Source organism: Limanda limanda, chromosome 9 (assembly GCF_963576545.1).
Source record: "Limanda limanda chromosome 9, fLimLim1.1, whole genome shotgun sequence".
Lineage (NCBI taxonomy): Eukaryota > Metazoa > Chordata > Actinopteri > Pleuronectiformes > Pleuronectidae > Limanda > Limanda limanda.
The window spans coordinates 16,738,399-16,791,819 of NC_083644.1; the positions used below are offsets into that span (position 1 = coordinate 16,738,399).

Below are 53,421 nucleotides of genomic sequence, written 5' to 3' on the forward strand. Positions count from 1 at the left end.
ATTTTTTTTGCCCACCGTTGTTGATTGAGCTCGCAGCTTGAATCGAGCTGTTTTCCCATTCACGCTTTTTTTTTTACCTTTTAAAACCTGTCAGCCACCAAGTGTGATTAGAGCTTAAATTGATGGTATTGATTTTAATAAAGTGTCTTATTTTTCTTCTGGGTTGGCAGAAATATTGGCCAAAGACAGATGAAGGAACCGGTGCAGAATCCTCTCAGCTCAGAGGCTCGACTAGGCTACATCCAAACCACTACAGCGATCTTTGGCGATCTCAGTTTTAATCCCTGTCCACACAAATATGCTTGAAAAGTTAACATATCAAGTGACCCCTCACGTGCATGCACATGCTGGTGTAAACAGGAAGGTAAACAGGCCCCGCTGGAAACAGCAAGAATTGGCTGCAGAGTTGCTGCAGATATAGTTTGATAAGAAGCTCTGGACACTCTTTTTTAGCTCTATCTTGGTCCCAGCCCGTTCACAGGCTTATCTTAAACGGAGTATGAATCACATTTGGTGCTGGATAGACAATGTAAAGTAAGTGAAAGAACTTTTGAGCTCAAAACTGGTTCCTGTACCAAAACATTGGTTGCTGGCCAGAAAATTGCACCAAAAAAAGGTGGTTTGTCACTATGAGCAACTCAATTGTCTCATGATGTAATCCATTCTTTAAAAAAGTAACAGGCAATCCAAATTAAAAAAAATTTAAAATTCAACTCAACATCATGGTGTTTTTTTTTGGACCCTTTCCCTCTGTTACCATTTAAATAACTGCAGACTGCAGCTCAGTGTCACCAGAGCAGGTGTGAGCCATGAACAAGTGGATCTCTTAACCACCAAAGCTATAGGTTATGCATACAACCAATATTCCCTGAGGGAGGGAAACAAGGTAACACATCAGCATGTGGAGCTGCAGCTAGTTAGCAAGCTTAACAGGGTAGGAGCTAGCATCGTAGCGACGCCCTGAAGGCAAACAGGGAAGGGAACATCATTTCTGCCTTCTGTACCAGTGATGATCTGCTTCACAGTCCATTTTAACATTGGCTGAGATAAGCTCATTCATTAGTTCAAAGATGACGTTAATTTGAAAGGAAAACCCTTATACGTAAAACTTTAAAAAAGCAATTAAGTATATATTTCCTGGAGGATTTATTATACATCACACCTATTGTGATTCTGTACGGTCTGTGGAACCATTTACAGGTGCAATACATATCCATCCACTTTAGAGCACACAGCCTGCAGTTTGCCCACATGTAACACAGGACTTAATGTAGTAACAAAGAAAGAATGTGTGAACTTTTACAGTCACACAAAGACTAAAAAAGACTGGAGGGGAATAAAAGGAGACAGGCAGTGGACTCGATTTAACTATAATCAATGGGGATTTGGACAATCAACTCTGGTGGCATTAATCACAGACACAGTTCAGGATCCCAGATAGTATCCGAATGTGGATCAGGCAATGACCTCTGGCCTTCTTGTGGCCTGAACAAAATGGATGTGAGCCTAAATTTCCCCAAAAATATCCCAAAACAGATTTTTGGCAAACATGCAATGCTCTCGGAAAGGTGTAATCTGGATGTGAGCCTACAGGGGTCCATGTGGTAAATGGTGAATAGGACCCTAATAGCACAAAACTGATTTTAGCACCTTTGGTTGAAACACAGTAATGCTAACCCAAGTGCCATTATCCCATGCGGTACATGCGCCTGATGACTGTGTACAGTGTGGGCCAACTCCAGGCCTAAACAATTGAATTATGTGGGGATAAACAGCGGAGTAGTTTGGACCTTATGTATTGCCGTACACAGGACATGATGGAAGCATTTGTGTTTTTGCCGTATGTGTTGGAGTGTGTGCAAGCATGCGCTACCCTTGATGGTAATAAAGCATTTAAAATGTGTGTGACATTGGTGTTGTGCCCACACGCGGCCCCATCTTCTCTTGTACAACTTATGTCTCTGTTAATGGCAGCACAGCACTTCATAGCATTTCTGCTCCATCTTCAATTGTGGATTCGTTCAGTCACTGCATGACCCAAACTCTAAACTCTGAAGAAAAACAAGAACCAAAACAAACAAACAATAGAACGTCAAAATCAAAATGGGCAGAAAAGCTGCTGGCTGAGAGAAAGGACTGGATCCTCTCTCCCTGATGAAAAGTCCCCCGGTCTTGTTGCATCTCCCTGCCGAGTCCTCCCAAAACGCTCTCATGATTTTTACTTGAGAGGAAGAGGAGAGAGTGTGGCAGCGATGAGTACAATCTCTTCCCTTTCTGCACCTGCTTCTTCATCGAGGTGTGATGAGGGAGAAGAGGAGGAGGAGATATGATTGTCCGGACTTTGGAAAGAATCGTTGGTGTCCATCAGAGCCTCCACTCATACAAGCCAACGATTTTTAACGAAGTAAAAGTTCACATGATTCCATATTCCTCCAGAGATTTGAGCAGCACCGTGTCCTTGACATCGTTGAAGACCCTGCGGATGTTGTTGGTGTCGGTGGCGCAGGTGAAGTGTGGGTAAAGAGTCTTCCACTCCACCGTCTGGTCACGTTTCCTCGCCTGCTGCTCGTACATCTTACGGATGAACTTCTTTGCTTCCTCCGGGTCTTGCCTCTTACCTGTTTCCAGGGTGAGAAGGAGATTAGCAATGGAAGTGGATAACAAAAAAGGCAAAGTATGAATTCAGGTCAGTTACTATTGTTTGAGATGATCCCTTGTTACTCGACAAATAGCTTTAAAAGGCCCAATTTGTTTTGCTCAGACCAAATCAATAAAATGAGACAATAATCAACAGTTCGATTTATTGTGAAAATAGTTGTAAGTGCAGCCAAAACTCAGCCTGAATTAATTTGTAGCAACAGATGAAGAGAAAGAGGAGGTCATTAGAAATTGTATGTAAGCATTTAGATTAGATTAAGGCTTCATCAATACTACTACATTTTTATTTGAAAACGCATCCTCTCTGTTATCGATAAGCTTTGCGTCATGCTAAAACCGCTAAAACAGAGAGGTTTAGAAAAGCTGCTGGTTTTATGCGTTTTCAGGCATGTTGGTGTGGACAGGGATGAAAAGTGATGCCGAGTGAACAGGCTCATGTGAACAGAGATCATTTTAGTTTGAAAATGCTGTTTTTCAACTTAAATGTAGTAATAAGGATGTAGCCTAAATTAAACTTTCTGTAGACGCAGAGGCATCATTTTTGTGCATCTCCTACTACAAATAATGTCACATGAAACAAACATCCTGGACAAACAGTCTTATCAAATCACAAGAGAGGCAACTCCCTCTGTGATGATCTCAGGGAGTTGTGATGATGTTAAAGCTGCAAAGCACTAAAATAACAGTCCACTTGATTTGGATTATAAAAACAGCCTCATGCAAAGGAGACTGGAGTGACTTACTTAGTGAGTTATTCATATTCGTTAGGGTGTCATTCTTTCAATAAATTAATTAATATATCTGATGCCACATCACATAAAGGTTAGTTCAACCAACAGTCCAAAACCCAAAGTGAAAAATTTAACTAGAATGAGAAAAAAGGTAACTATCTAATTAGTCATATTTTTTTGCGTCAAATATGATTATAAACAGAATGTTTTTAGGTATTGGACTGGTAGTCAAATAAAAGAAACTATCTAAATAGATCATATGGGCCAAGGGGAGTTTTAACGACAATATAATCTGCCGGTTTAGCTATTAAAAAATGATTGTCCAAATCTCCACATATTGTCAATGCTTACTGACAATATTATTGTCTCACAGTTCATTTTTTTCTTCACATTTCTCACTAATTAACATCAGGAGCATTTAAGTGAAGCTACAGCAGCAGTGAGAGGGGCCACACTGTCTCCACACAGGAACATGGCAACATTAGCGACAAATAACAGCCAGTGGTTGGAGCCGCTCAGAGCTGGTGTTAAGGTTAAATTGACATCTAGGAGCTTGACCCTGTATGAGTCATTATTTTACGCTACACACACACACACACACACACACACACACACACACACACACACACACACACACACACACACACACACACACACACACACACTTATATACACTTGCAGTCCCTCCTTGCACACACGTATTCACACATGTGCACCTGGGGGTTTGGGGGGTGGGGGGGGGGTGGGGGGGGGGCTGCAGGGATTGCAGGAAGCACAGTATCTGTCTGTAGTTGCCATGGGTAACAGAAGGAGAGAGGACGGAGGTGGAGGGTCTGGTGGTGGGGACTGTCAGGGTGCCGCTGAACAGCCTTTCACACCACGGAGGTTACAGGCTGCAGCCGCATCATTAAGCACACTGAGTACCTGGAAGTGACTCATTTGTGTGTGTGTGTGTGTGTACATTTGTGCATTCATGTACTGTAAGTGTGTAGACTCACAAGAAAGAGGGAGGAAAGAAGAAAGAAAAAAGACAAACAATGATTGCTAAATTTCGCTTTGCAAATAAACTTTTTTTAAATGATACAGTATTTTGCATCGGATGCAGTAGGATGTTTGGAGATAGCTGCATGCTCAAAGCAACCTGGCCGGAGAAAAGATCCTCACAACCCTTGTTTTGTCAGACAACCACAGTAGCTGCAGTTGTACTTGTTGATGGTGGTGAAATCTGCTGCTGACTTGTCTCTGCACCCGGGCTTTACGGTAAAATTATAGACTGTATATAAAAATGGACGATGCAGCTCCACTTCGTCCCTTTGTACAAAGATGAATTATATTTCGAGTCTGCACAGTAGTGATCGAGATGTGAAGCTGTGGTATCAAGGGCCTGTCCAAGCACAGGCTCGACCAATCAGGAGTCAGCATCAGGTGTCAATCATGATGTTTCACCTCAAAAACCAAACTTGCCCGAAGACGAACAATTGAACAAACACCAGCACGATAACAACTAATGAATTAGACATCATTAAGAACATTTTACTCTGAAATGTAGTTTGATTTTTATAGTTTGGTCATGTTTCATAATCTAAAAAAGGGAAGAGGTGGTATTTATGAACTATACTGCAGCCAACCACAAGGGGTTGATCAAGAGGCTTTACCTTCATGTCATTGATCTTTATATACAGTCAATGGTGTAAATCCCCTTGTCAGTGTTCAGACCTGTATTTAAGCCAAAATTCAAAGCAACTCAGTTCTTGGAACCCGAACTTAAGTAAAGTGCTGGTAGAAAAGCTAACGGACCACAAAAGATACTGGAATTCATCCTGTGAAGGTCATGAACGTGTAGCAGATTTCCACCAATGAGCTGTTTTGAATGGTTTGTTCAGTCTGAAATCAAAAATCCAAACACTTGTCGGACTTCTGAGCCATCAACCAATTCCTTCACCACTAAACTAGTTTATCCAACAAGTCCTAATACTGAACCTCACTGTGTAGGAAACAAGCTTACCTGTGAAGCTGGGGAAGTATTTCTGCAGATCGGAGGTCTGGATTTTGTCAGCCAGGATGTCAGTCTTGTTGAGGAAGAGGATAATGGAGGTTTTGAGGAACCAGGGGGAATGGATGGTGGTGTAGAAAAGAGCCAGACTCTCTTCCATTCGGTTCTGAGGCACAGAGAGGGAGTTAATTCAACGTGTCATTAAACTTTGACATTGTGCTCATTGTTGGGGGCGATTTTATTGTATTTTAAGTGTTCGAGACTTTGACATGGAGTTCAACTTGTTCTCTGTGATGCCTGGGTGGATTCAGATGACTGAGGTTGACGCACAGAGAGGAAGCGGTCCTTTCAAAGAAAAGGGGGGGGGGGGGGGGGGGTATATAGCGTGCAGGCCACATTGGAGGTTAATGAATGTGTTGGCAGACTGAAAAGTGTCTGGGAGGGATAAAAGGCTTAGTGACAGGATGGGAGGGAGGAAGTGGACAGAAGGCGACAGGGAGGAGAGAGAGGGGGGGGGGGGGGCAGGAGAGAGGTTTTCTTGTACAAGGGTGAGACCTGCTGGTGGAAAGATGAAATGACTGCAGTTGGATGGACAGATGGATGGATGGATGGACAACACTGCACCAAGTACATTTTGAATGGAGGACTTTTTGTTAATTGAGTGACAGAGGTACACAGACAAACCCCCCCCCACACACACACACACACACACACACACAAACAGGATCTTACTATGTCGTCTCGCTCCTCGAGGACCTGGTCGTACTCGCTGAGGGAGGCCAGGAAGATGAGGGAGATGACATTTTCAAAGCAGTGTATCCACTTCCGACGCTCTGACTTCTGACCGCCCACGTCCACAATCCTGTCAGGGACCACAGCAGAGGAATAAATAGGTGTCAGAGCATGCAGCAGCTTGTAAAGACTTTACGAGCTTTCATATTTACACTGATACTGTTTGAATTAATGCACAGCGCTGCTTTACGGAGCAGTAACTACGTATTTAAGGACACATATTTGCTATTGGTTTAGATTAGAAAAGAAACTATTACACTAAGATCATCACACATTTTGTATGGATACAAAAACATTCAAATTCAAAGTAAATGTCAGACCTTTTAAACTTTAGTTCCTGTTTGATGTCTCAGCAAAACCTTGAAATATTCTGATGTAAGGAGACAAAACTTTGCAATGGTGGTCCTTCTTTAAATTTGAGTGAAAGCAAAGGAAAATACTTGTGAAACCAGAAATGTATTTTAAATTGAAACTAAACTTGAGATTTCCTTTTTCAAGGGGAAATATCATGTACAGGAAGAGGTATGCTGGGCCAATAAATCCTTGTTCAGCATTTTTTTTTGTGATTTAAAAAACAAAATAAACAATATTTATATATATTTATATAGATGGACGACATGAGGGCTCCCCAAAAAGTAAAGTCAAACTTTCTCAATAGCCACCTAGTGGCTGGCTGTGGTATAGGTCATAAACCCTGCCTCCTCCAGTTATTTTTGATGGTATAAAAATGGTATGAAAATGTAATGGCAGAGATTGGCAGAGCAAGTGTATCTACGGGACTTTGGTCCATTGCTCCATCCCCTCAGCGCCTCTGCGGGATACTTCATTTCTGTATAGTGGGAGGATGTGAATCGTCTGTCATTATTTACATCCTTTGTTAAGAGATCAAGCAAAATGCCTTCACCAGTTTATCTTGTTTTATTCTGAGCTCCATCTCATGATTAAAGAAAAGTTGTGATTTCCTTCGGGAACAGTTTCCCTTGTTGAACTTTGATCTTCTTAGCTGTCAAAGATCCTGCTAGTCTCCGAGAGAAACAACACCAATACAAGGTCAAAGCAAAAAATGCAGAGCGCCTCCTCACTTCCCGGCAGGAGCTCTGTACAGAGGTGATGAGTAATGTGATCCTACAAAGAGGCGCAAGCAGACAAGGCCTCTGTCAGAGTCAATAGTGTGGTATTTTCCCAGAGCAATGAATAGATTTGTCCCTGTGAGAGACTGGAGATCTGAGGATTGGCCACCTTAGCGTGACGGGCTTGATGGTGAAGGAATAGTCGTGGATGCCTGTGGTGGGGAATCGAACCCGCAGCACGTCCTGTTCTGTGGGGATGTAGTCTTGGACGGCGATGCGATCCAGGTTACTCATGTAGCTGAAAGAGAGGGAGGTGGGAAAGAAAAAAATGATTTACAACAGTAAATGAAAAAGTGTTACTGACACTAGATGAGTAAAACAAACTGTCTGTGATTATGTCACATCCAGCCTGGCCCATGTGAAACAAACTGAAGTGAGATGAAGAATGATGATGATAGAAGTAAATCAGTGATGTGGAGGTGGCTCAGTGAGCTCTCCAGGTGAACCAGGGAGAGGGGACTGGCAGACCTGAGACTAGTTGGCCAATCAACTCTCCCTGGAATCAGAAGGTAGCAGCTGAGCTGCCAGAGAGAGAGAGAGACACACACACGCAGAGGAACACGGACACACATGTTGGGAGACACTGAGGGACAGAGCTGTGAATCCAAGGCACGCGCAGAAAGTGTAGAGATTCATGTTTGGTCTGGACTTTATGTTTCCTCAGTGCTTTTCAGCATTTATTTCTTCCTGAACACACGTGATGAAACATAAAGACCAAACCAGACAGAAATCTAGCAACTGGAGGTGCTCACTGAGCCATCTCCACAAATGATTAAAAATACAAGGAGGGAGTGGGGTGAGTCCATATCAGCCTGTGTACAGATGACAGCTTTATGGCTCGTGTTGATACAAGCTGTCATTAGTTCATGTTGACTGGACGTCTCTTATCACGCTCACACCACAATGATGGAGCTGCTGGGTAAACACCGAGCAGCAGTGGAAAAGAGAGAACACAGAAGAGGAAGGCTGAGCCCAGGCTTTGTTCTCTGATACCTCCACTCGCACCTATTCTGTGTTTTTATCTTTTCATGCCGATTCAAAAGATGTGGTGCTTACTGACAATATTATTGTCGCACAGTTCATTTTTTTCTATTTCCCTTAAAAAGACTCTTATACGTCAACTGCAGGTTTCAACACGGCAGAGAGATGAATAAGTGCTGTGACGTCTGTGAAGAGTTTAGCCCCCTCTTGTGGTCTGAGTACAGAATAATAAGTGCTAAAGACAACACAAATGCACTAAGTATGTGTATCCAAAAATATTTAAACAGATAAAAAAGAAAATAATAAACAAAATATATTTTGAATATTTTCATTGAAACCATATTGCATTCTGTAAATATACATTGTTTATATTCTTTATATTTTTTGTTCTTTATATTTTGTACAGTTTTGTTGTATTTTATATCGTTTATGTTGCTGCTACAACACTTTATGTCTTGCTGTTAACTACCTATTGTTTGGTCAGTAAAATGCCTGAAAACATTTTCTTTCTCAGAGCCTTTGTTTTATCTCATCAAGAATCCAAACATGTTCATAATTTTCTTGTGATCATTTGATTTAAAAAAACTTGTTGACCGATGGTTTTTCCCTCAATCGCTTGATTGATTAATCAATCTCGTAACTGATTTATCACTAAATTAGTTCGTTTTCAAACACTTGAAACAGGATGCTGGATGAGACGCAGTGAGACGAGCACAAGCTTAAAACAACTCACGAGTCCTTTTGTTGTGCTTCCACTTGTGAGTTATGGTGCAAAGGTCACATGTGGTAACGATGCAGCAATATGTCGCTACATGTTCTCTTAGGATTCAATAGCAGGCAAAATTATGTTATTAATACATGTGTATAGTTTTTATGAAATGGGAAGGTTTTTTTCCAAGGTTGCTTTCTTTCTTCACCATGGCTATTTAACTGCTGAGTCGTTTTTACTTTACTTTATACCAGTTTTCTATCCCAGAAGATTGACACATGTTGTTATGCCTTGTGCTATTTAGCCATATGTTAATTATGCATGTTAATTAGATCTGCACTAAAATGTGATGGCCTCTTCTCTGACCTGTACAACATCCTTCTGTCATGTATCATGGTAAAGGCACCAGTTGTTTTAGATCCAACTAAGAAAATACAGTATGTATACCATATTCTCCTTGCACAACTATTTGTCTCTAAAGTAAGAAGTAAATAAATACAAAGTATGATTTGTGTTTTTTGATACAGTATATAAAGTCATTTACAGGTGTGTTTTCTTCTATTTTCACAGGCATTGTGCTGTGACGTCTAGCGGATATTGTCTCCTGACCGTCATAGATTCCTGTATAGTGATACAATCTTTTGCAACTTGCTCTGACAATGCTTTACCATGTGACACTCTCAAATTCCCAGCCCTGACTCAGGGTGTGGTGCAGTGTCGACAGCAGCTGTACTCACTACTCTGTGGAGTCCAGGAGCTGGTACTCGCAGCGGCGTCTGTAACAGACACGGATGCCCGGGTCGGCCCAGAGGCGGCGGATCGCCTCCACGTAGCCCCGCTCCAGCTGGGTGATATGCATTGTGTTTACGTCCTGCAGCCACTTGGCGACCATCTGAAAGACAGCGAGAAAAGACGTCAGCACATACTGATGTGTGTGTCACGTTTAACACAACTCTCAACTCTCTGAACTTATGAGTGCATCCTGTTACGTTTCGATGGTGGCCCTGAGGAGATCACCACAGTAATAAATGCAAAAACACAATAATAAAACACAACACAAAATACAATGGCAAATAAGAAAACCAATAACATAACAAATTAAGGTTCCTGCTGCCTGTTGACAAGAATCATCACTAATTCGACGAACGCACTCTCCGTCTTTTTAACATGAAGGAAATACGCCGTACAAGGAAAACAAAGGAATGTGAAAGCAATATGTCCTTCCTGTTTAAAAGACGGAGAGTGCGTTCATCCAATCAGCGGCGATCCATCTCGACAGCCATTTTCCGGTGGAAGTTAATCCCGTTGATTTGTCTGTGCTTTGTGATATGCTGTGTGTTGGGTTTTCCCATTCGTCGTTGTGATTTGCACCTCAGGGCCACAGATATTTTGCGTGTAATTAGTCCCTCTTTATTTGCCCTGCTCACCGGTTCATTTTATGTGTTGATGGTTATGCTTCTATTTATAAACTACAACATGCTGAGTGTGAAAAGAGATGTGTGCGAGTAAGTGAGTGTTACTGTGTTTGGTGTCTCTTGTTTAATGCGGGCACTAAAAAAATGATGTCTGCTTTTTTGAAACCCGGTGATGGCGGTAACGCTGGCGGTTTGTGCAAGTTTACCTCGTTCTCGGGGTTCGAGTAGGGGATTCTGAGCGTGGTCATGGCGCCGGTCATGGCCTTGATGGCCAAGAAGATGTTCTGGAAGATTAATTTAGCAAAGGTTTTCCTCTCCTCTTCTGAGAAGCCTCGCCCGTGGATGATCCTCATTTGTCGGATGAAGGTGGTCTTTCCACTCTCGCCAGTTCCTGCAACAACAAAAGATGAAATTACCAAAAACATAAATTAGTGTTACGATTCTACAGATGTTAGCAGCACAGCTAACCCGGTTTGGGTCCACATTGATTTGGGCCATTGTAGTATTCATGTTCTCCATGTGTCTGTAAGTTTACAGGTTCTACAGCTTCTTCCCTCGATCTGAGGCCATGGAGAATAGGTGAACTGAAAACTGGACATGCATGTGTTTGTGTCTAGCTGCCTTGGACCCTGTCTGAATAGGTGATTTACTGATAGTGACACTGAAACTCAGTGTAAGTTTTTCCATAGAGAAAGCTCCAGGCTATCTGGTAGTAGACTGAAAGAGCGCTTGACAGTTCGCAGCACTTAAGATTCAACATTTTATGTGTATAAGTAATATAATATTCTAGCTTTAACTTTCTTCTAAAAATGTATCTGAAATATCCTTCACTAATGGAAACATCTCCTCTAACGCCCAACAGTCAAATTAATTCAATCGAGCTTCACCGAACTTCACAAGCTCACAGACAGCAGTCCCCTCGACATGCCTGGTTATTGCACATTGTTTGAGAAAGTCAAAAAAATCCCTGGGTGAGCAGATGAAAATTTAACCTCCTTGTAATTAACTTGAAATCTGCTTTAAACAATATTGCTCTGCCAACAATGGATCAAAAATGGTGTAGCTAAGAGTGACTAGTACAGATAATTACCAACTCTTACTCAACTCTCTACAAACAATTTTAGCATCTTTCAGCTCACTTATTTGGTTTTATGTTCTGCAACATTAACATTTTGCCCCCACACTCTCATCAACCCTGTTTTCAGCATGAAAGCTCTGGTGAACAGTTTGAAACTGTCCAGGACTAAACAGCAGACAAACAAAGTAAGTGATACCCCGTGATCACAGCAAAGCATTTAACAGACAAGTAGCCAGAAAATACATAAAACAGAGCTAAAAGAAGAGTGAAAATTGGACTCAAAGGAATAGTTCACCCAGAAATGAAAATTCACTAATTTCTGGGTGAACTATCCCTTTAAGTCTGGTGGCCAGAGACATTTCTCCAAATCAGTTGTTAACATGCTCACAATTAGTGATAATATGTTCAATCTTCAGTGTGTAGGATTTAGTTGCATATTGTAACTAACAAAATACTCCTTGCCTGACCCTCCCCTTCTAAGTGTGTATGAGAATTTATATTTAAAATGTGATAGGCTCTCTCTAGAGCCAGAGTTTGGTTTGTCCTTTCCGGGCTACCGTAGAACATGGTGGTGCTACATGGCAGAAGGAAGGAGCTGCTCCTGATGCGAATATAAAAGTCTCATTCTAAGGTAACAAAACATGACTGTTAGTTTAAGGTTACTGAAAATATGATTTTAAATATTATAATTGAACCCACTGGACCTTTAGTGTTTACAGCACGTCTTGCTGCCCCTGTGAGCAACAACTCAACAGTGCTGCTTTTCAGTAGCAACAAAGAATTTCTGATTTTAAGGTAATGAAGAGAGCCCGCTTTGTGATGTCATAGCATTAAAACACAATGATAGTTGATAAGACTAATGAGTCACCACCATTGGTATTAGTCCTGCCTGTAAAAGTCATACAAACAGCAGACTGTGAAAAAGTTGAAATGGATGAATATGCTGTGAGAACGTATTGCACCTCGTCTATAGGGTTAGATGTAACTGATTTCTTTTTTTTTGCAGTGGTGAATCTCTATTCAACAAAAAAAGATAAGTGGTTATTAAAATTAAGTCACCAAAAGTTGAATTTCAACACGGCAATCTTTCTATTTATGCAATGAAGTGGTGCTGAACTCTAAAAGATCAAAACTGGAAATGAAACCCAGCAAACAACATAAGAGGAACAAGGTGACTGACAAACACTGTTGAACCAGATGTTTAACTAATTAGAGCCCGACCAATAAGGACCAATATGGACCAATAAGGATAAATAAATGTTGTTTTCAAACCCTTATGACAAAGAAATATTAATTGAGGCTTAATATTTAACAGTTTAATTAGAAACCTTATTATAAATAACCATTAAAAAAAAGAAGAAAGTAAGTACACTTTTTAATGTAAAATGTAAACGTAAATTCACATCTTCACATCTTTGTTTATTCTTAGCACATATCGGTAAATATAAACCCTTATACTGATTACAGACGACACATAGAAACGTCAGAATGCAGAACATATGACCTCCTGTGATTGGTTGTTGTGATGTGTGAATGTGAATCATTCCTCCATTTATTCATTCATTCTGTAGAAGAAATCTGCCAAAGTTTTCAGTAACTTCTTAACACTGCTTTTAATCCTTGCACAAAACTGGATCAAACAAGTGTTTTCAGTAGTTCTATGCAATAGGAAATAATATATATAAACCAATAAGAAATAGCAGCAAATCTTTGCGACTGAGATGCTGGACTTTGCTTAAGATCTGCTGTTATTATGCAAAATGCCTAAAAACAATCAATCTGTAAACTAGTTTGATAAACAAGTGGCAAAAATGCTTTCTTACTTCAACTTATAATCTGCTATAATAACCTGCAATTATTATCCTGACCTCATTAAAGCCTCAAAGCAAAACTACACAGCTGCTGCCTGTCAGGTGTGAAGTCAATAAAGGTTCAGTGTGTAGAATCCAGTGGTGAAGTTGCATCTTGCAGCTGGTAACCTGTCACCTCAGCCGCACATTCCAAACATGCAAGAGAACCTGTGGCAGCCGTGAGTTGTCATAAAAACTCAAAAGGTGTTTAGTTTGTCCAGTCTGGGAAACTGTAAAAAACATGGTGGCGCCCATAGAAAGGACCCGCTCCTGATTTGTAAATATAATGTATTTAAATATAAAGGGCCAATGTAAAGTAAAGAAAACCACAATTATAACAATTGAGAGGAAACAGAGAAGTGAAAACGTCACTAGGATCATTTTATTTCCAGTTTCTGCCATTAGATCCCTTTCACCTAAACCTGACACACTGGACCTTTCAAGCGGCTGTAAACTCGGCCCTCAGGATCCTGGGCGGTGCATCTCCACAGTCCCTGTGGTTTTTCAGGTATAACCAATCTCAGTCTGGACCATTCTTTAAATACTCAGATGGTGACACATGCTTTACATTGTTTTCTCACTCAGCTGCAGGCCATCAAACAGGCCGAGCAGTTTTTATTTGCATGCAGGGTGTTCCTCACTGTGACATGCAGGGTCAATTATATTTCTTTCATTTGTTCAATTAGTGCCGTTTGTGTTGTCGAGCCTTTTCCAGCATAAACGCTGACTTTGTCAGGACCAGTATACCCAATGGGAACCAAAGCCTGGTTCTTATGAGGCTAAACTTCCTTTCTGATTGTTAAGGTTAGAGGTTAAATGTGAATTTTGGTTGGGTTAGGATTCGGCTTTGGCATGAATGAATTGGTTATGGCTGTCCACAATGAAAAGAAGCCAATAAGGAGGATAAAGAGGATAGCTGCATACCAGTGTGTGTGTGTGTCTGTGTGTGTGTGTCTGCGTGTGCAGTCACTGACCCAGCAGGAGGACTTTAACTTCCTTCTTCTCTTTCTTCTTCTGCTGCTTGAGGATCCTCTGGATCTCTTTGTGCACAGCCATGGTCTTCTTCTCCTCCTCGCTCATGAGGCACACACAGGTGCGCTGGCACCACTGCCAGCAGGCCATGGCCACAGCCACCGACACCAAACTGTTAATGAATACTCAGCTGTAATGAGCCGATAAGGACTGACAATAAAATCAAGCTGCCGTGTAGCATCCAGTCATCAGACATTGGTTTTTATTCTAGCAGAGTTTCACTGAAGCTGTGACCACAATCACTGCCTATGTCAACAGGTCAGAGATGAACTTTGGTAACTTTACAATATTCACTTGGAAACCTGAAAGCTGAGTCGGTGTGAACGTGTTGGAGTTACAGACAGAAATCCTCCAGCTTCTTACCTCCTGTCAGTCCGTCACTCTCCCCGATTACGCGCAGCTCCGCGCTCCATATCTCCCCGCGGTCCCCGTCCACACGCACCGTGGCTGAAACAACTTCCCAGCTTCCAGCTGACACGACACCAGCCGCGGCGGCAGTCTGCTGCTCGGCTGCTCGGGAAACTCCGCCGCGCCTTCAGAGGAATGCGCAGCCTCGGTGGCGCGCGGCAGACCCACCGAACCTGGAATGCGCTCAGGGCACCGGAGCGGCAGCAGGAGCGGCAAGTTACCGCAGCAGCGCCGGAAGGGAAGCGTCGTGCGTGTGAAATAAGAGCATGTTGCTTTACACCATTCTTGGACAATTACTCATACATTTAACATTTTGCCAAAGAAGTGAGGTAAATCAATGGATTGTAGGTTTAAAACATGTTTAGATATGTTGTATAAAACACGTGGCATTGTATACAATATTTTATTTCCACATGGGTGACCACTAACAACATTTAAGTGCAATATTTTTTATTACAATGTGCAATATTTAAAAATATTTAGCAATAGTTAAAAATCATGGGCAATATTTTAATATCATGTCAAATCACATATTACTCACTCCTTTTTTCATTACTACTTACTGCCACTTTTGTTTAGTTTCAGTTTCACTGTTTCATGTTACTTGTTTATTTTATTCTTATTTCTATTCTTATCTCCTTAAATCACTAGTAAACATATATATTATTTCATTTACAACACACTATTATATTATTATTATTATTATTTTTAAGACTTTATATTATTTTGTTTTATTATTTTACTTTATAGATAGATAGATAGATCGATAGATATAGATATTCATTTATTTTGTTTATTTATTTATATATTTACATGTATACGTTTATATTACTTCTACGATACTTGTCACCGACTTTACCTAATTATGATGGTGTTTTTTTTTTATTCATGCTATTTTATACTTTTACTACTTATCTAACAAATACCGTGTGTTCAAAATGTACATATAATTTTTAATATTTTTGATGAATTTATCTACCTTTTCATAGATGACTTTCAGATTGTGCTATTTTTTACTATCTTTCTCAATTTAGACATGTACATGACATATACATGCTATTTACTACACAACTATTATCATGTCGTCTTTATCAACAAATGGCATCCTCATATCAACACAATCAATCAATCAATAAATCTAATTCGTATAGGCCATATTCACAAATCACAACTTGTCTCATGGGGGTTAATGCAGTGTGACATCATCTGCCCTTAACCCTCAACAATTGTGAGGAAAAACAACAAAAATATATAAACAGGGGGTAAAAAACGATCAGCAGCCACCAGGATCAGGATCCACCACCATGTATTTCAGATACTCGTGCATCTTTTGCAAACATGTTTTAGTCTTTTGGATCAAACCGAGAAAAAGTCCATCTTTTCAAAACCTGTTGTTATTGTGACATAATCATCTTTTGATCAAAGATGCAACATGCTTTACGAGATGATTCCAAACCGTTTAGTGCTGCACTTTTCTTCTGAACCATATGATTCATTGTTGATACTGACCACTCCTCAGGTGCATTGTTCCAAAGTAAATAAGTGGTTCATGAGTCATGATGAGAATCCACAGAGCTGCAAGTGCACCACAGGCTAATCCATATGACAGCAAATAATATACAAGCTTGTGTTTGGGTGTTGTGCAGGATGTGGCTTCGTCTGAGTCCTGCTTGATGTTACAGTCTGTCAATTTGGAGAATACAAATTGTGGGGTTTTATTGTGGAAAACAGTCTCGTCGTGGAAGTGTAATAGCGGAAGCTGACTTTCTCTAACTGCGTGCGATTTGCGTGTGGTGAATCAGTGCGCTGCTCTGCGGATAAAGTTTCGGCCGCAGCGGAAGCTCCCTGCTTGTCGTTTCAGCTCCAGGGAAATCACTCTCACACACAAGTTACACTCCTCCACGAAATCTGTGAATCTCTCTGATTTTACTCAATCTCAACTTTTTATGAAATTATTTTTATTCTTAGCTTATAAACTATCTGAAATCTCAATCAACTCATCAAATTGGAAACAAAACATTTCTTTAAAAAAACATCATAACACTAGAAGAAATGAGTCTCATGGTAAAAGTGTGAGACAGCAGTGTCTATGTGGCAGCAGGTTATTTGACTGAGCTTATAACAGGTATTTTTTGTCCCTCCTTCTCTCTTTATTCTGTTTGGATGTCAATCTTTTGTCTCAGCCAGTAGAACCGGTTTGTCCAGGTTCTCGTGGTCTCACATACTGAGCACTGCATTGCCATGGGAACCAGGTGAGGTGAAAGAGCGAAAGAGGTGTGCACATTTACTGCAAGTTATACTGTACAGTGAGTTTATCAAGGTTTATTACAAAGCTGCTGAGTAATGATTTTACTTCACATGATGGATTGATGTTACAGCTGTTATGCCTACAAACTAATAGGCCTTCTTGTCACATGTAGTGTAGACAAGTGTGTGTGTGTGTGTTTGTGTGTGTGTGTGTGTTTCACAACAGTGCAACAAGTTACACAAGCGTCAACATACATCATATATTCTACGTATAAATTTATGTGTTTATGTATTTTTAGTTTACAGCGCACAAAATTCCTCGAACAAATAACGACAAATGACAAAAGTGTTTTGTCAGAAATCAGGAAGCCAAACACAACATGTTCAGTAATTCAAAATCTTTCAACAAAAAATTAAATTGTCAATCTGAAAAAAATAATACAGATGTTGCCAAAAATGATGGGGCCCAGTATTTCTGTGTCTATGAAATTAAAGGAAAAGGAAAAAGATGAGTGGGAGGGAATCGAGTGGGTGTGGACTGACTGTAACAGAAAACCATCCACCACATCCTTCCAGGTATGTTACAGTTCACAGGATGTAGATCCCCATTACCCACTCTGTTGTGACAGTGACAAATATCCTTCCAGTCACAGACAGGGGGAAGTTTGATATGTTCACCTGCTTGTTGAGGTGAAGTGGAATCTCCCAGATATGTTGTGAACGTGAGTTAGCACAACCTGTTTAGTCCATAAACATTTTATGCACTTGTTTTATTTCATATTATTTCACTCCATTTTATTCTATTTAACTCATTTGTCAATATTTGCAGGTATTGTTCTGCTAATCTAAGTTTTCTGTTTCGATTATGTATAGATCTGTAAAAAATATGGGAGTAACAATGAGATCAAAGGAAGAAAATCCAAGAAGAAAAGAAAAATATTTGAATGACTCTAATGACTTTAAATACAGAAGCTGAATCCCTAAAGAAAGATGTAATGCATTGTAGAAATATGCAGGGCCTGTAGGATTTGAGTCTCCTCTTGATGGATTCTTACAGGCAGCCGAGAGACCAGCAGGAAGTGGAGGACCGCGAGGAGACTTTGTCCCCTGTCGCCGCCTGGTATGGGAAAGAGAGGATGATCAATAATTAATCTGACAACAGCAATCACACCCTGGGACGCACTTTCCTCTCATGTTAACATCACTTCCAAAACAAATTACCACACATGAATAATGCCAAGTGTTACTATGCTGGTAGAGTTTAAACACAATTGCTTGTGAAAACAAGACTTTGCAGCATAATTGTTTGGAAAATGGAATAAAAATGTGAAGCACGATGTAAAATTTGAAAATGATTCAAAAACGGACAATAACAATATTTCCAAACTGAACTACCCACATATCCTATACTTTTCTTTTCAGGAAATGTTGATAACGGACTTTTCCATTCGAAGTCAGGTTCAAGTCGGTTGTATTATATGACTATTGCAAATGTTGTATTTTTTTAGATCCAGAGGGACTGAATGAGGATGTTAGTCACTTCTGTGGGTGGAGTCTTGTGGCAGGAGTTGCAGCTCACAGCCCCCAGAGACGTGGGCAGGCAGGTCAGGCTGTAATCTCATGAGTCATGTCTGAAGCTTTTTCCTGATCATACCAAACATACCAACAATGAAATCTGAAGCGCTCCATTCTTCCCGTTACATTTATGTGTCTTTGGCATTTGAGCGTCAGGATGTAAAACTTGAAAACTGCAAAAAGCAGCCACTTTTTCCAACTTTCCTTAAATCTAATTGTTTAGGTGTTGTAGGGAAGAGATCACTACTTTCAGTACAAGGCATAGAAAATATGACTGCAGTCCTATGAAGTGTTTTATTGAACCCAAGGCTTGTAACTACACCACACGTCCACAAGATGTCACTTGGCTCAACAAGACTGCATGTCGGCCCATTTACTTGAGAAGAATTTACTCACAGTGAGAGAGTTGTTGTTTCAACATGGATGAAGATGCCAACAATCATCATCCCCATCATCCACCTGCTCTGCCTCATTGTCGAAGAAATATTCACTCTGCTGGAGGAGAGTAAACACGTGTGTTGCACTTCAGCACAATTTTAACATTGTACTGCTCAATTATTTCATTCGTCTGCTTTTTCAAACTTGTACTTCTCCACATTTCTGAGAGATATACTGTGTTTTTTACTCCAGTACATGTATTTGTCAGTTGTTTGCAGATGAAGATTTTACACATTAAACTTCCCAACAATACAGTATACTGACTGCTTTAATGAGATTCACGTTGATCAGTGACAACATTCACACACACACACACACACTGACGCACACACACGCACACACACAAACACACACACACACACGCACACACACACACACACACACACACACACACACACACACACACACACACACACACACACACACACACACACACACACACACACACACACACACACACACACACAGACTGATGATGAGGGGCAGATCCAGGAGTTTTTCTACTTTCCTAAATAACTTTTTGCCGTTTTCTTTGGAAATAATGAATGGATCATGTTGAAAAAACAGGCACATTTAAAGAACTGATATCTATGAATGTGTGAAGTTTGGTGCAGCTTTGAATCTGACAGGACCATTGGGCCTCGGCAGAATTAATCAAACTATCAAATTATTACCCACCAGTTAATGGTCAGAATATATGATAAAACATAATGGACCTAACTATCCAACAGTATAATATTAACTGAAATTAAATAGATGGATAGATAGATAGATAGACAGACAGACAGACAGACAGACAGACAGACAGACAGACAGACAGACAGACAGACAGACAGACAGACAGACAGACAGACAGACAGACAGACAGACAGACAGACAGACAGACAGACAGACAGACAGACAGACAGACAGACAGACAGACAGACAGACAGACAGACAGACAGACAGACAGACAGACAGACAGACAGACAGACAGACAGACAGACAGACAGACAGACAGACAGACAGACAGACAGACAGACAGACAGACATATAGACATATAGACAGATAGACAGATAGACAGATAGATAGATAGATAGATAGATAGATAGATAGATAGATAGATAGATAGATAGATAGATAGATAGATGTGGTTTATTGATCCCAAAATGTCTGTGTTATGTTCCAACAGCAAAGTATCAGGCACATAACACACTTATCAAGTAAAAAATAAGAACAGAACTATGCAAATTTTCAAGAATAAACATATGAAAAACATATAAACAAATGAGTAATACAAACTTTTTAATGGGATCAATGAATGAATGATATGATTATTGTTTTTTTTTGGGAGGGGGGTGGGTTGCCACCGAGCAGCTCCGGTGTGGATGGTCGGGTCTTTGACAGGAGATGGGCGTTGCCCGTCCAGTCAAATGTCAGCCGCTGATCGCCGACACGCCTCCAGAAGGAAGACTTCCTCTCAAGCAAACCTGGGATGTTAACCATGCTGGGGGGGAAAGTCCCGCCCCCCACGCCCACAGGCGCCACTCTCATTGGCTCTGCCCGCGTCAATCAATCACATCCCGAGCGACGTCAGCAGCAGCGCCACACCGGGGCTGAAGAAGGAGTGGGTGACGAGGAGCGATCGCCACCACCAGGAAAAAACACCAGGAGCCGTAAACTGCCCGGACTACATGGCTCCATCTGACCGCCAGTAGGACGCCCTCAGCCCGTGTTACCGGGTCCGGTCCTGGAGGCCTGTTCGGGGGACACATCTCGATAAACCCGCCGGAGCTGCTCCGTCAGGCCGAGCCCTGCGCTTCTCCGCTCCAGCCACAGTGCTGCGAATCCAGGGATGGCTAGCTGAGCTAACCTAGCCCGCTAACAGTTAGCCTGTCCCTGTAGCTACCCGGGCCACCGGAGCCTGAGACTGCGGGAGGACAGCTGCCCCTGGGCGCGGTGCTTTTCCCTCGGCGGGTCGTGGGGGTGTCACTGCCAGTGGTCTGTCCGTGGGCTCGGTGGACGGACAGTTCGACGGGGGCTCGTTGTCACTGCGCGGGCGTACAGCGGTGGTTTCGGGGCGGCTAGGCGTGTGCTCGGCCGGGCGACCAGCGGAGGAGGGATCGTACCAATGTGGCAGCGGCAGCCAGTTGTGTCCCACTGTGTCTGGGACCGGAGTCGGTAGTTTATTCAAATAAAAAAAAAAACGTCATTTTCTTACGCAGAAAAGATATAGATATATATTTTCCAAAGTGTTGTCACGCTAAAAACCCATCAACTTGACACGCTAGCTCGGTGGTAACATTAGCAGCGTTTAGCTTACTGACTAATAACAGCTTTTAGTGGAAAGTGCGTGGAGTAATGTGTGTATTTGCACCGGTCCTCTGAGACGTCTGTGGACATGCTGCAGTGCACACTGCCTGTGATCGCTTGTCAGTCCCCGTAGCCTGAGGATCCACACAGGACTTTGACTAAGCTGTCAAATATTTGACACTTGACAGCGGGTTTTACCTTCACCGAGGAAAGGCCAGATTCTGCAGCGAGTCTCCCAAGCACCGGTCTTCAGTGTCTCATAGACTGTTGTTGCTCCGAGTTTTCTTTCTTAATCTCACCGGTACTTTGAGTGAGGTGTAGCCCGGCGCCCCCCCCCCGTCAGACGGGCCTTTTCAGCTCATGTGGTGATGACTTTAGACTCCATGATGGCTTGTTGCCTGAGTGAAGAGGCGAAGGAGTCCAAGCGAATCAACGCCGAGATCGAGAAGCAACTCCGGCGAGACAAGAGAGACGCGAGACGGGAGCTGAAGCTGCTGCTGCTGGGTGAGTGAAGCCTGCATGGTGCCTACGTGTTTGTTATAGATTCACACACACTCACTCACACTGGCCTGGCTGCAGTGTGACACTTAACCTCTACCTCTGACACACACACACACACGTCATATACATGTGCATACAATGGGAAACACAAAGTCCTATGCAGAAAGTACTCTACTTAAACTACTAAATACCAAACACATACATGTGCATAAAATGGGAAAACACAAAAGTTCTATGCAGAAAGCCAAGATGATATTTGAATGAAACCATATTGCTTTTGATTTGTATTGTACAGGCTCCTCATGCAAAACACTTCACCCACAATCGTACAACATCTATTTCCCTGTTCACCGCACAATTTGTCTGTGATGTTATACGCAAATACAAGATGTGGTTGAGATGGTGTTTCCAGTCCATGGCAAGCGAATAGCGGCAGAGCGGTTACATCGAGCCAGGAATTTAAGCAAACTTCTTACGATATTACATGTGCATTTATTTGGGGGAAGTTGGGAATGGTCTTCAGCTAATAATTAGATCACAGCTAGTGTCTGTGGGTGTCCTTGCTCTGCTTTTTCGTTTCATGTAAAAGCCCCTTTGACATTGTCAGATTTACAAGCTTCTAAATAAGTTGGACGATCACTCGTATCAGATGAGACAACAAAGGCAGGAGACCGGCTTCATTACCTAATGACTCATTTACAAGCAGGGTTTTGTTTAGTGGTTGAGGATTTGACTTCACTAGAGCCTCTCTGACTAGTTTACTGATAGTTATCTAGACTTAATTTGAATAATGTTGTGCCTTTGCCAAAACTCTTAATACACAAATAAAATGTTCGTTTGTATAGAGACAAATGGGTATTCTCCTCCTGTACGTGAAGACTTATTTCTAAGATCCTAGAAGTTGATTAATTGAATAAAAATTCCATCCCAAAGAGTGACTTTGGTTAAGAAAAGCTGTAACAACCAGCTGTAGTTTTATCTGCCTTTAAAACACGTCTTAAATGATGAACAGGAGTTGGTTTTAATTAAGTCTGGTACATGGGAGACAGTGCTCTCTTGGTGTCTGGCCTCTACTGAGGTGGCCTGCTCTGGGAAATGACTGCTCTCCAGAGAATAGGCCGTGCCATCCGCAGACTCATTTTCATGTTTAAAGAAAAGTAGCAGGGCCAGTGAGCATTTAAAATGTTAAATTATAATTACTTTTGCAATACTTTGGTTCTCTACACTCTAGTGCACCATAAACAATAGTTGACACTTGGGCAGCTCAGTGGATTGTTATCCAAGCTGACTGAGGATATACTCACAGGAATACGTTTTTATTTTAAAATACTGTTTTAAAAACAATTTCCATCCTGATGTTGGCTCCATATTGAAGTAATCTCCATCCACACAAACAGAGCTGAATACGCAAGTCACATGACCTCTTGTACACTGGGCATCTGCGTGCTGGTGTAAATAGGAAGCAGATAGTCTACTCTGCATTTGGTTGCGTAGTACTATGCTATAAGTGAGAAAAGGTAATGGTGAAAAGTAAGACAAGGGATTTGTCTCTCAGAGTGACAACGAGGTGGAACTGTTACTGAAAGTACGTGTTGGCAACGCGTTGTCTTCACCACGGTTAGTGGGCTTGCTCCCGATGAGACCCAATCGGGAAGCGAATGTGGCCGACTACGTCATAGTTTCCAAAGTCTCCATTTCTGCCGGTCCAGAGCAAAACTCAGCCCTGGTGTTTTCAAATGGGTCCAGAGACGATTTCAACCTTCCTCGCTGTAGGTGCTGGAAAACTCTGGAGTAGTGTGGACGACAGACGTAAGCACCTCCCCTAACTTCATCCCTCCTGCTCGGGCTGTTGTTGAGAGAGGTGATGCAGAATAAAGGCATAACTTTCTCACTTTGAGCATGTTGTGTGAAACTGCTTCTCCCTTTTTTCGTATTAAAGGCTACACGTCTTTTGGCCTTGCTCCTGGGTTCATAGTTGGCTACACACAAACAGCATCTGTCGGTTCAGTTTGCCAACACAATGGCAAACATTGATTAGAATAAAGAATGTTGTAGGCGGAAGAAAATATTTTTATTGTCCTGCATTCCTGTTCACAGATGAGATGCAGGTACTGTGACTCATTGAAAGAGACATTTGGTAGACGTCCCTTTTCAATTGCTAATTGGCATTTTTTAAAATTTCAGTATGTGGTAGGAGTCTGCTGTCATAAAAACATCTTAACACTATCTAGATGTATGGCACTCTGGTTGTCTCACTTCATTTGGAACCTATTAGACTGTTTAATGCTGTTACAGACCCTCACACATAGTGAGGCTTTTTATGATGCTTTTGGCTGCACATGTATTCGTCTTTTCTGCAGTGGCTTGTAACTTCTTATATCAACTGATGGATTATATATTTTCTTATCAATTTGGACACAAACAATGTTTTGGTTTTTGTAGTTGCTGGTAGAGCTGAAACACTATCTGTAACCAAATATATCTGTTTTAAGATGGAAATATTAAAGCTTGGTGTTGCTCTAACTTGAACTCGCAATTCCTAATTAAGTTCAAAACCTTTTATTTAAAAACAGTGGCGTTACTGTAGTTTAATATGATGCACTGGTGCAATTCTTCTCTGCTACCTCTAAGGAGGACTGGTGGTTTTGTCAGATGTTGTAAGCAGAGGCAATTATTCCAGCTGTTTATCAGCAACAGGCTGGATTTCCTCAGTGGTGTGGTTAGCTAATGCAAGGTAGACATGCCGGCTGAGGAAGAGCCCGGGTCAGAGGAGTGCTCTGCCTCCTGCTCTGTAGCTAATTAAAGCCACAAGTAATTAAATGTGTACAGCCGGAGCCCAGGGAGCTGCAGTATCAGCACTAGTTTGTGAGCTTTCTTAAGTAAATAGAAGTGTTTGTTTAGAATGTGGGAATGGCTGTCTGGTGCAACTTTGTTAATATTGCAGACCTTAGTTTTTTTAATACATTTTTTTGCTCAGTAACTGAAATGATCAGTTATGTATGTAGGGGATTTTGACGAATTGTACTGGTATGTTGTTGTAATGACTTAAAGATATGCCATAGTGTGAAAGTACCTTGTTATGTGCAAAAAGGATGGTGCTGGAGGAAAGATAAGTTTATGTTCCGCATTGTGTGTGCAAACAGTGACTGGAGACAGTGAGACTTTTCTATGTGGATCCTCTGTTGACTAAAGGGTAAGTCGTTCATATGGATGTAAAAACCTGTCAAACCTGTACTAATGCAACGCGGCACTAATGCTGCATATTTTCTCTTCCTCTGTTAAAGCATCTTCACATTACAAAACTCGCATCAAAGAAGTCAGACATTTAACTCATCCCGTAAACACATTGCTTAAATCCTTTGTGGTTCTTTATATAGAATAATACAAAATCCCATTATGATTCTAAAATTATCTTGATTAATGCATTTTATAAAAATTTTAAGAAATGGTGCTACCTCTTCCTGCCATAGTTCAAAACTGTCTTGTCAGCATTGTCAATTTCTTGAGGACCAGTCTGACAAATAAATCGATTGATCTTAAGTCAGAGCTTTTAAAAAATGCAGTTTGCAAACTAGACAGATGCAGTTTCTTGTGATTGTGGAGAGGTGTGTCGCCTCCATTAAATAAAGACAACTTTCCTCATGTCAAAGGAGATTTAACCAAAAGAGCATCATGTCAGAGGCAAAACCCATGTATATTTAGCAACATTTACTTACACCTCAGACAATATGATAGTATTTCTACTGGAAATTCTAAAAATATATTATTGAACTCCCGCACACATCCTATGACATACAATGAACCTTCAAGAGTGGATAAGAGGAATATCTGGGCAAACAGTTGCTTGTTTAAAGGACTAGCAACAACAGAGTCATCACTCATTTGAAGTTAGCTTGGTGAATGAAACTCCTAAAACTGTTTTGGGTCTTCTAAAACCAGAGGGGAGAATTTGGGCTCAGGCTAAACGCTTCACTACATTGTTCAATAACTTTGCCAGTCTGCTCTTTACTTTTCAGCTGGCAGTGTAGAATGGGGTTTGACACTGAGTGCAGTGAAAGTGCACCAAAACATCGAACTATCGGGTCAGGAAGCTGAACAGTAAGCAGAAAAATGCTACAAAGCTCTGTAGGGAAGTGGGAAACGATCTGAGGACCTGAGAACTGCAAAATCGAGGGATGAACTGTAGGTTTAACAGTGGTTATAAGTACTAAAATATCTTTTTAGATACAAGTAAGTCATCTGGTCCATTTTTATGTAAAAAGTATTCAGTACAGCTATGATGCATAACTCGGCAGCAACACCGTCCCTCGTACAGAGGACCACCCCAGAGAGATTTTAAGCTACGATTAAGTTTTGTCATTCACCTTTTCACACCCAACCTGACCTGCCTTCAGTTCTCCTCATGTATTCTTGCTGCCCCTCTGAGCATTGCACTGTTTGTCATGTGGAAGCCCACTGTGAGGAACAGCAGAGAAAGAGAGCACCTAGCAGCCAGATTCAAATCCACGACACCAGGAGCACATTCTGTTCACCTGACTGAGCTAGCACACTAAACTATATTTACCTAAACTTACGTTTGAAATGGGAGTCAGGATACAGTATTCACAGACACACACACTGAGCACACACTTCATCTGTCAATGTGCACAGCGCTCAAACAGGTCGGTAGTATGTGGGTTAATGAGTGTTTGCTTTTTGGCGACACCCAAGGATGTCTCATGTATGGAGCCCTACCTACGCCTATTGTGGTTTTCTCTTAGTAAGTCTTCACAGTAAGCCAAGCAGATAAGCCCTGTGTTCGCCATATTTATTCGAATCCCTGTTAGCTGCTGCCAAGGTAACGGCAGGCATGTCTGGAAATAACAAATATTTCAGACAATACAGATGAACAACCCACACACAGATTTAACATGCCCATAAGAGCTTTGTGAGAGTGTTTGTACGTACAGTAGCATCACAGGCCAGGATTGCCCGGTTGTATCCCGGTTATTCTCACAAGCACAATGGCAGGACTGAAGGCAGAATTGGCAGAGTTGCCTTCCTGTATCCTCACTACCACAGCTGTATGTCTATCAGCACTTACCGCCTCAGCTAAGGTCGATAATGCTAATCATCACCCATGTGAGCTTATTTCCCAGAAATCTCAAATTGCTAGACTCGTACAGTCTAACTGGATCTCTGGTGTGACTGTGCTGACTGAAATTGATATGGTTTATATCGAAATAATTTCTGTTCTGTTCCACTTTGCAGCAAAATTGATCTTATCAGATCAAACATTTTCATTTTCCTTACAGTCCTTAGTAGCAGCAAGAAGATCTATTTATTTCTTATGTGGTACTTTAGTCCTGTCATCAGGAAGCATTGAAAGTTGAACATGTATTGTGTTGGGCATCAGTTGTTTTCATCCAGTGTAGCTGAAAGTGTATGTTGGTTAATAGACAAGTTGATTAAATAAAATAAAATCTTTGATAATTAATAAGTTATGTATTATGTAAAATTCCAAACATGTGTTGCTTACTAGGGATGCACCGATCCGCTTTTTTCACCTCTGATACCGATACCGATATCTGAGGTTTAGTATCGGCCGATACCGATCCGATACCGATACTAATTAAACAGTCGGATTCCCCTGGTCCGCACCAGTTCTAAGTCACCCGCGGGCGAGTTCACCAACTTTGCAGCTCCGCCGGTTCCGTTCAAACTGAGCAGGGCGGGAGATCCGGACGGGACCGGGCCGGCGGAGGGACCGGGAGCCGGACCGGGGTTCACAGCCGTCCGGGGGAAGCTAGCGGCGGCAGCGGGCGGAGTGGGCAAAGTTCCGGGTCCCGGTCCGGGTCCCGGTCCCGGGGCAGCAGCCCGGCTCCGGGGAGCACCGCGGCCCCGGTGGAGGCGGCTCGGCTCGCAGCGGGAACCGGGGGAGAGGCGCCGGACACTGTCGGCGCCGCACGGCGTGTTGCTTGCGTATGACGTCACTCACAGCGCACAGCATAGAATTACACTGAATAGATCAGCCGATATGGATCGGCCCATTGTCACCGATACCCGATCTAGAAATTTCTTCAATATCGGTACCGATACCGATACAAATATCGGATCGGTGCATCCCTATTGCTTACAGCAGCTCACCTATTCTGAGGGCTACGATTATGGATCAGTGCGTGACTACTAGAGGTGTGCGTCTTCACTAGACTCATGATTTGTGCTATTTAGAATACTAAAAGGTATTTAGACTGTTACTGTTATTACAAGAAGGCTATGCTCTAATTTTCAAAATAAAATTTTCATTTGAAAAATCTGACTACAACAGTCAGTCTTTAACAGCGGTCAGTGTTCTCCACATTGATTTTACTTTCATTCCGACTTGTGTGCTGCATCTAAGAAACCAAAACTGATTAAAGCTTTTGGCAGCATTGATGAGCATCAGCTGGTCAACAAGAGATTCTGCTCCTCTGATCTTTTCTAATCACTTACACTTAGAACTGATCTTTATAAATACCTGCTGAGTTCATATTTATGTTCTTGTATAAGCGGGACATCGCTTCTTCTGCAGCAATGAATAAAAAAAAACAACGCAGTGTTTTTCTTTACCATATCCCATATGAATCCTCCAATCCTAATGATTTACTCAGTGGCTTAAATAATCCGTCAAAGTACATTGGATATCATAGCTCCTATCAAGACAAGATTGTAGTGTCCTGCTCACACCTCTCCATGGATCAGCGGAAAAAAAAGACCAAATTGCATTTTCACTACCTGTATGTGGAAGACATTTTGATTTCTTACAATGAAATAAGTTTAGAACTAATATTCTGCAAACTGCCACTGTTATTCCAAATATTGCTGATGGTCCTGCCTGTCATAATCTTAGTAATTTTTTGCAAGTTTTCCTTTCTGAGTTTATCGATACTGTGGTTTTTCTTCCAGCCCTGTTGGTATTCTACTCCCCTCACTGCTAAAAGAAGTGATCGGTGCTATTGGCCCTAGCCTTTTCAAAAATATTAATTGCTCTCTTTCTTCTGGCTGTGTCCCTGATAATGTTTAGAAGCCAGCATTCAGCCTTTACTGGAAAAGCCAAATCATGATCAATCACACAGAATTATAGGCCTATTTCAAAACTTATCATTGCTTTGCCAATGACACCTAACTACCTGTCTTTTAAGCCAGACAATGTCCGCGTATTAACAGAGTGCCTAGCTGCCATCAAGGAATGAATTCCTTCAGTTTCGGTCCCGATCAGCTAGCAGGCAAATTACTACCATTTCTCGGTCCTCTGGCAACCAACAGTAAAAGTAATCAAGCGTTTCACTTTCTGAATCCATTCATGTGTTGTAACAGGGCTTTGATTGTTATCGCAAGACCAGAAGATGCAGGTCTTCATTCCTTATTGTTCTGGTGTTAAGTACATAATCCAACAGTAGCAGACACTCTGCTCATGTGAACAACAGACCACGCAGCTAGTCCACAGCCAGTGAGTCCAGAGCTGGGATCGACAGTGAAGACTGTTGAGATCGACCAGTCTTTGTTGATCTACTGTAGATCAACTGTGCTAACCGGTTTCTTCCAATTAATGAAGGAGTTTTTTTTCTCTCCACAGTCTCCAAAGTGTTCGTTTCTCATTGTGGGAACGGTTGGGTTTCTCTCGACCCTAATATTTTTACCTTTTATTTTTATTCATCCATTATTCTTTTAGCCATGTATTTTGTAAAGCACTTTGTAACCTTGTTTATATAAATGCTATACAAATAAAGTTATTTAATTTTTTTTCTATTATGTCATAAAAGACTAATTACACAGTATGATTCATCCTTGCTCTGACATAAGAAATACTTGTTAGTCCACTTTTCATAGGTGGCATAAGAATACCTACGCTCTCAGCCAACCCAAACATTTCTTTTTTAGAGCTATACATATGAAATCCTCATCTCCTGTACCTGTCGGATGAAAAATAGAGTTTCACAGTGTGGTACAAGAGCAGGGCATGTAGGTGTTTGTAGTTCTCCACTGTTTGTCTGGCGGCTCTGTTGGTTGAGCAAACTGATGTTGACACACCCAGTTTCGGCAGTTATGTGGCAGTCATCCATGTGAAAGACTGCCCAGTCATTCTCATGTCACTGCCTGCCTAGCTCGCTATTACAGACATGTATGTCCCACTAAAACCTTTACATTTTAATATTGTCTCAATTTATGTCCGATCTTTGTCAATTTAGGATAGCTCCAGTTTTTAAAGTGACAGTTTGGCACCTACAGGACCAGCCATGCTTCTGAATGAGTATACTGGCTACTAACATGCCAGGAATCCATATGGATTTAAAAAGTATATTCTTCATCATCAACCCAAATGCATGGACATTGGTAGTGGACTATTATGGTATTACTTACAAGACAATTTGTTTTCCTTCATTCATACACAACATTGATTTAGTCCTTGTACAGTTTAGGACCAGTTGGAAGGTATGACGTTTCTTTCTTTTTTTTTTATGATGGCTGTGGATTTTGAATGGCAGCATGAATATAATCTACCAAGCACTAAAGGACATGTGATCTGCATAAAAGTGAAGGTACAATGTACAGCTGCACAAAGAGGTGATGTTGTTTATAAGATTGGTCCATTACTTATCTTGACACATTGGAACTTCAAAAACTAAAAATGGAAAAGATCATTCCGAAACCACATGGTGCTGACATTGTCAAACGACGACGATCAGAGGGTGGCCAACTGTGTCAGAAGCTTTTGACAAGTGAGTAAAAGGAGGGCCACAGTGTTTGGCATTTTGTAGGACTGTGCTGGATAGGGAATGAAGGCTGAGCTCTGAGCAGAGTTGGAAGACTGGCCAGCAGCCAGGAGAATGAGCTTGGGATCAGACTGATGGGGCGTGAGGCTGAGTGAGAGGCGCATTGTCTGGAGTGTAGCAGGCTAGGTCAAACAGGAAATAATGTCTGAACCTGAAGCACAAGGTAATAAAGGTTACACAGAAAAAAATGCATTAGGAACATTAGAACAACACCAATTTTTAAGTGGCAGAGCATGTGCCACCACACTGACTGCAGCACACAGTGGGTAAATAGCCAAAGTATATATATTGCAGGCCTGATGAGTTGGTAAATGGCAAGTCTTTGGACAGATTGGCAGCAGGCAGCTGGAACAGAGCAAGTAGTGCCACGCCCACTCCACAGACCCACAGAGAGATTTGCATGGGAAGACAGAACAAAGTGAAAAAGCAAGGAATAAACAAGTTATGGCTAAGATCTGGCAAAATCTACATTTTTAAATGCATTTTCATTATCTCATAAATCTGTGACTTAGGTTTTAGTGAGTTTCCCCCCTGCAAATCTTTATTTTAGTTGTCATCTCTGAGAGTATGTTTTTTTTACCAAATGTTTTTTTGCTCAAATCTACCACTTTAAGGACAGAGAACAAACAGGAGTTTTGTTACATATATTTACAACTTCAATCTTGGAGTTTTATTTTTCTTAGAATATTACTCCTTTCCCTTCACTCTGTATTTTTATTTACGTATTTTTTTACGTCTAATGTTCTGTTGTAGAAGCCGGACTAAAACGAAGTTACAATGGAATGCTTTGATAACATTATTTTAACTATTCATTAATTGCCTCAAGTATTTTTTACAACAGATTAATTCTTTGAAGAAGAATTGAATATTTTTCAGAACTTACTGGGGTTATAAGAGGAATTAGTGAAAGAGCGTGGATAAGAGACAGATTTGGCTTTTCAGGCAAGAGCAGTGCAACGGTCCTCCACTGTTTGAAGACAAACCAATAACAAGGGTCTTTGGTGTGCCTTGCCAGAGCCCATGTTTATGTCTCTGCTACTGCGACAGCCAGTGGCCAGAGGTACTACGTTTTCAGTTTGTTGGTCCGTACGTACAAATGTCTGTCCATCCCATTCTCATGAACACCATATCTCAAGAATGCCTCCATGGAATTTCTTCAAATGTGGCACACATTCACGTGGACTCAAGGATGTACTGATCAGAATTTGATGTTCAAAGATAAAATGGTGAGGTCATGTGGCGTCACAAAGCCTATTTTTTACCTTGTGAATGTGATTTCTCTGGAACAGTGTGAAGGAATCCTTTCACATCAAGCACAAATACTGACTAGGCCTCAAGGATTTATGATTTGATTTTGTTAACCTAAGGTCACGGTGGCCTCACAAAGTATGTTTGTTTTTCTTGAACGTGATATTATAAGAACAACCTGTCGGTATTTCTTCATATTTGGTACAAACATTGACTTGGATTCAAAGATGAACTGATTTGATATTGGTGCCTGGAGGTCAAAGGTCAAGGTTACAGTTTAATGTATCCACTTCTGTGTGTAGTCAACAACTGACTTTCAAATCAAAGAAAGAATAATGAAACAGTATTTTAATAGTATTTATTTAGAGTTTTCATATTGAACTGGAGGGATTATAAAATTATTATAATTATAAAAATTGGCATTTTCATAAAAGGGCTTTATTTGAACTAATTCTCACTTTTGTGCTCTTTTTGGAGCTCACAATGTGATGTTACTTTTCTTACTTTTCCTCTGACTCACTTACTGTATCATTGTCTATTCTTTCTTCTCAGTTATGCCTATCGACTCTTTAGACTGCTCATTAGAACTCACAGATTTGATAAGCTGAGTATTATCACATGAGATGATTTTCTCATTGGTCTGTGTGTTTTCAGGACTTTTCTGTCATTCATTCCTGCTGAAGGTTCCTTAAATCCACCCATCACCAATTACCCTATGTTCCTTGTGCTCTAGTCCATATCTATATACTGTATATATAAATACAATGGGTGGGAGGAGGGTTTGTGGGGGGCTGAGACAGGGAGCAGTGACTTTGCAAATTCATAAGAAAGACATTTTATTCCTCATCAACACACAAACACGTTTTTAAGCAAACAAGAGTTCCTGTCTCCATAGCAGCCATATACCGTAGCATCTGCCAACATGCTAATCCAGTAAAGCTATTATCAGCCACCCAGCTCCCTCAGACAGTAAAGTTAGCAAATAGGTTTTTTTTCTCCGCAAATGCAAATGTCAGTGAGACTTTCAATGAAATCGTTTCAGGAACTAAGTCTGGAACATGCAGGAAGTAGCCCCAGGATCTAAAAGTTTCCTATGTACATTTGTTTTTCTACCACTTTTCAAGAACCACAAAGACTAGGCAAATTAGCTAGATAATGGATTCCCATTGGCTTTTTTTCTTAGTGCAATTAAGGTGCGTTTGTGTCCGTAGTAAAGAAACCAGCTGTTAAGGTTTCTTGAAAGCACCATGAAGGCAAAACACACCAGGTTGTAGTCAGGGTTCTCCTTCATACATGCTTGCATTGAATCAAACTTGCAGCCTGATGGCAACTTAAAGGAATGTTCTGAATAAATGAGTTGGTACGATAATTGTAGATGCTTTGACAGGGTATGCATATAAAAATGATATCACGATAATTTCAGTCGATATAGATTATAGATCTATATTAGAACATATATATATATTATCATGACACCAACAAGTGACTCTGCTCCTCTGATGTTTTCTAATCACTCACACGTAGAACTGTTCTTTAAAATAACCTGCTAAATTCATATTCATGTTCCAAGAAAATTGTGGCGTCGCAACAATGAAGTCAAAACACAGCATAGCGTCATAGTCTGCGGAAAGAGCTTCTGTCTGCAGGAGCGCGTGACGCATGTGTGTGTCTGTCTGCTCGTCTATGTCCCCCCTCACACACAATCTGATAATCACATGTATTTAGTTATTAAGTCGATGGTGTCTCCATATCGTTCTGGTCACTTTAACCCTGATGTCCTCACTTTGTACATCATGTTACATCTTTTGTTGTGTAGCAGGTTTAAACATGTCTCATAAACTCTAGAGCTGATAAAAACAACAACAAAGTAAACATCAGTCCTGTACGTGGCCTAATAACTTGTGATGGTGTTTATTGGTAAAGTGTAAAGTGAGCACTGGTCAGAGGAGGAGAAGTGAGGAGGAAGAAGACTCCAACAGAGACTCTGACACATACAGGACAACCGGACCTTTAATGAGCGTTGTTATAATTATTCAGCTGTGGAAAAAGTTCTAATAGAATGAACAAGGCAGACTATATAAATGAGCCAAAAACATTAGCATGATCCTAACCTGACCTGACGTGTGGAATGAGTTCTATCAACATTCTATCAACCATGTCTTGAATTTTTATCGACGAAAAGTTATATCGTGATATTATCACGTTGTTTTATTGCCAAGCCCTAGACTCTAGCCTTCTCGGTTACCAGGGTTCAACCGAATTTTACCCAGATGGGTAATTTTTATACTTGTGTTGGACATTTAACTAATGCTGTCAGTTGTTGACTTCATACAGACACTGATACAACTACTAGGCTACTTTAACATATATGGCACTGAATCATAACATACGTTAGACATTATGATGTTTTGGACTTTTGCTTGAGGAAATTCTCTCTAACTGGACTTCTTTGAATTTTAATTGAGTACCCCTGATCTAAAGTGTGGGAGTTTTTAGTCAGAGACCGTACAACATGGTGCTCTGTAAGCTCTGCAAATCAGAAATGGCTTATCACAGTAGCACAACCGCTATGCACGGGCAAGAAAGGGAGGAAGAGGGAGTAGGGAGGGAGGAGAGAAGAGTGGGGGAAGGGATTATGTGCTTGGGTGTGTTTGTTACTCAGAGATGAATTATTCCTGTTAAAAAAAAGTTTAGTGTAAAGTTTCAGTGTTACTCAAATTGCTCAGATTTTACCCTAAGATAGTTTTTTGGATTGACTGCTAAACTTGAATTTACACACGCCTGGCAGTGCAAACTTAATATAATCGATTAATTGAAAAAAATATCATAAGATTGATCGATGGCTGCAGCTCTATGTAGCACGGACCTCTTTAGTTTGCAGAAACAGACTTAACCCAGAACTAGACTGTGGCAGTCAAGTTACAGAGTAGCTTCGTAAAAAACTTCTTGGAAAAGTTGCTGCAGGCGACACAGGTCTCTAGACAGTCATTCAGTCATTCACTACAGTACAGTCATACAGGCCTTCAACAAGCCTTTCCCAACACTGAGCACAAGCGGACATAGCTTCCTGTTTGATGTGCTTGGGGAAGTTTTAAAGAATCATTTACTCAGAGCGCCCCTCTCCTCCACTCAGTCACACTTTTGCCAAACTCTGCCTCAAGTCATTACTCTTCATGTAAACCTTAGCAGAAATGTCTGCTGTGGCCTCCAGCTTTCCCGACTCGTCGAAACAGATCTGTTTCAACTATTCTCCTGTTTTTGGTGGGTTAATGGTTATTTAGCAGAATGACTAATTCCCTGGTCGGTGCACGATGTGGGCAGAGTGACATGGTTCTGCTTCGTTTAACGGTCACAGCTGTGTGATTATTGGGCTTCTTCTCACTCTGCCCCCTCCAGGCTTTGCTGTGTTGGGGATTTTGAAATGGCTCAAGGTCTCTAAGCCTGTGTTCGTTCTCAGTGCTGTAATATTTTAAAGCTTCTAATTTAACAGCTCTGGTTGTGATTGTACAAACATGTGGGTTTAGTATTGCATTAGTATTAGGCTACTTTTTGTAGTCATATGTACAGTATATGCTTTTTAATGAATCATGAATCAGATTGCCTTCAGAGGAGCACCTCTCTTGCTTGCTTTTTCTGAAAAACAAAGATGAGCATTACTGGTATGACGATGTGTTTTTTTAATTCATAAAGTGGCTATTGAAATATGATATTGGGTAGCACTTTTTGGAAGTTGACCCCATGCAATTTCAAGAACTTTTTCAGTATTTATTCTTTCAGGGTACAGAAATTCAGGTTCAAATTTGTTCTCAATATGCAGAGGAGAATAATATGTTAGTGAGTATCAAATCCTCCTTTTTGTTTGCCTCCATAACTTATCAATTCCCAGGGCCTGAGAGGAGAATTGTGGTTGAGGACGTTATGGTATTAAAAGTTGCATGTTTGGCTGGGCTCTGTGGAGACGTACTGAAGCCTATCAACTGGGCCTATCAGCTGGTGTTTTCTGCCATGTATTTATGAGACTAGAACAGGAGTTGCCATGGGAACTAGCATTACCCCTCAGGAGAAGCTCTAGTGAATGTACAGTAGCTTGTCCGTGAGAAATGCTTCTGCTGGGTTTTCCTGTTAGGCAAAACAATGGGTTCTGTTGAATTAAGCTGATCATGCCTGCAAGACCTGCCACTCTCCTTTTTATTGCATGAATGTGAAATTTAGTTATACATGAATACACACTAGGTGTGGTTGATGGGACCAAAAAATTATATAACCTTTTTTTTGGTTGACTATATATATATAATAGTATTTTTCTGTTCTTTCTTACTCAATCACTCACATCCCCTCTGTTCTAGCTCTTTAGTCAATGAGAAAGTGAACTCCAGTGCGGTTTCTTGACAACTGCTATTCATGTCCCACTCAAAGACATACTTTGTCTGAAGGGGAAAGTCCACTGTTGCTTGACCTGCTTTCCGCAGTGAAAGATCCTGTCTGGTTAGAGGGCAGATCTACACTTCTGCTTAAACAATGCCGCTGTAAATATTATCAGTGTCACAAGCGTTGTTTTGTTTGTATATTTCCTTTGTTCCCAATTTGTATTGATATTCCCATTGCCACGTGTACAATTTTACTTTCACTTTTAAATCTATTGTTTGTCTGAAGATGCAACTACAAATGACATTGTCAGTAGAGCCACTGGCTTGTTCCACTAATTCTGTCCAGAGTTGTTGACAACTATTAAATGTACAAATATTGTACCATCAGTCATTATCCTTGGATGATGAATTTGAACTTTCTTACTTTTTGTCTAATGCTCCCACCAGGGTGACGGTTGTGGCTTTGAGTGAAGAAACTCAATTAATTGCTCAAAACATCTTTATTTGGGTAGAGAAGCACAGCTGCTTCCTGATATTAGCAAAAATCACTGCTGTGCCTTGAGCCTAATACATGCTTCTGCGCCGAATTTATACCGTAGGTCCAGTCTAGCCTATATATAACAGCGTATCTTTTGTTTTTTCAGTTTGAGCCTGTAGCATGTTTGACACGTCATCAAGAGGCCCACATTTTTTATTTTCATCCTTGTGGATTAAAAGCAACTTTGAATTATCTGTAAAAATACCAAACATTGAAAGTAAGCGGCTCTCATATTTTATTAAGTAATTTTTTTTCATCAAACTGCGCAATGTCAAGTGTAGCTGAAACTGCAGTGACTATGACTTTAGTATTGGGAGAATTGAAATGGAGACTGGGTTGTAAAAGAGTGTGCGCAGCTTGTGCAAGCAATTTTCCTCCCCTATGACTTGGTCTTTCTGCATTTATGCACTTGTGCATATGCTTTGTCACTGCGACACAATATTGGAGGAGTAAAATCAGTTTACTGTTCTCTGTGTTGGGCTGAGGTGAGCCATGGAGCCCTTTGAGCCGCTCCACTCACCCACACTGTCAGGCCTCTGTGGTTACCACTGCCCTAAACACTGCAGTGGCACAACTTGCCTCACAAGATCCAAGAGACTTTTAGGATAAGGGCTTGACAAAAATTAGGCCCAGAGTTAAGTCTACATTCATATCTCGAGTAGATTACATAGAGTTATGCAACTTCCACATTGCTTCATCATCAAAACTCTAAGTGTTCAGACCATTCTGTCTCGAAGTGCGCCAGTGGGATGACATTTGGGCGTAAGATAAAGATGAGAGTTATGAATTTTAGCAATTTTTCTGGTATTTGTAGTCCAGGTTATCCAGAATGGACAGGGGTGGGTTTCCTGATGCAAGGTAATGAAAATATGTCCTGTGCATGTTGATCATAGCTTCATAATACAGATCCTTGACCAGACCATCATGAAGATCTGGCCATGGGTGAAAGGCGTGATTTTTGAAGCAGGAAAAACGAGGCAAACATGATCAGAGCCGTAGAACATTGGGCATAATCAATACAACAAATTGTAATGTCCTTCAAAAGAAAAAACGACGGGCATAATGAACAAAGATAACGAATAGGTTGTCCAAGGACAATAAGAACATTTAATGACAAAAACATTGCGATTCGAATGAAAACCTTAAAACATGCTCCACAGGGCGGAGGGGGAGGGGAAATAATGACCAGTTCAGCTGAGCAGCCTTTGTTGGTTTAAAACAGACTGTGGTTGAGTTCTTTGGGGTCATGATGATGCAGATTCTTTCACAGTCTACTTTGTCATGAGCAGGGTGTAAGTGGACAGATCAGCGGCCTCATTTATAAAACAGTGCGTAGGATTCGTACTAAAAATGTATGTGCGCACAAAAAGCCAAAATGGCGTACGCAAAAAGGTACATAAAAATATATAAAATTCAAATGATTGCTTAACACTGTCAGAATGTGAGGAAACTTGTTTTGTATCAACCCCCCGTCTGTAAATGAAAACTAAAGTTGGACTTGATGATTCACGCACAGAGTTAGAAGATTTGTTTTTTAAACGATTAATGACTGCTGTGCTACTCTGCTGTTTAATGGAAACTGTTTGTAATTATCTGTTAGTATTTTTTTTTATATTGTTTTAATTTAAGGGTCTTATGGAACAGTTATGTTGCAATGCACAAATAACGCCCTGGCTTCAGTTCACCACCTCACGCTGCATCGTCATTTTTCCATCTCCAAAATGTTTGCACGCATTGGTCAGAGTTGGCGTAGAAGTGTGCACATTACCCCATCTAGTTAGTTTGTCCCAACGTTTGCATGAGAAGGCGTGTGCTTCTTTCGTGTCACGTTTCAGGTCTGTTTATTCCACTACAAATTTTGCTTAAGTGAGCAGCAGAAATACTTTATGACTTCATTATACTGTTGATTGTATTTTTAATTGATTCATGAGGGGGTTGGTTACAACTTGTCATTGTCATATGCAATTGTGGTGTGATGTTTTTTCTTAAGCATACTTCATCATTTGATTACTCATACTCATTCATAGTTTCACATCATATTCTACGTTTTACCAATTTATCTGCACACAACAGTTCTCACCACACCTCATATAAGTTTTTACTGCGCTTTTATAACATTGTTAGTGACTATAACTTTGTGCTAAAGTGGGAAGAAAACTTTTCACACTGTCGGCAATGTGGCATATCCACTTCTGACCTGTTGTCATTTGCCGGCTAACCTCCTGTCTCTTCTTGTCCTCCTCCTCAGGTACTGGAGAGAGCGGCAAGAGCACTTTCATCAAGCAGATGAGAATAATCCATGGGTCAGGCTACACAGACGAGGACAAGAAGGGCTTCACCAAACTGGTGTACCAGAACATCTTCACCTCCATGCAGGCCATGATCCGCGCAACCGAGACCCTTAAGATCCCGTTCAAGTATGAACAGAATAAGGTGCGTACTGTCAAGTGCTGGGATTAAGATATTGTTGTGTGATGTAATATTGTTGTGTGATGTAATATGGGAGCAGAGGTTCAGCGGATGACCAACCAACCAAACGACCGGGTTGGTTGGATCAATCAGCTCTAACCTGCATGTTTAATTTACGTTTCACCCATTCACCAGACTCTTATCCTTGAATTGTCACTGGTGAACAGTGAAAAGTTTGGTGTCATGGACATTAAAGACTTCATCCAAAAAACCCAGGCACATGTCTTGGTTTGGTTTCTTAGTCGGTCTCCTATGAAATGTTTGGCTGCAGTTGTCGATACTAGTCCAACGCCCGTTTGTTCAGTTAATCTCATGCAAAACATATTTAAATAGATCATAAACCTGCTATTAAAATAAGATGTAAAGTGAATCGAGCTGTCATTCTCCAGTTAACAGTGGCCACTGATAAATTACACCATATTTGAATAAAAAAGGACATTTTAAAAGTAGTGATGTGCATTTTATTGAACATGTTTTACTGCCTAAATAAATTATACTGCCTTTTATTTTTATAATATTGTAAAGAAATTGCCTGTCTTGTGCACTTTTTGGAATATTACAAATTAATTACATTTTTTCGTTAAATCTGAAAGTACTGAATCCAAATGCTTCTTTTGAAAGATTGTCTCTTCGCCTGTTGCTTTCCTTTTTAGAATAATGCCCTGCTGGTGCGTGAGGTGGACGTGGAAAAGGTGTCATCATTCGATCAGCCGTACATCGGTGCGATAAAGATGCTGTGGGCCGACCCTGGCATCCAGGAGTCCTATGATCGCAGGAGAGAGTACCAGCTCTCCGATTCAACCAAATAGTACGTCTGATTATTTACTTTCTGTGTAGCAGGCTTTTTTAAGAGGTTTTTAAGGGTAACACTCGAGCAGATGAAGTGAAGAGGGATCAGGCAGATGGGAAGTCGGGGAAAAGGAAGAAGTCTTAGTAGGTTTATAAATGACTGGTAATAATATCAGAGCTAATTACAACCAACATTCATCTATTCTGACTTCAAGCTTATGCATAGTAGTATGGTATTTTAATGAGCTGCTGCTGGCTAAATTCATACATTTTTTACAGAAAGGAATTTGTGTGTCTGAACTTGAATGTGCATGTGGCCTTGTATTGTTGAGACTGTTGGTTTGTCTGTATGTGCATCTCTGTCATATGTTCCCTCCACCTCCACAGTTACCTTAGTGATTTAGAGCGAATAGCAACACCGGGGTTTGTGCCCACTCAGCAGGACGTGCTGCGGGTCCGAGTGCCCACCACTGGCATCATCGAGTACCCATTTGACCTGGAGACTGTTATCTTCAGGTACTGGTGTCAAGTGCTGCCGATCACTGGTTGGCTCGCTGCCTGTTGCCAGTCAGTTGGAAACCGCCGATGCCGCTATCCACATCTACCCTGTGTTGCACAGCAGGGCTCAGCACTGTTGCACATCCCTGATGGTGCGCTCTCTAAGACTGGCCTCCAGACTCACCAGAAAGACCCTAATCTTGTGTGTTCGAAAAGGGGGTCACAGTTGGCCTCTGAGCTGAATTGTCAGTTTGGAGTCAAGTTATAGTTCCTGCTTCCTTTAAACTTACAAACCTGCACTATGAGAGAAAGCAGAGGATTGGCTTTGTCTTGGGGAGCTGCCATCACGGATGGAGCAAAATTTGTAATAGAGAATTTGCGGGGTGGTGGTAAGAATTGTCACCTATACCCCTCATAACTCTTGGGAATGGTTTTTTTTTCTCCCCTTTGGTTACCTCTTGACTGTTCCACTTGCTTTTGGAGGGGGTGTGCGGTATCTGCTGTTATGCTTCACTTTCTCTTTCCTCCCTCTTTTGTTTTCCTACCTGTCTTTAGCTATCTAAGTGATCTGGATCGTATTGCTGAACCATTCTATCTACCAACCCAACAAGACGTGCTTAGGGTTCGAATCCCAACCACTGGGATCATAGAATACCCTTTCGACTTGCAAAGCATCATTTTCAGGTAGAAGAAGAACTACACTACTTTACTAACCCCAGTTTTGTACCCTACTAGTGTTTTTTAATCATTTTAAAATCCCAACTGCCGGCTACAGTTTGACTCAACATGTCTGTGTGTACTACAATATGTTTCATGTCCCCGTTTGTACATTTAAACCCAATGTCTGCATATGTCTCTAATTTATTCTCTTATTAATAACTTGTTTAGTGTGTTGCAGTAGATTCTGCTGAAGTTAGTTGATTAGTAATCAACTAATTCAGGTTTATTGACTGAAAATCTAATTATCTTATGATTGATTAACCTTAAGGCATAAATGTTAAAAGTTTCAGTTCTGGGTGATTTTGCGACACGTGGTCACTATGGGAACAACTTGTGTGGTGTAGTTCTAGCGCTATACACTCTCCGAGCAGCTGCTTGGACAGAAATACAACAGAGCGTCTGGTGTAGCAGGATTTGGTGTGTTAATAAAGAACTGCGACGACAATCTGATATCATGCTGTGCACAGCGTAGTGAGTTTTCCACACGTTTGCTACATTTCTGAGAAGATGGAGGTGTGCAGCCTGTCGCCTGCAGTTTTTCATCACACAGCTCACTGTGGCTGCCGTTTCGTGTTCCTCTACGGGCAAGAATTAATAACCAGCCCCCTGAAAACAAAGATCCCGAAAAATTGCCATTGAATTTTGTTTAAATACGTGTGAATCCTCTTCACAGTAAAGCCATCCTACTTTTAAACCAGTTGCATGCTTTTAATGTGACGCTATAGCAGTATAATATTACATTTGCATTAATAGTAATTTCAAACAGCTCTGAACAGAGTTAACAGCGAGGTCATTGTTGCATGCATCGTATCCTATGAATCCATTATGCATAGGCAGGGAGTAGAATCCAAAAAGAAACTTCAGAATTATAACTTAAAGCAATTCTAAAACCGAAATTTCAAGCAAACATTTGCAGAGTTACAGCCCCAGTGTAACAATCCCTTTTTGTTTATATCTTATGTGATAGATTATCTTTGGGATTTGGACTGCTTTTGTTGCAGCTCTAGTATTTTTGCATGATTAAAAACATTCCCAACAATTGATGTTTTATAAACACTCCCAAGCCTCACTCACTATAAACGGCAGTATTTTACCATGACATTCCCAGTGTCGTCAGGACTTGCCATAGAGGCTATCATACAACCTGCCATCAATACGCGGAGCAGCTTCCCTTCCTCCTCCTTTTGTTAAAAAAGAGAGAACATACAGAGATAGAGATCCAGGGAAAAAGAGTGTTTACAGAAGAGTGCAAATCAATAGGATGCCATCATGTCAGCCCGCTCCTACGCTTGGCAAGGCTCAAAATAACTCTGCTTGCAATGACGTGCTGAAGAGGTTCCCAGCAGCACTGGTGCAGTCGGCCAGTGGGCTCTGCTGGACGGTGCTGCTGATGGTGAATCACTGTACGCTGTCAATTACATCAATTTTATGTTGAGAGACCAAAAAATACAAAAGTGAAGTGGAGATGAATGTGAGGTGTCAGGCTTTATTGAGAAGAACTTTATTTTTGTACTTTCCTATTTTAGTGAATCACAAGTGCTTGTTGTCGTGTACTTGTAATTAAACATGGAGCGCAGTCGCTCAGCCCAGCATGTGGATAGTAACGAGCACATGTGGAATTAATCTGCTTGTGCTTGCAGCTGTCGGGGCAGTAGCCACAACAAGGAAGCCTTTCATAGACTAACATCTCCATTAGGCGTGCTTCCTTCTCTTTTAATTGGCTTTTGAAGTCACAGAAAATGTCATTTTACTTGGCTAATCCAACATAGGAGAGCTTATCGTACTAAGTAGGTCACTCATCCTTGCTGGAGGAAAAAAAGGAGGTCGTCTGATGTGAAGGAGTTTTAATTTAGGCCGGCTCTTCTTCTCCAGGGCTCCATTTATCAATGCCCTCCCTTCCTCTGGGCGACTCATTGACTGAGTTCTACCTTTGTGATGTGTGATCACATTTTCACTCTGTAGCTCTACAATGACACGGAGTAGTTAGTCGAATTGTCTGTAGAACGGAGACTTAAACTGGACTGTAGCAGTTTAATTAGTTTCAAGGGACGTATCAAACAAACTGACTCCTCTTCAATTCTTATGCCACAGAATTAGGTCTTCATTCTGATTTCATTTAATTAATTGACTCAATTTCTGTTATTCAAAGATGAAACTTTGAAGATCAACGTTTGAAACAGAATTGGCCATGAGTCGATCCAGGTTTCCTTTCCCAGAATCAACACCCATATATCGAGACTTCCAAGCCCTTGTTTTCATTTTCTCACATTCTTTCTATGTGTCCTCCCTGATTTCTCAATTCTTTTATGTGCCATTTCCTCTCATATTTCTTTTCCTCTAAGGATTCCTTTTTTTCTTTTTGCCTCCTACATTTTATCTATTGATCCTCTCGTATCCCTCACTCTTTTAAACAGGGTAATATTTAGCAGATTTACTTTCCATCTCCTGCATGGACTCTCCAGCATTTTCTCTGGAGAGAAGTAAGATGATGGCATTGTTTGAACACATTTACTTTCTTGTGGTTATTTAGATTCACCTAAGGGAACGTTTACTCTGTTTCTTGATGCAGATTCTTCTTTCTCTTCTTTTTCTATTCTCAGTGCGAAAAGAGTGTTTGACTTGACTGCACTAGACTCATTAGATATTATGTTCAAGTAGTCTTTTGTCTGTCAGACTATACTTGAAACGTATCACTCGGCCACAACTGAATACAAACCTTAGTGTAACCAAGTGAACATTTTGGCCCAACATCTGCAAGATTAATGCCTCTTTGCACTGATGGATTTTCTACTGGAAAATCGTACTCCTGTCCTGAAGTGACCCAGATTCTTGGCTTGTCCTTGGCTGAATTACTTCAGGGTTTCCTTTCTCATGGCTTTGTTGCCAAGAACAAAATTTGAATTAAATATGAACAATTTCATGTTTAATTCAGATTCCGGGGTACGTAAATCTGTTGTTCAAGTTGGATTTCTTATCCATGGGTGTTCCCAAGATTTGACGAAGTTAAATCTTTGCAATGTTCATCATAAAGCATGCTCACCTTATCGTTTGACAACTAAAAATCATTGTGCTAATTCTAATATCTTGTCTTTCATGTTATTCCCTCTGCCGTTTTTTTTGGTGGCCCTCCATCTCATCCCACCATGCTCCTATCAGGATGGTGGATGTGGGGGGTCAGAGGTCAGAGAGGAGGAAGTGGATCCACTGCTTTGAGAATGTCACCTCCATCATGTTCCTGGTGGCGCTCAGCGAGTATGACCAGGTCCTGGTCGAGTCTGACAACGAGGTGAGACACAGAAACATTTTTATTCCACACACAAAACATTTTGAAGCAACCAATTCATACAATCGGCGCTAGTTGTGTATTTCAACACAAGAGGTTTACACTGTAGATTGAAATGATTTAGCTTCCATAACTTTAAACATAACTCCTTTACCCTCTCGAACTGCCTGTTGAATGTCATACAGCTGAAACTGGATGTTCAGTTAATTGTCCAAGGAAACTAGATTCATTCAAAGTTGCATTATATATGATGCTTTTTGGTGGTATGTAGTGATCAGAATGCCTTTTCCATCTTTGATAGTTTTGTCTCGGAATTATGAATCAAATGACAACATCTACCCTGCATCTAAAGTTCCATTATTTTGAGAGAGAGTGAATCATTGGATTCGGCAATAATGGTTTAAAATAGAATAAGCCTTCATTAGTGCCACAATGGGGACATTTGTTATTACTTTTTGGACTAAGAACATATCATGTGCACATCCTGTGTCATGGACACCTCAACAAATAAATAATCCAAACAATTCCATTAGATAGAAACTGAATCAATGTAACTTTGGAATATGGAGAAGACCCCAGTGATTAAAGTTCTCTTTGGTTTCCACAGATTATTTTTGGGTCAGTAGTGACTGCAATTATCTGTTACAGAGTTACAGAGTTTGATGGTTAATAGATGCTGTCCTGTTGGGCATGAGAGCACAGTTCAGCTGTCTCAGCCTTAGCTGTCAATCATGACGTTTCACCACATTTTTATAGCACCAAAAAACGATTTAAAACTGAAGTGAGTGGAAAGATTGGCACTTGAACAGCCTCTGCTGACTACAAACCCGTTCTTCTATATTCTACTATAAAGAATAATAACAAAATGAACAAAACAAATAAAAACACATTCACTTGGTCTTTAGTGCCCAAAGGTCAAGGTCATAGTGGACTCATAAAATATGGTTGTTTTTAGATCAGCATGAGTGAATGTCTTCAAATGTGTTACAAACATTCACTTGAACTAAAAGATGAACTGATTGGTTTCCAGTGGTCAACTGGTTGTTGGAGCCGTGCAATCGTGCAGTATCTCTAGTTGTTTTCAGCTGTAGTAGTTTTAGTTTCCATGCTTGTGTGTACGATCACAGGTTTCACTTCACACTAGAACATATTCCATGCCATTATTCCACTGTATTTCTGAACTGGTGACAGCTGAGATGAGGCTTGGCACTGTTCAGGCAACACAGTCCACTGGGATTATCCCGACTTGCTGACACGCCCAAGACCGAGACTTTGACCAGTGAGAGCCTGATGAGATTGTTTTCAAACATCTGGTCAAGTCTGGCCAGGATCATGTTACAAGTCGCCAAGACTGAACCGCAGGAGTTAAAATCAGAAAGAGGAGGAAGAGTCACGCTCAGATTTAAGTGGTTTACATGAGCAGCTTTTTTCACTTCTTATGTTTGCTAGACAGTTTTATTTTGAGGGACAGGTCTTACATTAGGGACACGTCTGGATCAGTTAACATAACAGGAAAAGTCTCATGTCATTCTCTGCATTGTTTTAACAACCTTGAGTGCTTCCAACTGTTTCTCATCTGTTACTGTTCAGTGTACTTCTTCCAGCTGCACAGCACAAGTCCATCCATCTCCATCAATCACAGAGCTAAAGAAAAAGCTTAAATAAGACACAAAAGACGTGTCAGTGCTGTGGCTTCTAATTGAGTTTGAGAATTTTTAGAAAATATCTTATGTTAATATTTTAAATTGCAGAATATGAGGCCTCTGTGTAATCATTGCATTCACAATGAAGATTGACTCGAGCAGCTGTTGAAAAGTCGTGGATACTGAATGTTACCTGACGTCGTTTCTTCTCCTCTGCTCATCTCTGTCAGAATCGTATGGAGGAGAGTAAAGCTCTGTTCAGGACCATCATCACATATCCCTGGTTCCAAAACTCCTCAGTCATCCTCTTCCTCAACAAGAAAGACCTGCTGGAGGAGAAGATCATGTACTCTCACCTGGTTGACTACTTCCCAGAGTTTGACGGTATTATCCTTTGTCAATATTAGCTTTTTTTACCTCTTGGCATTATAAAGTACATATGAGCTGCCTGTCCTGTAAAGGATGTATATTGTTGGACCATATTCCTCAGTGGTGAATTCACTTCCAGGTTTTATTTCATTAATTATGAAGGCGATGGGTTTAGTAACGGGTCAAACTCTGGCTCTGAGTAGTTTTTGTCTGTTTCCAGACGAAGCCTTTTAACAGAGCTCAACTTTTACGACCATCAAACATTCTGGTTTCTGTCATAACACTGATACTGGCCGCGTTCCAACTTTCAGTGTCAACATCTGCTCACAAGGGTTGAATTTACTTTTCAATCTCTCAAGCTAAAACTATATGACCCTTATCTTTGATTGTAGGCTGACACCTTGTGGTTACTACGCTGTACTACAACACAACCTGACATTCAGCTTTAAGTGTGCTGAGTTTTTGGCTTATGACCCTATAAAATGCCTACTCATCCTAATACCCCCCCCCCCCACACACAATCACAGTTGTGTCTATAATTGGCACATGTCACTAATAAATAAACAATAAGGAAACCAGTAGCCGTCTGCAGTGCACCTTGACGTTGGTTGGCACATGGTTGCTACCTGCCAATAAACCAAACAAAGAAGAAGAAGTAAATAAACAATAAATAGTGTTTAAATTATAAGTCGTAGATATCCATCTACTAAGTATACATGATTTTTCCCTTATAAAATGTATGTATTATTCCCTGGGGAAAAAGGTGAAAAAGGAACTTCCTGGATCCACTCCTTTTGTGTTGATCGATCTCAAAATTGTCAGTTTTGCTGAAGCCAGATGAGTCTCTCTTGGACCACGTTTTATCCTTTCACTAAGGATCCACTCTGTAGTTTTTGTGTAATCCTGCTGATAAACAGACAAGAGTGAAAATAATAGCCTCCTTCTCTGAGATAATAAAGGTTCCTTAAGGCAAATATGATAACTGCTAAAATTATGTACTCTATTTTTCTCCTAGGTCCTCAACGGGACGCCCAGGCGGGTCGCGAGTTCATCTTGAAGATGTTTGTGGACTTGAACCCAGACAGTGACAAGATCATCTACTCCCATTTCACTTGCGCCACTGACACGGAGAACATCCGCTTCGTCTTCGCAGCCGTCAAAGACACCATCCTGCAGCTCAACCTCAAAGAGTACAACCTGGTGTGAAGGAGAAATGGAAAGAGAAAGAGATGGAGTGAGAGCAAGCGAGAAACCTGCAGCCCTCCCAATACACAACAACACACGCACACACACATGCTAAAACGCACTCAGACACACTAAGCAGAGTCCACTTCTAGAAACACACTGCGGCTCAAAGAGAAGAGTATTGCTTTATACTTTACTCGACCAACACTACTCTTGTTCTGTTCACGTAGCTCCTCAGTTCTGTTTAATCATTCTATGAATTGCTCCTCCGGCACAGACACACATGAAACACACTCAAATACACACTCCCTCCACATGTCCCTCTGTTTGGGGGGGGTAGTCGTTGGTCCACTCCGGGGCTCCTCTTGCTCCTCTTTTGGCCCCTGGCGTGGCTCACATTTCTTTCTTTAACACTACATTATCACCAGTGCTTGTGTGTATGACGTGGGTAGAGGGCAGAGCAAGCTTTCATGGACAAAGGGCTCTCTCCTCTTCTTCTTATTTAACCCATGCATGCTATTCACTACAGAATGAGGGCATGAAAGTCCGGCTGCAGACCCTGCACTCCGCTCCCCTGTCAAGGGTTACTAATTATGACCATAGGAATATATTATCAGGCAGTGCTGGGGTGCAGTGAGGTACTTTGTTCCCCCGTGGGTCGTTAATTGTGTATTTGAATTTTTCTATTTGTTAACCCTGCCCTAAACCGGAGCACAGGAGCTCTGTTGAATGTAAATAAAGTTTTTGTGCTGCTCACACTAAGGTGAGGGGTAGACAGGGGTGACTACACGCTCTCTGTCGACTTTAAATATTTTCAGCTATTTCTTGGGTATATTATTGCTACTAATGTCTAAGTTGAAATTGAAGATGGTTACACAAAGTGAACACAACCCTGCCCGAAAGCGTCACATGTTCTTATACACTGCTCCTCTTTGTGAAGTGTTAACGTACATCATGAAACAAAAGATTGAGAAACACTTCCAAGTATTTACACTCTTGAGTATCAACTTCCATGTTATTTTGTATCGCGTTGCCAAATTCAAACCACATATATTTGTGCTGTAAATATGATGACATTGCCAGTATCCCGTTCATCCCTTAAATGGTTCAGATACTATCAGAAACATATTTGGGAACCGGCTTTGACAAAATGAAGTGCAAATTCTCTCTCACGTCGGATCATTCAGATGTTGACGGCTTAACAACTCACTTTGTGTGGCATTTCTCTCATGTCGGCAGTTGTCTGAATCACACATGTATTAGAACTGTGATTTCTATTTCTTTGTTTCCTCTTCGATGGTGAGAATAATCTTCCTGTGCACAACGTGTGAATGATGACACATTAGTCCAGTGCAATAGTTGGTTGTAGATAAAAAATTTAAAAGCTTTTACGCTGCCAGTTTAGCTTCAGTCACGAGTCTCTCATCTAAACAGCTCTTCTCTGTAATCAACGCCATTTTGCCATATTATTCAGCCAACATTTGATGAACTGTAACCGATAGCAAGAGAGTAGATGGTTCTTTTTTGTATTGTCTAATTTATCAATCAGATCTGCGTATTGTTGACAGTAAATGAGACTTCCTCCTTAGTTTCAGCGCAATGTTTTTTTCCAACCTTGGAGATGGAAGGAGATTTTATACTGCTGTAAAATATCAAAACTATTTTATGGACAAGTGTTCTGTCTTTCTAATGATACTTCATATATTTAGTTGTTGGGGTTCTGTTTTGAAATGCTTGACAATGGAAGAAAAACACTGTTTCCATGTCGGGTTTATGCTTTATGCAAATAGGAAAATCTAAACAGACAAAAAACTTGGTGGTTGAATATTTACTGTTCAAGGATGCTTGTAATTTTAGGGATACGTGTTGGCTCTCGGTACCAATCCCATATCGTGTCTCTTGCCTGATCGTTGTTTAAATATTCCATTAAGCTGAAAGTTGATAAATGGCTATTTTTTGTCTTCACAATGTAATTCAGGTAAGTTTTCATAACTTTTTCATCACAAGGGCTACTACTAGCAGCTTTGGTAGAAATGAGAAGGACTCTATGGAAGGAGTAGAGTGAAAGATGAAATTAATTAAAGGGGGGAGGGGGTGTTGACATCCTACTGAGGATGAAGGCCGCAGGTTCAGTGAGGGAGGAATGCAGCAGTCCACAGATGCCTATGTGACATTCCCGAGGGAAGTGTGGCGGCTGTTTGGCTCTTTGTTTGCTATCTCTCTTTTTTTTTTCTGCCTTTCAGAAGAGGACGATGGCTAATGTCAAAGGAAGTGGGGGGGTTTCCCCGAAGGTGCAAAAGCACATTGTTAGCATCCCTACTGTCCTGCACCTAAACATTTTATTTTGCTCTTGTCACAGATTGTGTGCTGATCGTCTTGGCTTTACAATATTTTCTGTTATGTGGTTTTGCATATTGGTTTGATCTTCTCATTGGTCGTGTTTCCCTGCTCGACTCTGGCATCGTCTGTGTTGGACTCAGAATAAATGAGTCGGACTAAACATCTTAGAAAATAGGACTTATCTGACATTGTTTGCCAAAATGTTATTTCAAATTCTCTTGTAATGTTTCCGATAGAAAAGATGTGTGTCTTTTCTTTTGTCCTTGAGTAAACTTTGCACCTCACGTTAACGTGCACATTATTTTGATGATGCCTTCGTCTTGTATATTTATGCCCAAGCTTTATCTCGAGGATTTTTAGGGGGAGGCGTCACAAACACTCGCTGACAATTTTTTTGGTTCGAAATTAAGAGCTTATGTATTTTGATGTATGAATGAATAAACTGACATACTTGAGGTGATACTTAGGCTAATTTGGTTATGTCTATTTAACATTCTTAGCTGTGCTTTCTGAGATCACACTTGATTCCCCTGAACTGTGGTTTAACACGTTGAAATCTGTTGTGGGAGTCCTTTCACTTTATTCTTATGTAGATGATTTAATGTTAAACAAATTGGATTGAATACGTTTCTGTGAGGATGATAAAATGAAGGCGCATTCCCAACAACTTTATTTGTTCACTTGCTTTCAACATGTGAGCTTGATGCCTGGTCTGGTTTATTATGGCACGGGGACGACCACAGAAAAAGTCAGATGGCAAACACCACCAGTGATTAGAGCCACAGCAGAGCTGGGTCAGGTAACTAAAACCTTTTGCATTTGTGTGTACTGTATTTGCTTTATCCGCATTGAATGCAAGTTGGAGAAAAATTTGTACGACAATCTAGTACAAAACACTGTGCCAAGCAGAATCAATCAGCAACAGAAGAGATATCAAAAACTAAACCTTTCTAATAACTTGACCCAGATCTGTGGTGAAAACTTTTCTTCATCCACTTGTGCATTTATATATATTTCTTTTCCAAATGAAGCTTGTGTGTTAAGCCTCAGTATTAATTTATTTATTGAAACACTTGCCAAGTGAAGGTACCGAAATGGCCATTATAATATTTTTTGGTGGTTACAATAAGGAGTGAGTGAATATGCCGCGTGTTTACATGTCTGCCATTCTCCGCTCCGCTGTTTGTTTGTTTCTCCCTTACTTGATTGGACTGTGTATTCTTTCCCTGGGTCGAAGGCACTGAAACTGCACCACTGCAATGGGCCTGCATTCATGCAACTTAGACGTCCTTTCAAAACGCGCTTGTTGGTACTCTAAGGTGTGTATGTTTGTGTGTACACTTTTGATGGCTATTGCTTATGCTTGAGATCCATTCTGGTTAGAGGGATGGACATACAGTGATATTAAAAGCTATCTTTGCATATATTTTTTTTCTCTTTTGTAAGGTTGACACACCTTAACACGTGTATTTAGGACCACTTAAGATGACAGACTTTTTTAAGAGTTAAACTTTGTGTAGTGGTGTACAAATTGAAAGTAATGTATTTTTGTTTGATTTTTATTTTCTTTCTTCTTTTTTTTTAAGTATACCAAATGTAAATTATGTACAATGAGTGTGCCAATCCCCTTTCTTTGTAAAGCCAGACTCTTAACAAGTGCCAATGTTGTGAAAATCAAGAGGGCCTGTGAATTTCATGGTCCAGTTTTTAAAACGAATAAACACTAAGTATGTGATTAATTAACTAAAAAAAGGACAATTTTATTCTATATTTAAGATTAATGATGAACTGCTGTTTTTAAGATAAATGTCATTTTAACTGCATGTGTTTGCCAGGTTTGGGAGGGAGTGGGTGGGTGAGATACTGTATTCATGCAACGCCCTCATGAAAAGGGTCCTAATGGTTATTGATTAACAGTATTTTAGCCATATTTCTCTTTTTGTATGTTTCATTTCAACCACTGTTGCCTGAACCTCATTCAGACATGAAAATGATTTTCATAGCCTTCTCCTTTAAATGTTTTAAATTGGAATAAAATATGTTCCTATACTCTCTTATTGCTTCCCTGTACAGTTAATTTTTCTTACATGTTGGAACTAAAGCACCACATACACCCCAAACTACATATACATTGGTAATGTCTAAGGCAACTATCAATGCATATTTTTCTACCTTTCACTCGGCAGCCATTTGCCTCAGTAGCACTTCCAACCTTCTTGTATGTGAATGTGGACATTTGTCATCACAGACGGGATCAGTGTCATAAGAAATGGAAGAATGTCAAGCAACATAATCTTAAAATTATTTTTCTTATTTTCTATGAAGGTGAATCATGCCAGGTTGAGTCCAAAAAGCATTGACAGGATTTTAAAAAAAAAGTAAATGGTAAGAATAGAAAATCGAAATAGATTTTCAAAGTGAGAGGATGAAACCATAATCATCTTAGTGATGTTTAATTTGTTAAAGGTCTTCAGCAGCATAGCAACATATTAAAAACAGACCAATAGCATCAATAAAGAGGAACCAGCACTATAAATTCATCTGGACTGTAGCCACTGAAGACACTTCGATCAGGTGCTATTTTTAATGAATTGGTGGAGGATTAAAGAACATAAAGATCAGTTTAATTTAATATTGTACAGCAGAATTTCAAACCTGTTGGCACCCAGAAGATTAAACAACCCATTGTACAGTGATTACATTTAAAACAAATATAATTAAACTTTTAAATTTGTTATTATACCAGCAACTTTTTACATTTGTGTCCCGTTGTCATTTGATAAACTGTTGAAAAAGTATTGATGAGTTTCTTGAATGAACTAAAATGAAATAATGGGTAGTTTTATATGTAAGCTGTCGAAAAAAATGAATAAACATGAGATGACATAAGATACGAGACAACATGATAATTCTTCATTAGTCCCAATTTGGCATGTTACAGCAGCACAGGGATATTAGGAATTCGACCCTAGGTAAAAGTAATAAGCCTAAGGACCTAAAAGAAAGGTTTTTAAGATTCAAGAAGATTTGTCATTCCAAAACATGAGAAACATGAGAAGGAAAAAAACTAAGTACTGACAAATAACAAAATTAAGAATCTAAAAACTAAGTAGAAGCAGCAAATAAATATAATGAAATAAAAACAATAGAATCTCAGGCTAAACAAGGATAAAAACAATGCGACCGAAATTTAATTGTCTATAAAATATTACAGAAATTCTGTTTTAATGGATAAATATATGTTTTATTATTATTTGTAATACTGCTACTGCTTCTTACTAAATGATACTGTCTGCAGCAGACTTTAATGTTGATCCTTTTACATAATACCTAACAGTAAAAGGGGGGT

At 40.6% G+C, this 53,421-nt stretch overlaps 2 protein-coding genes across 3 annotated transcripts; one reads left to right on the forward strand and one right to left on the reverse strand.

The window, feature by feature from the left end:
- Positions 1 to 2,412: 2,412 nt before the first annotated feature.
- Positions 2,413 to 14,459, reverse strand: LOC133010240 (guanine nucleotide-binding protein subunit alpha-11-like). The gene is made up of 7 exons (XM_061077744.1): positions 14,312 to 14,459; positions 10,616 to 10,800; positions 9,732 to 9,886; positions 7,414 to 7,542; positions 6,115 to 6,244; positions 5,395 to 5,548; positions 2,413 to 2,618 (listed from the first exon to the last, which is right to left on the reverse strand). The coding sequence occupies exons 1-7, from the start codon at positions 14,457 to 14,459 to the stop codon at positions 2,413 to 2,415; spliced, it is 1,107 nt and encodes a 368-aa protein (XP_060933727.1).
- A 6,172-nt stretch (positions 14,460 to 20,631) lies between these two features.
- On the forward strand, positions 20,632 to 52,126 carry LOC133011096 (guanine nucleotide-binding protein subunit alpha-11). Of its 2 annotated transcripts, none has more exons than XM_061078793.1 (7): positions 20,632 to 21,834; positions 39,025 to 39,209; positions 39,899 to 40,053; positions 40,422 to 40,550; positions 44,409 to 44,538; positions 46,409 to 46,562; positions 47,563 to 52,126. In XM_061078793.1, exons 1-7 carry the CDS (start codon positions 21,699 to 21,701, stop codon positions 47,751 to 47,753), a joined length of 1,080 nt encoding a protein of 359 aa, XP_060934776.1. In that variant the 5' UTR covers positions 20,632 to 21,698; the 3' UTR covers positions 47,754 to 52,126. The 2 variants fall into 2 exon arrangements, with proteins under 2 accessions (XP_060934776.1, XP_060934775.1); XM_061078792.1 differs by lacking the exon at positions 40,422 to 40,550 and adding an exon at positions 41,088 to 41,216.
- Positions 52,127 to 53,421: the final 1,295 nt, after the last annotated feature.

Coding starts and splice junctions, on each gene's coding strand:
- LOC133010240 (XM_061077744.1), bottom strand. CDS start 14,459: ATGGCCTGCTGGCAGTGGTGCCAGCGCACCTGTGTGTGCCTCATGAGC. Junction 5,549..6,114: donor TCGAGGAGCGAGACGACATA/GTAAGATCCTGT, acceptor TCTGTGCCTCAG/AACCGAATGGAAGAGAGTCT. Junction 2,619..5,394: donor ATACTTCCCCAGCTTCACAG/GTAAGCTTGTTT, acceptor CCCTGGAAACAG/GTAAGAGGCAAGACCCGGAG.
- LOC133011096 (XM_061078793.1), top strand. CDS start 21,699: ATGACTTTAGACTCCATGATGGCTTGTTGCCTGAGTGAAGAGGCGAAG. Junction 21,835..39,024: donor GCTGAAGCTGCTGCTGCTGG/GTGAGTGAAGCC, acceptor CCTCCTCCTCAG/GTACTGGAGAGAGCGGCAAG. Junction 39,210..39,898: donor TCAAGTATGAACAGAATAAG/GTGCGTACTGTC, acceptor TTTCCTTTTTAG/AATAATGCCCTGCTGGTGCG.